We start from the raw sequence: 70,281 nt of genomic DNA, 5'->3' as shown, positions 1-70,281 counted from the left end.
TCCTGGATTTATTCCTTCATGGCAGCCTCACAATCCTGGGGATTTACAGTTAATTCCTTCATGGCAACATTCTTTTGTTCCCTCTGTCTATTGATCGTTCAAGTGGCTTGCATATTTCAAGTCATAACCATATTTAAATTGGTGGGTCTGGATATGAAGTACCGAGGTGGTACTATCTTTGAACAAATAATCACTTATAAATACACTAGTACAAATGCCCGTGCGTTGCACCGGGCAAAAAAAAGGCACAACCAGCTTCATGCGCCATTGTGCATCAATTTTTATATCCAAATTTAATAAACATCCATAATAAGGTTAAACGTGAAAATTCCTTATTTTAAATAAAATTTAACATTTTCATAAAAATTGGAACACTTTTTAAGAGTAGTTAACGTTTTTATGAGAATTGGAACATTTCTCTAGAAAAGTACTTTTTTATGGAAAAAGAACATTTTTTGAACAGGTGTTTTTGATGAAAAGAATATTTTGTTTTTGGTTGTCATTTCTAGATGGACTTTGTTTTGGTAAAAAAAATGGAACTTTTTTTTGGAGTTTTTAAGTTTTGCAAACAAATGAGAACATATTTCCTAACAAAGATAGTGTGAACATATGAACATATGTAAAACTGTGAACATTTTGAAGTTTTTTTATTGTGTTAAATTTTTTTACACATATTTTCTATAGCTTTTTTGTTAGGCAATTTTTATAGGTGGTTGTTTAATTGGGAAGAGTTTATCTTTTTTAACTATCTAGGCTTGGCCCAAGCAAAGCACTTGACGTTAACTTTTAATAAAATAAGGACGCACGAACTCATCTTGCTTATCGTTCTCCATTCTCAAGTGTCCCTTGTCGAACTGCCCTGCGCCGCCATCCACGTCGTGTCTACCTCCTCTGTCGAGATGGGCCTATCCCTTCCTCCCGTGGTGCACCGTAATGGAGGGCTCCCCATGGGGTTGGGAGGGGGGAGGCGGGGCAAGCAGTCGCCGTTTGGTGCCCCCTACCAGCTGCGGTCAGAATTGATCAATTGTTTTGTCCAAGCAGCATATATGACATGGATGTGAATGAAAACATTAAAAGGCGACAATACTACTTTTTGCCGAATAATACGCCACCGCAATGGAAGTCCAGTTGACGATTTTAACTGAAACTGAAGCCATTATTGAATATATGAACACAACACCCATAAGATGATCTTTGGACGACAGTGAGATCGAGCCATCCATGCATAGAATTGAACTACAATATATTTGTTACGATATTTGAATCAAGTGCTTTTGTTCAAATTCAAGAAAATGCCAGAACTGCAATATATTTGTTTGGTGATGATTCCCTTGTTCAAAGTTCATGAAAATTTATAAATGGAGGTCATATGTTATTTACAAGATCCATAAACATTCCATGAGCATTGGAATCTTATATCACCTATTTATAATTCAAACCCAAAGTTGGGGCAGATTTGAATTCAAATTTGAAAAAGGGCAGTCAAATACTCTCCGAAAATTTTTAGATTTACATTATATAAGTAGTAACATCTGTGAAATTTTCCAATATATTTTGTATTTTTGAGCACTGAAATATTTAGATTATGCTAATCCTGAGAAGCCTATGAAGGAGTAGAGGAGGAAGAGATATTCCAGCCAATTTTTTTATTTTTATTTTCTTTCAACCTCTCCTTTGCCACTGACCAGTGGGTCTCCTAGGTCAGTCCAGCAGCGTCATCTCCAAGGGACACGAGCCACCTCCTGCCCGGCTGTCCCTTCATCTTTCTCCTCCTCCACTCCATTACCTCACTCACTCCTTTTCTCCCTCCTTGGATCCCCATTCTCGTCAAGTTCGCCGGGGATACCGCCGCTCGCCGTTGCAACGCCAGCTGCAGGGGCCGGCAGGATCCGCCAGCCGTCGGTCCGGATCGACGTCCACGCCTCCGACTCCGACATGCATGCCCGCTAGACGCCGTCGTGAATCACCTCGTTTCTCCGGTGCGTTCATGCTCCTGTGTATTTCCCTAGCTCCATTGTTGCTCCTGCCGTCCTTTTAATGGTGATTCCGGGCGCCGGCGTGCAGGAACCTCTTGAACCAAGGCCACCTTTCTTGGTTACGTCGGCCGCCGTTGCGACGCCGCCGCGGTCATCGTCCTCCCGGAGAAGCCATAAGGACCATGAAGGGATCCACGTCTGGACCACGGACTCGAAGCCACGGGTCCCTCCTACAGCTTCCTCGACCGCTGACCGCCATTGACGCCGTCCGGAACTCGTTGTTGTCCGTCCTCTCGCCTCCCTGATCTGTCTGACTCGGCCGCAACGAACAGCAAGGTGAGGAGTCGCCTCTGCCCGCTTCTGGCTGCTTGCTGCTGCTGTTCGTTGCTGGCTTGCTTTGCTGCTTGCTTTGCCGCTTGCTGGTGGTGGTTGCTTTGCTTGCCGCTGCTGCTTGCCCTTGTTGCTTGCTGCTCCCGGCGCCCGCGCTGCGTTGTGCCGCTGATGACTCTCCTGCTCGTCGTCTCATCTCCCCGGTCTTCTCACCCGCATCCTGCCGTAAGTACACCTCCTTCCGTATGACGCACGAGGTGTTGCAGCAGGGTGAGGATACAAAGCAGTCTACCACCGGTGAGCTTGCATGATATGGTGGGTTCTCGATTACTGTGTGGTTTGTAATTTCTTTGATTTTTATGGTGTTCATTCAGAATGTATATAATATGTGTTCCTGAATACGGTTGATGTTGAATGGGTCTGGATGAAGGAATTGGGGAATTACGTGCTGACAATTCCTAAATTAGCTTATATGCATTTTTATTCATAGTTCGGGATCTGGATGTTTATTTTGGATTAAAACTGAAGGGTACACTTTATTTGAAATCTTACATGCTTACAATTTCAGGCTACATGAGCTTGTATGCATCAGTTTGAATATGAATAACAACAACCGAATTAAAACTGAAGGGTACATCCAGATCCATTTAGTACACTTTATTTTTACTTTTGTACCTGATACTTTTATCATCATCTCGAACCCTCGGTTGTATATATACCATAAATTATTTTTGAACAGTTGTATACCTTGTACCACCGACTAATATATTCTACTTTCTCAGGATAAAACACCTTTTAGAAATAGCAATCTGATGTGGATATCTTCAGAAATCAAGAAGCAAATGAGATAAGGCAAGCGGACTTCTCATTTGGTCACATGATATGGCAACTGCATCAAAGTAACTATTAATTTTGTGTTGGCATGGTAGTGTCGTCAGGATTTATTGCCTAAATGTGTTTGTGTAAAAACACAAGAATGCATTTCTCTTTATCATTCTGATGGTAAAAGAAAATATTCCGAACAATTGTTTATCGTGTTTACACTATTTTGCTTGCGTGTGTAAATCTATTTTGTTTCCCGTGGTAAATTCAACATTGTTGTTCTTTGTCCCTTCTTATATTACTCTAGATTAGAATATGTCTCAGGATCCCTCAGGATCCCTTAGGATCCCAATTTCCTTCCTTATTTCATCTTTGTCACCTCATGTCCTTCTCAATTTAGATTAGAGAATATATCTCTTTCCTTCCTTGTTTTTCTGTAATGATTTCCGAGACGGCTTCCTGACACCTAGGAAACTCAAAAACGTATATAAATTGAGTAGTTTGGATGTAAAAAAGCGAGGTGGGACTATTTATTATCTAATCAATTTGTATTTTTACAAATAACACATGCTAGCTTGGTTGGCCGTGCTGTTTTTGCTGGGCGTTAGGTTCAGATTTCGAGTCTTGTCACAAGCAAGTATTTTTGCCTCAAATTGGGGATAGGTGGGCTGGATTAATTGGGTCAATTTGTGTGCGCATGTAGGCCCACCTGGGGCGCCAAAAAGGCCCAGCGCGATAGCAAGGAGGGGACGTAAAAGCTATGTGCGAAAGAAAATACCGTAAAAAAAGATGATGACGTATGACCAGAAGCACTCCGTGCTTTATTAGTAGGGAAAGATAAGGGGGGTGCTAGCTCAGTTGTGTGCTCCCTACGGCAGTTGACCGCATGTTGGCAGTTCGATCCCTCGCGAAAGCACATTATTTTTGCGTCCCTGTCGGATTGCATCAGTTGTGGGCCGCCGTTTCAGCTGGGCCGTCTGCGACAGCGAGGTCGATCAATGGGTTGAGGCTCGGGCGAGTCAGAAAGATTGTTTTAAGGAATTTTAGCGAAACTTTTAATGCGCACGTACAATCAGAATCATATTACGATGTAAAAAAATTTGAGGCGACGGTGAACCCACGGAGTCAATCCATACTTTATTATTACTAGCACAGATGCCCGTGCGTTGCAACGGGAGTAACTTTTGGTGTGGATTCAAATTTAGCGAGAATTGTTCGATTTTGTTCATTTCATCAACTTGCTCGAGGCGCACCTTCTTCTAGTCAACTTTGAAAAATCCCCCCTCTTATGCGCAACTGTGACAAATTATATATCTATATCGATAGAGGAAGGCAAAATAATTCAAAAAACAAATCCAGTTCACTACATATCTTAAAAAGTCACAAATATGGTTTCTCACCCCGCCAAAAAGGTTACTTTCCTCTCTAATGATTGTTCTTGTGATAGTATAAACATAATGTAATTGTCGTCGTGTCTGCCAGAGTTTCACTAAAAGGACAAAAAGAAAATTAGCTAAAATCAGGAACCGAGGAAGAAAATTATGGAACTTAGAAACTTTTGTTCAAAATTATACAATTAAAAATCTTGATTTTATCTAAAAATCAGATTAATAACAGAAAGTTCAAGTATAAAATAAAATAATTTAATGTTGGATTTCCTACTAATTAATTTTATGACATGCATATATATGCCCGCTTTTTAAGTAGGAAGGCAATCAGCAACAATAATTATCCCTGCGTGCATGTTGCTTTTTTTAGATATGCATCTCCGCTTTTAAGTAGGAAAGCAATCAAGCTGCACTAATTAAATCATTGCCTTCCCGTGGAGTCAACTTCTTCATTTGCCTTTTTTTTTGGCGTTATTCCTTCCTTTCTTGTCTTTCTAATTGCCGATAATCATTTATTTCTTAGATTCTTGGGGCAGCTATGCTTATTTTTCAATAAATTCATAACCTAACACATACACGGCTTTAGCCCAGTTGGTTGTGCACGTTGAGATGAAACAGCAGGTCATGAGTTCGCTCCCCATGAAAATCAACTAATTTTTGCGCCACGCTCCTCTACAATCTCGGCCCATATGCAAGGGCAAAGTCGTTGCTCACAATCTAGGCCCATGTGGGGCAAAGCCCATGACGATAGGAAAACATACAAGGAATTCATAAGCTGCACATGCATGGCTTTAGCCTAGTCGGTTTTGCACGTTGAGATGAAAACGGCAGGTCGTGAGTTCGATCCCCATGAAAATCAACTAATTTTTGCGCTGCGCTGTCGTTGCTCACAATCTCGGCCCATGTGGGGCAAAGCCCATGACGGTAGAAAAACGTAATTTATCGAATCTATACCGATGGCAACATTAGTACCACCTCGTGTATATGTCTTAAATTCAAACTGAAAGCGTAAATTTACAGAAAGAAAGCGTATTGTGACGGTGAACCCACGGAGTCAATCCGTGCTTTATTATTAGGGATAGGGATAGACTAGCAAAAGAGCCCGTGCGTTGCAACGGGAGAAAAAATAATACCACATGCCGTAACCCAATAAGTTAAATCAGGGACGTTGCAACAGGAGGGGAAAAAAATCATATGTACAACCTAATAAACATGGCTCAACCTAATAAACATGGCTCAGGACCCGTCATAGGTCTACATCCTCTATTTCAACTGAGTGGCGCACGCGTGTGCCTATTTAAAAACTCTTTCGCTGCAATTTTTCTTTGTACCATTGTTAACTGAACCAATGTTTTCAAACCTTGGTGCAGACTAAACACTGTGAAGTTCGATTTCACCATTGATGTAGAGCTGCGCAGTCAGAAGAGAGAGAGAGAGAGAGAGAGAGAGAGAGAGAGAGAGAGAGAGAGAGGGAGGGGGAGGGGGAGGGGGAGGGGGAGGGGGAGGGAGAGAGAGAGAGAGAGATGTGAATGCAAAAGTTCATCGGCGGAAGTTAGACCAGATGAATGGATGCAGTTCTAGCTACAGATTGCTTGGCTTGACCGGAACTGCAGAGTCACCTGAAAAAACAACAATATTCTGACCTCACATTTTAAAGGGCAAAAGGAGTAGGTTACCACAGGTTCAGACGATTACTTCATCTCATCTAGTTCACTGGAGATGGCTAGGAGGAAGGATTTATGCCGATCTGGAGCAGCAACACGCGACGGTGGAGGAAGCACCGCGACGAAGTAAGTGCAGACGGTGGCAAGATTGCCAGTAGCCACATGCGCTGACGCTGGCCGTGAATGACCTTCCATCGTGTAGCTGAAAGGGGAGGAATTCGGACACAAACCTGGGTATGGCGACTGGAGCCGCTGCCAGACCAGCAGCAGGTAGCCGCGCCGTCCCGACTCTCCCTTCTCTTCTCTTCATCTCACCTCCTCTCTCTCCCTCATCTCTTCTTCCTAGGAGGCCGAGCCGCCATGGCCATGGAGTTTAACACCTAACAAATTTATTGGTGCGTGCGAGTTTTGGCCGTCTCGTCACTATCACCCTCTCCTTCCTCTCCTTCCATCCTTTTCCAACTATCAACACAGACACACCCGTAAGATTTTCATCATGATCGTTGCATGATTCCTTCGCTGACCACAATGGTCATCTGCTCTTTTATGCCTCTTTGTTGGCTACAACATTACAAAATATGTGTGTGTGTATCCTACTACAGTATATATGAATAGAAATAACTCAACTTGACATGTGTTGAGAATAAATAAGGATGCAATGCCTAACAAATAGGAGGAATAGCCTGCCGCGCATTGCTTGCCTTCACTGCTGGAAAAAGGGCCTTTGGTCGCGGTTCGCAACTGCCATTAGTCGCGGTTGCGCAACCGCGACCGTACGGGCGCGACTAAAGGCCCCCCCCCTTTAGTCGCGGTTGCTTAAGAACCGCGACTAAAGGCCCGTCCACGTGGGCGCCAGGTGGCCGTCGGGGCGGAGGACCTTTAGTCGCGGTTCTTCTGGCCAACCGCGACTAAAGGCCGCCGCAGGTTTAGGGTTTTAGCCCCTCCCCCCCTTAAACCTGTTTTCTGTTTAATTTGTATTGTTTTATTTCTTTTGTGCTTTATTTTAATTTTGAAGGAGTTTCATATATTCTACGGTACTACATACATGCATATGAATGTACAATTTCAAATAAATTTGAAATTAGAACCAAAAAGAATTCAAGAGGAATATACAATATATATTCAATATCATCGGATGACCATATACAATTTTGAACAAGTTTCCATACATGATTTAATGCATATAAAGTTCTACGTCCTCGTAATAGTGTTCTCCTTTAGGATGGAGGACTTCCCTGCTGAACCATCCAGCTAGTTCCTCTTGAAGTGGTCGGAAGCGAGCTTCTGGACTAAGCATCCACCGGAGGTTATTCCTCTGAGCATTGGTATCACTCGGAACCCGCTCAGAGGTGTATCTCCGGATCATCTCACAGACATAGTATCCACATAGATTGGTCTCCGGTGGCTGAATATCCCCAGCATTCTTAGCCTTTAACATTTTGAATTCTAGCTCTTTTTTGAATTCACCGACCTTTGTATCTACGAACCGTCTCCAAACCCTACGAGGCAAAGAAAATTAAATGAACAAGAGAGTTATTAATTAGTTACTTGATATTAGGAAATGAACGAAATAGGCCGATCGATATAGAGCGCAAATGAATGAAAATAATTACTTCTGCAGCATTCTTCTCATGCCGCCCCAAAGCTTTGGATCCATATTCACAGAGTCGTGGACGAGACATTCTGAGGTGTTAACTTTAATTACTAGCAGAATCCAGTGGAACCTGCGGACACGATACATGCACAGTACGTCATGCATAACTCATCGATTAGCCGGCCACATACCATGCATGGAGTAAACAAAAGAGAATGTGCTCAAGACAGAAACACTCACTCAAAATGGTAAGGAAATAGAATATCACTTTTGAGTTCCTGCTTTGTAAGAAACTGCCACAGGTCTGCCTCCACGTCGGCGGGGTAACGCTCCAACACATGTCCATTAACGATGTGTGGGTCAATGAACCCAACATCATGGATGTTCCTTACTCTGCATTCCTTAATCTTCATTCTGCATGTATAATAGCGGACACAACAATATAGTTAGGACATATATATAGTGCAGGCAATATGAACGAGATGGGGTAGAAATTAATAAATCACTTACAGAACGTAGCAACTGATGATAGATTTATCGAGCTCGCGCAGATTGAAAAGCTGGAACAATTCACTCAGTTCAATTTGTACATAGTAATGTTTGAAGTGATGCTCATGTCTAACTTCCGCATAAATATATTCTTTGGCGTTTTTATTTTTTATGTAACCCTTGTACCATTTCAGCAGACCTTTCATTTGTGGAGGTAGATCCTTTTCCTGCGCAGGCTCGACGAGAGGCCCATTCTTGACATATGTAATTACTACCTCCTTCACTGGCGCCTCATCAAGGCCTAACAGTTCACGAAGAGTAATACCTAAGTTGGCCGCTTGTTCTCTGGCACTCGTTACAGTCAATCCCTGTGCTGCCGCAGCTTGTATGATCTCGGGGGCATCCGGACAGAAGGCTTCCACTATAAGCGGGGCAATCGATTGTTTACTTTGTTCCCCGAGCTGGGCAACTTGTTTCCCGCTTTTTTTACTTTCGGCCTTCTCCCGCTCTTTGTTCTCCTTGAACATGAGTGCCTGCCTGCGAAGTTCACGTGCATAGTCGTTAGGCAGATTCTTCGCGGCTTGGGACGGTGTGCTCAAAAATGACTTAGCCCACTTCTTTTGCTCATCAGAAAATACTGGCTTGGGCTCGGGCTCTCTTTTCTTCTTGCAGTCCGCCTTCCATTTCTCCAAATCAGCAGCCGCGGCCGCGTCGACTTCCTCGGCACTACGTTCCCAAGGCCTTGTGGGGAGAGGCTTCAGTGATGGCTCCGGTACCTTTGTGGTCTTAGGTACATAAGGGTCCGGGTTAATAATCCAGGACTGCTTCTGCTTCTTTGCCGGAGGTGGATTGGGGGGCGGCGTCTGATCACCCGCCGGACGAGGACTGGGGGGCGGCGGCTGATCACCCGCCGGACGTTGTGGACTGGGGGGCGGCGTCGGCTGACGTGACGGAGGTGTAGGTGAACCGCCACCACCACCACCACCACCACCACCACCACCGCCACCGCCACCACCACCACCGTAGGGGGGTGGACTTGTTGTCCTTGGCGCCTCGCCTGGAAACTTGATAAACTTCTTTTGCCATAGAATGAAATGGCGCTTGACATCTCCAAGTCTTTTCTCCCCTTCAGGTGTAGCAATGTCAATCTCCAGGTCCTCAAACCCTTGGACTATGTCCTCCACCGTGACACGAGCATAGCCATCTTGAATGGGGTTGTTGTGGTGGAGTGCTCCAGGTAAACATGGTAAAGCACTGCCGATGGCTACCTTCATGGACATGTTCCCGATAGGATAATACAGATGACATTCTTTCATCTCCTTTATATCGTCCACGGGGTAGCGAGGAGGCTCCGGTGAAGTAATTTCGACCACCAGAGGCTCCGGTGCAGTAATTTGGACCACCAGAGGCTCCGGTGCAGTAATTTCGATCGTCGGTGCATCTGCACCAGCCGGTGGGGCCTCCGTGGAAGCCACGCTGCTTCTCCGCTGCTGGCTTCCGAGATCCGCTGGATGATCTTCATGCTGCACCCGAGCTGCATCTCTTTCGGCTACTAGTACACTCATGGTTTTCTTCATCACATCCATTTCCGATGCCAACCGCGCCACAACATCTGCTTCCCGATCCATCTTTCTCTTACGGCTTCTGTAACCGTACGGGTCATCGTTCTGGGGGAACCCTATTTTCCACGGAATGTGCCCCATGCCTCGTACACGTCCTCCGTGTTCAGGATTCCCGAGGGCTTTTGTCAGCGCGTCGTTCTCTCTGTTGAACTTGATCTTCCCCTGTTGAGCATCCCTCATTGCGTTAATAAGGGCTTGGGTGGGTTTAATTAATTTGCCCCGGTAAACACACTCCCCTGTCTCCGGGTTCAGCGTTCCCCCATGCCCGTACCACCAGCTTTTGGCCCTTGGGTCCCATCCCTCCGTACCTGGACGGATTCCTCGCGCCCTCAGCTCGTTCTCCATCTTCTCCCACCTAGGCTCCCAAAGGCGATACCCTCCTGGCCCCATAACATGATTGTACTCCTTCTTAGCCGCATTTTCCTTATTTTTTTCGATATTTGAATGAACTGCTCCGATTTCTTTTGCTTCACAAATTCTGGCCAATCATGTTTCAGTTTCTCATATTGTCCTTTGAAATCCGGAGTCTTGTTCTGCTTGACAAAGTCATGGGCTAGATTTTGCTTGAATTTCCGGAATGCGTCGGCCATCTTATGAAGAGCGAACTGTTTGACTAGCCTCCTCCTCTCCTTGTTTTCCTCAATCTTGTTACCCTCCTCATCGAATTTGTTGTATTCCGGAGGTAGAACGAAATGTTCCATAAGCTTCTTGAAGCAATCTTTTTTTGTTCTCTTATCGACAAAAGTGAAACCATCAATTCGTGCCTTCTTTGGCTCATTCCACTCCTGGACGGTGATCGAGACGTTGTCTCTAACAATGGCTCCGCATTGGCTGACAAACTTGGTGGCGTTCTTGCGGGGCTCCAGCGGCCTGCCGGTTGCACTGTCGACAACCTCGATGGTGCATGTTTCTCCTTGTTTCATCGTCTTGGTTGCGCCACGCTTTGACGACGTACTCGATTGTTTCGACGATCCGGCCGAGGGCTAAAATAAGAAAGAGTCGCGGGCGTTAGTACACACATATTTATTCAAATCAGTTAGTTTGTATCACCAGAGGCTCAATGTATATATATACCTCGGCGCCGGAGGTGGTTGCTACTTCCATTTGAAGATCGTCGTTTATCGACGTTTGTTCGGCATCATCTTGCTGACGGCGCCCTTCATCTTCACCGTCAATGTTCAGATAAGAAGAGATATCATCTTCTTCTTCTCCGGTCGGCACATATAGAATATCGCCGTTTATGATGCCGAACATATGTGCTTCACCGTCCGGATCATAGTTGTCCATAATCGGGTCAGCTCTATCGTCCGCCATTATGTCAGTCCTGAAAACATGTAGTAAAAACAAATTAATTAAGTGAAGAAGGGGGGCGGTGGCGGTGGCGGTGGCGAAAGGGCGGTGGCGAAAGGAGGGGCGAGGAAGGGGTGGGAGAGGGTGTCGCGGTAGAGCGCGAGACGGGGCGGCAGACGACGGCGTCACGGAGAGGGGAGGCGAGGACAACACATTTATAACCCTCGCCGTCCCCTCTCGATCCCTAAAAAAACACCGCGCGCATCGCCGCCCCCCTCGCCGCCCCTCTCCGTATAAACAAATTGTCCGAACAGAGCTTGGAGTAGACTGACTAGGGTTTGGCCAGGGATGCGGATGGAGACGAATATATGTGGGGTCGGGATGGCCCATGTGCAGGGCGGGGGTGCTGGCCACACTCTTTTTTCTTTTCTTTTTCATTTCATTTCATTTTTTCTTTTCCTGTTCTTATCCTTTTCATCTTTAAAACAATTCAGTATATCAAAATATAGCAATGAAAAAAGATATTTGAGAAATCATAAAATGTATGTGAATTCAAAAAAATGAATCATAAAATGTTCATGGATACAAAAACATTGTGATTTTGCAAAAAAAAGGTTTTCAAAAAATATTGAAAATTCTTCTGTTGTTTTCTTCCTTTTTCTTTTTTTCTTCTTCCTTTTTTTTCTTCTTCCTTTCAAAAACATTGTGATTTTGCAAAAAAAAAGGTTTTCAAAAAAAGGTTAATTTTAAAAATTCTTTCTTTTTTTCTTCTTCCTTTTTTTCTTCTTTCTTTTTTTCTTCTGTTGTTTTCTTCCTTTTTCTTTTTTTCTTCCTTTTTCCTTTTTTCTTCCTTTTTCTTGTTTTTCTTCTATTTTTCTTTTGTTTTCTTCTTCCTTCTTTCTTCTTCTTCCTTTTTCCTTTTTCTTTCTTCTTCTTCTTCCTTTTTCTTCTTCCTTCTTCTTCTTCTGCCGGCGCGCGGAGGACGGCAGGCAGGGCCAGCGGGCGGCGGGCGGCAGGGCAGCGGGCGGCGGGCGGCGGGCAAGGGCAGGGCACGGGCGGAGGCGGCGCTCACTGGGGACGGGGGCGGCGGCGCGCAGGGCTTCGGCGTCGGCGTCGGCGTCGGGGCAGGGCTTCGGCGTCGGCGTCGGCGTCGGCGTCGGGGCAGGGCTTCGGCGTCGGCGTCGGCCGGGGCAGCGCTTCGGCGTCGAGAGAGAGGAGAATGGGAAGTGGCAAAACTGCTAAGTGCAGTATTTATAGACGCACCTTTAGTCGCGGTTGGAGAGGCGGACCGCGACTAAAGGTACCCTTTAGTCGCGGCCCGCCACCCCAACCGCGACTAAAGGGTACCCTTTAGTCGCGGTCCGCCTCCCCAACCGCGACTAAAGGGTTTTGGCGCCGCTTCCGTTCCCGCGCAGAAAGACCCTTTAGTCGCGGTTGGAGAGGCGGACCGCGACTAAAGGTACCCTTTAGTCGCGGCCCGCCTCCCCAACCGCGACTAAAGGTCTGTGCTAGAACTGGCGCGGTGCGGTGGGATGTTTAGTCCCACCTCGCTAGCCGAGAGGCTTCGACAGTGGTTTATAAGCGCGGCTGCGCTCACCACTTCGAGCTCCTCTCAAATGCAGGCTTACGGGCCTATTCTGTCACTATGTGCCTGTGGGCCTACTCGGCCTTCTGCGGGCCTGAATCCTGGCCCTTTAATGGGTTTCTAGTCGTATTCAGGCCGTGGTGGCCCAGTAGGTGGCATATTTTTTTTTCTTCCTTTTTTCCTTTTTCCTTTTTTCTTCTGTTTTTTTCTTCTGTTTTTTTCTTATGTTTTTCTTCTGTTTGTTTTTTTCTTCTGTTTTTCCTTTTTTCTTCTGTTTTTTTCTTCTGTTTTTTTCTTCCTTTTTCCTTCTTTCTTCTTCTTCCTTTTTCCTTTTAAAATCAGAAAAATAAAACTAATTCATTTTAAAATCTTAAAAATACAATTATATATCAAAAAAATCAGAAAAATAAAACTAATTCATTTTAAAACCCCTTGAAGGTTCTTCCTTTTTTCCTTTTTCCTTTTTTCTTCTGTTTTTTCTTCTGTTTTTTTCTTATGTTTTTCTTCTGTTTGTTTTTTTCTTCTGTTTTTCCTTTTTTCTTCTGTTTTTTCTTCTGTTTTTTCTTCTTTTTCCTTCTTTCTTCTTCTTCCTTTTTCCTTTTAAAATCAGAAAAATAAAACTAATTCATTTTAAAATCTTAAAAATACAATTATATATCAAAAAAATCAGAAAAATAAAACTAATTCATTTTAAAACCCCTTGAAGGTTTGACAAAAGGTTTGATACAATAAATTATTACACATCATTTCTTCCCTTGTGTCCCTGCTTGCTTACGATTGTGCCGTATCCATGGAGCATCCTCATCATTTAACTTAATGCTTGGGTCGGTGTTCACTTTGAAGGGCGGAATTTCAGCAAACATATTATAATCTTCTGACATGTCTGTCTTGTCCTCCACTCCCACGATGTTTCTTTTCCCTGAAAGAACAATGTGGCGCTTTGGATCATCGCATGATGCACTGATCGTTTTCTTATCTTTCCGTTTCCTCGGTTTGCTACTCATGTCCTTCACATAGAAAACCTGAGCGACATCTTTCGCTAGGACGAATGGTTCGTCAAGGTAACCAAGATTGTTGAAATCCACCATTGTCATTCCGTATTGCTGGTCCACCTTTACCCCACCTCCTGTTAGCTTGAACCATTTGCACCGGAACAAAGGGACCTTAAAGGAGGGTCCATAGTCAAGTTCCCATATCTCCTCTATGTAACCATAATATGTGACCTTTTGCCCATTCTCGGTTGCTGCATCAAAGCGGACACCACTGTTTTGGTTGGTGCTCTTTTTATCTTGGGCGATCGTGTAAAATGTATTCCCATTTATCTCGTACCCTTGGAAAGTCGTTATAGTCGAAGATGGTGTCTTGGCCAACATGTACAGCTGATCTACAACATCATTGTCATTCATTAAATGTTTTCTCAACCAACTGCCGAAAGTCTCCATGTGGGCCTTCCTAATCCAGGATTCAGGCTTCCCCGGGTTGTCCGAGCGTAAAATATTCTTGTGTTTCTCAAAGTACGGAGCCACCAAGCTGGAATTGGCCAGTACAGTGTGGTGTGCTTCAGTCAGAGAATGGCCGTCCATACATATCGTTGATTTCCTTCCGATCGTGCCTTTTCCACTTAGTCTCCCCTCGTGCCGCGATCGAGGAAGACCAATCGGCTTAAGGTCAGGAACAAAGTCAACACAAAACTCAATTACCTCCTCATTTCCATAGCCCTTGGCGATGCTTCCTTCTGGCCTAGCACGGTTACGAACATATTTCTTTAATACTCCCATGAACCTCTCGAAGGGGAACATATTGTGTAGAAATACAGGACCGAGAACGAAAATCTCTTCGACTAGGTGAACCAGGAGGTGCGTCATAATATTGAAGAAGGATGGCGGGAACACCAACTCGAAACTGACAAGGCATTGGATCACATCGTTCTGTAACCGTGGTAGAACTTCTGGATTGATTACCTTCTGAGAGATTGCATTGAGGAATGCACATAGCTTCACAATGGCTACTCGAACATTTTCCGGCAGGAGCCCCCTCAAAGCAATCGGAAGCAATTGCGTCATAATCACGTGGCAGTCGTGAGACTTCAGGTTTTGGAACTTTTTCTCCGCCATGTTTATTATTCCCTTTATATTGGACGAGAATCCAGACGGGACCTTCATACTGCTCAGGCATTCAAAAAAGATGACCTTCTCTTCTTTGGTCAGAGCGTAGCTGGCACGACCTTGAAACCATTCCGGATGCCGGTCATCAGGGTCTTTCAAACGTTGTTGGTCCTGCCGTGCTTCCTTTGTATCATTTGTCTTCCCATACACGCCCAAGAAGCTTAGGAGGTTCACGCAAATATTCTTCGTAACGTGCATCACGTCGATTGCAGAGCGGACATCTAGGACTTTCCAATATTCTAGCTCCCAGAATATAGATTTCTTCTTCCACATGGCTGCGTGCCCGTCAGCTCCCTTCGGAACTGATTGTCCGCCAGGACCCTTTCCAAAGATGACTTTCAAATCCTTGACCATATCAAATACCTCAGCACCAGTGCGTTCCGCAGGCTTCGGCCGGTGATCTGCCTTGCCGTTGTAATGCTTGCCTTTCTTTCTTACTGGATGAATTTTCGGAAGAAATCGACGATGCCCAAGGTACACGTTCTTCTTACAATTTGGCAAATGTACACTTTCAGTCTCATGTAAGCAGTGCGTGCATGCATTGTATCCCTTATTTGACAGTCCCGAAAGGTTACTAAGAGCAGGCCAATCGTTGATGGTTACGAAAAGCAACGCTCGTAGGTCAAATTCCTCTTGTTTGTGCTCATCCCACACACGGACACCACCCCACAGCTGTAAAAGTTCATCAACTAATGGCCTTAGGTACACATCGATGTCGTTGCCGGGTTGCTTCGGACCTTGGATGAGCACTGGCATCATAATGAACTTCCGCTTCATGCACAACCAAGGAGGAAGGTTGTAGATGCATAGAGTCACGGGCCAGGTGCTATGGCTGGAGCTCTGCTCGCCAAAAGGATTCATGCCATCCGTACTTAGAGCAAATCTTATGTTCCTTGCGTCAGCTGCAAAATCTTTGAACCATCTGTCGATCTTTCTCCATTGCGTTCCATCTGCGGTGTGTCTCAACTCCCCGTCCGACTTACGGTCCTCTTTGTGCCATCGCAACAACTTGGCATGCTCTTTGTTCCTGAACAGACGTTTCAACCGTGGTATTATAGGAGCATACCACATCACCTTGGCGGGAACCCTCTTCCTGGGTTTCTGGCCCTCAACATCGTCACCAGGGTCATCGCCTCTGATCTTATAACGCAATGCAGTGCATACCGGGCATTCATTCAAATTCTCGTATTCACCGCGGTAGAGGATGCAGTCGTTGATGCATGCATGTATCTTCAGAACCTCTAAACCTAGAGGGCAGACAACCTTCTTTGCTTCGTACGTACTGGCGGGCAACTCGTTATCCTTTGGAAACATATTCTTCAACATTTTCAGCAAGTTTTCAAATGCCGAGTCAGCTACACCTGCCTCTGCCTTCCATTTCAGCAAATCCAGTGTGCAGCCCAGCTTTTTCAGACCATCATCGCATCCGGGGTACAGCGCCTTTCTGTGATCCTCTAACATGCGATCCAAATTCTCCCTCTCCTTTTCAGTTTCGCAGCGTCTCCGTGCATCAGCAATGGTCCGACCAAGATCATCAACGGGATCATCACGTGCCTCTTCTTCACCTTCCCCTTCACCTTCAGCATCCTCCATGAAAGTATCACCGAAATGAGCAAGATAGCTTTCATCGATGAAATCATCCCCTTCTTCATCTTCTTCCATTATAACCCCTCTTTCTCCATGCTTGGTCCAACAATTATAGCTTGGCATGAAACCGTGCCGAAGCAGATGCATGTGAACATCTCTTGAGGAAGAGTAACCCTTCTGATTCTTACAGATAACACATGGACAGATAACAAAACCCCCCTGCTTGTTCGCATTAGCCACTACGAGGAAATCTTTCAAACCCGTAGTGAACTCGCCGGAGAGTCGGTTACCGTACATCCATTGCCGATTCATCTGCATTATTATAATATAAAATATATAATTAACCATCATGCATTTGTTAAACTAACTAGCTACAAACAATATAAATTAAACAATGAACTGCACACATGCATATTTTATCAATGACACACATGCATGAAAGGTTCAAGTTGCTAACCGCGATCGAGGAGGAAAAAATAAATGAGGAACCTCAAGTGTGGCTCCAACACTTCATATCATGTTTGTTTCACCCTCTTAGGGCATTTCATCAAACACCTTGTGTGCATAAGAGGAACCAAAAGCAAACCTACACCCCCTTGTGAAGCTTGTGAAGAGAAGTGGCACCAAATGGCTAAGTGAGCGTGCTGAACTGGTATATATAGGGGAGGAGCTTTAGTCGCGGTTGGCCTGGCCAACCGCGACTAAAGGCCTTTGCGCACCTTTAGTCGCGGTTGGCCTGGCAAACCGCGACTAAAGCCCCTCACGTGCACCAGCTGGCCACCGAGCGCCCTGGGCCCAGGCCTTTGGTCGCGGTTCGTCTGCCGAACCGCGACTAAAGACTTCATTAGTCGCGGTTCCTACAGTTTCGCGACTAATGGGGCTGGACGGAAGCCTCTTTTTCTACCAGTGCTTCCGTGCGGCAAGAATAGCAAGAAAAACAATTTCACAACTTTGAAATAACAACTGATGCATGCCTTTTCAAAACACCATCTAATAATGTGCATGAAAAAAGAAGTTCAAAAGATCAGGACATACTCAACTGGACCCAGCAAAAGCTACTTACCTACACAGTGTACGTGGATCAGTTCTAATGGCTATATAGGAGCGGAGGTAATTAAGCAGTAAGATAGTTATTACAGTACCTGGAATTAAGGTTGGATAATGTCCACCGCAGGTCGCATCAGTTGTTCTGTATCCGTTGTTGCCGCTGAGACGGTGTTGATTTCTTGCAGTGATTGCACGCTGATATAAATCCCCTATTTTCCGAGAAACAAGATTGTAGACACTGACTGATGATCGTACCTTGCAGTGAGGGAAGTGCTTGTTCATCTCCCAACACTTGCACCACGAAGCTTCACAATATTCTCAGGTTTCCTCAAGCACTATATGAGGCTGCGAGCTACCAAAAAACAGTACTCCCTCCTTTCCGGTTTATAAGGCTCAATTCAAAAATCTCACCAATCAAGGTAGATGGTGAGTGATGGAATACCTTTTGGAGTTTGCAAAAACACCCAATTAATGCTCTTGTTTTCCTCAAAAAAGTATATTTACTTATGCATTAATTGCAATGCATGCATGCATAAATTACATGCATTGGTCAATTTTCTTTTAATACTTGCATGCAATGATTTAATGCATCTTGGAATCTGAACATATGATGGAAAACAACCCAATTGAGCCTTATAAAATGGGAAAACTAAAATTTTGAGATAAGCCCTATAAACCGAAAAGGAGGGAGTACTATGGAACATCAACAACGCTAGTCACCGTCAACACTTACCAATCAACAATATCCACTTTAAAGACAGGCAAAGCATCACAATTAGCATCCCAATTCAGTAAAAAAACACCTTAACTGAGGAACTCGAGCGGTTGTGCTGAAATTGTAATCCTGGTGCATGACGGGTGCAAATGCAGAGGAACCTGCTGGCAATCTTCATCAGATTCCTTTTCCTTTTCGTTCCTAATTGCTGCTGCAAAGTCAATCACTTACCCGCTGTCGCATAGGCATACCAACAAACACTGACTGTGCACCACCCAAACAATCAGGACAGCTAGCTTTACACCATCGAAGTGGCAGGATGCATGGAACAGGAACAATCATACACACGAGCGATCCGGCGATGTGTTCCCATATCAGAAACATCCGAGATCTGGAAGGGAGGGCCACACTGGTGTAAGTCATCCTACCTCTCCCTTCCCTTCTCTCCATCTCACCTCCTCACTCTCCCTCGTCTCTTCTTCCCAGGAAGCCGAGCCACCATTGCCATGGAGCGCCGCCGCCGGCAGCCTCCACTACGCACCGCCGCGCTGGATCCTGACCTGATACGCCTCGCCCCGACGTCCGTCGCTTCCTATCCGTTTCCTACCTCCCAGAGCTCTACCGCCGTCGTCTGCATCATCTCCCGATCGGATCTGGAGCGCCGCTGGTCGATCTGCAGACGAAGTGTAGAGGATTGACGAAAAAACAACTCGAACCGTTTAACTCAGATGGACTTGGGCTTTGTGTTAGTACCTCAAGTCGGGAGTTCGATCCACCACGCCAGCTCCTATTTTTTGCCTCCTCAGATCGGACGGGTCTGATGGGCTGAGGCCCAGGCGCGCCGAGGCCCAATGCAGTGACCAAGTGTAAGTTCGTAAAATAGATTTTTGGACCATTAGAAATTTAGTACCACCTCGAATATGTTTTAAATTCAGACTGAAAGCGTAAAATCACGGGAAGAAGCGTATTGTGACGGTGGCCCACAGAGTCAATCCGTGCTTTATTATTATATATATAGGGAAAGACTAGCAAAAGAGCCCGTGCGTTGCAACGGGAGAAAAAACATAACACACACTCTTAACCCAACAACCATCACTCAATAGGTCCATCTCCTTTATATTTGCGAGGCATCATATTTGTGTTGCCGCTTATCCTCCTTCTCACCCTCGCCGGCGATGGCCTCGGTGTTCACACAAAACAACAAAAAAACGTGTTTGAATATGGTTAATCCTAAGGCGCCTCTCTCTCCCTCTCTCCTCCCTCGCCCCCCCTCCTCTCTCTCTCTCATTCTGGCGATGAGAAATCTGTTGTTTTCCCCTACGACATTTTTCAGAGGTATGCATGTGTAGTTATTGATGTTTTCTTTTGCCTATATGGTTATACTGGGGTGTTTATTTGCAATCCGGATCGCTGACGGTACGAAAGAAAAACGGATCTTGCGCTAAAAAATTATAAGTTTGCTTTCAAAACAATATTTTAAAAATATTTAACAGGTAAAATTAACATAATATTTAGATTCCACACTTTTTTCTAATAAAATTTCATATATAATATGTTAAAATCAAAGTTATGGTTTAAAAGATACAGATAATTTAGAAAATCATTTGTTTGATTTAAATATATTCCAAAATAATATTAAAAATACTTAATAGGTAAAAATAATCTCATATTCATATTCTACATATTTTTCTAATCAAATTTCATATATAACATGTTCAAATCGGAGTTACGGTTTAAAAGATATGGATGATTTTAAAAAGTATTTGTTTGACTTACATATGATCTGTGGATGAATTACCTAAAACGTCAGGAGGGGGTTTCGAAAAACATAAAATAACGGTTCGGGTGTGACTTAAAGCCGGACGGCGGGTTGATTTCAAGAAAACATAGGGACTTTTGTATAAAATACGAAAAAAAACGATTCGTTTTGACTTAAAACAGGACTGCGGGTTGACTTCTCTAAAATAGAAGGACTTTTCTGAAAAATGCCATGACGGACGAAAGAAATCCAATTTACTTTATTATTAGGTAAAGACTAGCACAAATGCCCGTGCGTTGCAACGGGAGATAAAATTGACGCATCACTTTTGCTCATACCTTTCAACGAGAGAGAAAACCGAACTATACTCATTTTTCGTGAGAATTGTATATGCAGACATAACACCCTATGTTTCATATGATGAGAAAGGTGGTTCATGGAATTTTTAGTGAACCAGCGCAATGCGCAAATTGCGCAACACAGTAAGACCCTAAGCCCGGGGTGCGGCCAACTCCAACAGTTCTGTGTCGTCCGAGCGTCGATAGCTCGGCGGTGGTCGCCGGTCGGTTGGATGTGTCCGAACACTAATCAACCTTTGTGACCGACAGTGGTGCGACGGTGACCATTTTTGATCAGTGAAGGGCAGGAGAATGGTTGAAATTTACCAGAACCGATGATGGTGTTATGATCCTCCGTGATGGCGGAGGGGGTCGTGGCGGACGTCTCAGCCCACGGAAATGGGCACGACGGGGCGTGATGGACGACACTGAGGGCTCGTTTGGTAAGTCGAGATCCACCCGGGATCCCCTTAATTTCCCTGGGTAGAAAATCCCGATCTCAGCACACCAGAAGAATTTTCCCCATCTCTCCACCTATCCCCGATGGGATTTGCTTCCCTGGGAAATATTCCCCAGCCTACCAAATGAGCCCTGAGGGTTGGGTGGGTTGACGACAGTGAACTTTTAGTTTTGTCGGTAGAAGCCGGCGTCGCAGTTTTTGGTTTTGGAGCTGCTAGTGGTGCCGCAATTAGCATCACTTCTAGCATTTGTTGCATTCAGACAATCTTGTTTTCACAATCGTATATGATCTGTTGGAGGTGTATTTTAGCCTCGAGTGAGGAAAGAAAGCAGTTTTAAGCCCGGCTATGCTTTTAGGGCTGCCATTGAAGATAAATCAAAAACAATTTTAGGACCATGCTTATATCGTTATCTTAGGCCTCGTCTCTTTTTTAGTATTTTGTTGTGCCTATCCATGCAGCCATGCAACACAATACTACTCTGTTTAATAATTACTCCCTCTGTTCCCAGATAATTGTCTTTCTAGCCATCTCAAATGGACTACAATATACGGATGTATATAGACATGTTTTAGAGTGTAGATTCACTCATTTTGCTCCGTATGTAGTCACTTGTTGAAATTTCTAGAAAGACAATTATTTAGGAATGGAGGGAGTAGAAACTAACTTAAGGCATCATGCAACATGCATTCTTTTAATTACTATGAATCCGTTATTAGTTTGTCCATGTCGTGCGCTCTTCTTCCTAACCCTCCTTTAATACCCTTTAATTATAGATGAATGCATTGAATTTACCCGCACCATGCGCCAGCCTTTCTAATTCCTTTAATTATGGAATGGATGAGTTTGCATAATTCTTTTTGAGTCGAATCCGCTTAATTGCGGACTCCACCAGAGCCTTCCTTCCTTTTCTTCATAATTTCTGCAGGCCGGCCCATCTAACCCCTATGGCCCAGCCGCTCCCACTACTCAAACCCTAGCCCAATCGCCTCAGCCTCCCGATCCCCATCCTGGAAAATCCTATGTGACGCTCGTTGCGTCAAGTTGTCGACGTTTCACACAGGAGATTCGGGAGCAAGGGACGATCTGGGCCTGCCCGCCCACCGCTAATGCCACCCCGGTTTTGGGAACCTTCCAGGAGCTTCCTGAACCCTTTTTTTTTCGGTTTTGGGAACTTTCTAGAAGGTTCCTGAACTGGTTTTTTTGCTGTCTTAATTTTTTTCCTGTTTCTTCTTTTCTTTCCTCTCCTTTTTCTGTTTCATTGTTTTCTGTCTTGTTTTTATTTTCAAAAAATACTCGTGTTTCTTTTTCTGTTTCCTAATGTTTTCTTTTTCTGTTTTCATTTTTTCATTTTTTTTCTGTTTTCTTTTCTTTTCTATGCCCTTTTCTTTTTTTTCATGTTTCTTTTCTTGAAAATTTCAAATATTTATTCAGAATTTTATAACATGTTCTCGTTTTCAAAATTGGCTCCCAATTTGAAAAAATATATCAGAAATTTCAACAAATGTTTTCGTTTTCGAAATTTTTTCAGAAATTCCAAAAATGGTCGTGTTTCAAGAAGTATTTTTTAGAAATTTCATAAAATGTTCTTGTTTTCAAATTTTGTTCACAATTTCAAAAAAGGTTCAGTACTCAAAAAAATATTCTCATTTTCAAGGTTTGTTCAAAATTTCAAAAAATGTTCGTGTTTCAAAAATTATTTTTAGAAATTTCATAAAATATTCTTGTTTTCAAAATTTGTTCACAATTTTAAAAAATGTTCGTGTTTTGAAAGATGTTCAGTAATTTTAAAACATGTTCTCGGGTTCAAATTTTGTTCGGAATTTAAAAAAATGTTAGTGTTTCAAAAAGTCCTTTTACAAATTTCATAAAATTTTCTTTCTTTCAAATTTTGTTCGCAATTTACAAAAATTGTTCATGTTTTAAAAATGTTCAGTAATTTCAAAAAAATGTTCTCGTTTTCAAATTTTTTTATGTTCATGTTTTAAGAAAATGTTCAGGAATTTCAAAAAATGTTCTCTTGCTGAAATGAGGTGCAGAATTTCATTCATAAGATGCTCATGTTTCAGAAAATGTACAGGAAGTCAAAATATGTTCGCATTTCATAAATTTGTTCACAATTTCAGAAAAATATCCGTGTTTCAGAAAATGTTTAGGAATTTTAAAAACTGTTTAGGAATTCTAGAAAATGTTCCTTTTAAAAAAAGTCACAATGTCAAAAAATATTCAATTCGTTTAAAAAGTGTTCACGTTTTAGAAAACAGTTAGGTTTCACAAAAAAATCGTGTTTTTAAAAGTTTCTTATAAATTTTTGAAAATGTTCTTTTTTCTAAATATGTTCCCCTTTATGAAAAAGAAAACCACGTTCAAATTTTAAAAAAAGTTTCATTTTTCGCCGCCTATAGTTTACATTAACTGAGGTGGTATTTTAGGCAAAACATATCTATGAACTCAGTGTCTATCGACATGGTTCACTCACTTGAGGTCTTGTGTTCGAAGCCATTTTTGGGAATTTTCTCTTTCAACTTTGTCGTTGCCAACCGCTTCTAATAAATATTATGTTCCATATCTTTCACTATTGTTAGCTTGCCGCAGCGGTTAGCTTTGTGGTCGTCTCTGGCATTGGTTGTGGGTTAGCTCTTTTTTCTTGATTTTTTACAGCGTGTAAAGGAAACACCCGCGTGCGGCCCACAAAGCCCGCTAAGGACATGCTCCTGTGCGAAAGTGCGTCAATTTGACGCAAAATGCGTCATATAGGACCTCTCCCCCGTCCTCCCAGCGCCGTCACTCGCACAGAGAGGCAGTGCCCAGCGCCCCTGGATCCCGCTCGCCGCCACACTCGTGCGTTCGTCACTCCGGCGAGGCCGCCGCCCCTCCGACCTCCACTTACTCCGGCGAGGCCGCCGCCCCTCCGACCTCCACTCTCATCTGTCCGCGCGTCCTTCCTTCCTTCCTTCCTTCCTTCCTTCCATTACCCTCCTCCTCTTGTTCTCTGCCCAGATGCGCAGATCTGCCTATGGCGCCGCCACACGGTTGCAATCAACCTTTACCTTCCTCCCGGTCTTCCTCCCGGCGCTCCTTCCACTCCTCCGCGGCTCTGAATCATTGTGCGCCGCGGCTGGAAAGGAACACGGCGTGGAAAATTGAAAAAAAAATGAAATGTTTTTTCGGACTCACTAAATTAGGGACGACAGGTTTAATTCCTAAAAACCACAGGGACTTTTGTGTAAAAAGGATGCGACGGTGAACCCGACAGACTCAATCCATGCTTTATTATTACTAGCACAAATGCCCGTGCGTTGCACCGGGATAAAAATAACAGGGTGCTGATGATAAAAATGATATGTCTTTTCTTTTGAGATATATCGATTGAGAGCGATCATGCACATAACAGACTGAAGGAGGGAACTTAATGGGACATACCCTATGCATCCAGGAGACATCATGTATCCATGTGTGATGTGTCAGTCTTCCCTCAGTCTTCTGATCAAAATCGAACGCGCAACATCATAACGTAAATAATTAGCATTTAGACGTTCGCCTTGCCACTTAAGCAATCGCGTCTTTGCGATGACCTCCTTTGACTAATATAGCAACGGCTTCATCTCCTATTTTAAGGAGACAGGAGGTGAATTAAGTCTCACAAACTGATACAATAGGCTCTTGCAAGCAAGAAAATTCAGGTTTCGCAAGCATGCACGCTCTAAAGAAAATCACAAAATGAAAAAAAAATATGGCAATTTGATTAGAAAGGCACATATCTGATCGCACATGTGCTAGTTATGATAGCATGTATACGTGAGGTTGCATGCACACATGTCTTTTAGAAAAGTTGTAGGTCCTCGCCGCTCTACAGTTTTAGCAGCTCATAAACCGCTCACAAATCCCTCCGTCTAATCCATTTTAGAGAGCCCATCACCAATGCACAACTAATTTCCTCGAAATTATCCAACCAAATTGTACCAATCTGCCATCAGTTTTACAAATCAAGTCAACAATAAAGAATAACTCACGCAAGAGCCTAGAACGCCATTTGTGACCACAAGGGAAAAGAAATAGATTAGCGAAAAAAACACAAAGCAAGATGTCATCAATCGGAACTGCGATAAACCAGCAACGGTCGCTGCATCCTCACAAACTTCATCAATGGCACTTATGTGCTGCCGACGTTTGTCGTCAGGGTCACCCCCACCGCTCTGTCCACAACTTACGAAACGCATGTGCTTCTCTACGGAGCCGGCACTCTTCTAATTTTTTTTTCTATGATCACTTACAATCAAGTACCATATTGTTTCTGTTATTTCAATGCTTCTTAAGTACATCTCGCTATTCAACTTGCATATGCTCATCACCTAAAACCAAATCTCTAACGTGAATCATGAAATCAAATGATAAGAACTTTCTATTGAAGCATCCTTGTGTGAAATCCCTAATCACGACAAAAAAAACAACTCATCTAGTTTTCAAATTTGTAGACCAAAGGTATATTTTTTGAGCTAAAATATAGTTGAAAATTAGTTCATTTAGCATCACATTAGATGTAGGATTGACTGCTTGCAAGAGAATTTTAGTTACTCGATCGGCATTGTACATACATGCACTCACCGTCTCAGTTGACACTCAGCTTATAGCCCCCTAAGCTGAAACATTCTAAGCCATATACACTACGCTGAGTGTAACAATCAGCTTACAATTCGATGTGGTTAAAATGCCCTTTGCCGTGTATGTTTCATAGACTGCTTCATTTGTTTTTCCTGTAGTAGCATCTGACCAGACATGGATTTTTAGAGCTTAGGCTCATGGACACCTTCTATCCATACCCTTCAATATAGCTTTGAGATCCGTACTAAACAACTAACATACAGCCTGAATTTTTTTTTTGTTGCTTCCAAATAAAACAACATATGAACTCCAAACTTTGCAAGATAGCAAAACATTCTTATTACAATGAAAAAAAAACTTATAGATTCCTTTGACCGACATAAATACACAAAATGAGATTTTCTTTATTAAAAAATGTTATTTTTAATACTTATGATGCACGAAAAAATCTGAAAGTTTTTTCCCACATTCTAGTTATAATGTTTTGTTGTGCTGCAAAGTTTGAAGTTCATATGTTGTTTTATTTGGAAGAAACAAAAAAAGAGAAAAGTTCTGGCACGAATCGCGGTGCATAGATGAATGGCTAGATAAGGAGGTGCACCTAAGCCTATGCTCCACAGGATATTTTCCGCATCTGAGATCTCCTTGCGCACAACATTCTTCTACACATTCTTGGGGTCAAGCTCCCTCTTCCCTTGCATAAACATCAACATGCCAAGCTTCCTTCTAGTGTCCTCGGCTGCACGTGAGCATTGGGTTTTCAATGAACATCACCTTGGTCATGTTGTCGTCCGAACCTAAAAGAAATATCTCAATATCACACGTAATTCAGAGAGCGCCCTTCAGAGAAAACACTTTTTTTTTTTGCGAAGAAGGTCTCAAGGGGAATGAGTTTTGACTTTAGTCCATCCCACACCATGAAGCGGTCGGAGATCGTCTACTGTTCTGGTGTACGGGCTTCAGCATCAGCATCGGCTATGTATCACATGTCCGCATCAACGGTCTACCGTTATTTTCCGCCGCTGCTGGCCCTGCCATGATAGTCATCTGCGCACGGCAATGAGAGGGCCTTCCGGTGGTAGGGGCTTACCTGCATATTACATGAGTATAAGATGTAAATTTATTGTTTAAAGATAATGGGAATGTTAAGTCCAATCAAAGTGCTTAACTTTCTGTTCAGCATGCATACATGTCTTTTTAGTTTGCTAGTGATCAATGTGTGGGCCGCCAGACAACATGTGCAAAATTTTCCTCTATGCAATCCAACCACTAAATTTGAGTTGTGCCGACGTGCCTGTACACTTGCATGTGCAAGTCCCCAGAACCGTGAACTGTGAACCGAGCGAAGACGTACAGCGAGGACGTACGTAATGGTGACGAATGGGCACAGAGTAAGAGGTGCTCTGACACGGTAGAGAGGCTCGCAGCTTCCGCACGAACAGCCCGCCATCCCCGTCGGCATCGAGTTGCACAAGCAGCAAAAGTACAAAACCTTGGCGAGGAAGCCCCGAAGCAGTGGCCTTGGCTACGTTGGCGAGTAGGTCGCTGATTTTCTTTGAGCAGCGGCTAGAGATCGCATGAGGGAGATCGGCCTACGTTTCGTATAGTAGCACGTGAGTGGGCTTGGCTGCATCCCCACCCTTCAGCTCCACCGCCTCCTTCAACTCTCTCGCCGTGCCCCGCGCACGGTTACGCGTGGCCCGCGGCAAGGGTCGTGTCACCCCGGTCTCTGGGTCCAGGCCGTCAAGCGCCTGCACGGCTACCTCTAGGATGAGCATACATGCCCAGGTCAAGTCTGCGGGTTCTTAACCTCCTGTCGGTCCATCAGAAACACGTCGGCGACTGCGTTCATGATGGACTTAGCCGACTCCATGCAGCAACTGAGCGTCGGCGGCGTCTGTCTCTTGTGCCAGCGGCAACGAATCTGAAGTATGCCGCAGAGTCCATCATGCCGTAGAGCGTCCTCAGGCTCTGGGTGATGCTTGCGGCATCCTAGACTCGTTACCGGAGACTGCGGCAGCAAGGAAGTCGAGCTGCTCGAGATTTCAATATGGAGAGCTTGCGGCGATTTTTGGTGGCGGCGATGTCCAGGTCCTAGAGGCGGATCTAGGCGTTCTCCTCATCCAGTCTGCAACTCTTTTGCCTCCACAGGATCCAGCCAATATTTATGGAGGAATAACAGGGAGAGGTGAGACGACGTAGAGTTGGACTCTAACCGAGAGTCTGCGTCCTAAGGGAGAGAGACGAACATAAAAGAAGGAAGCGGCAGAGACATCTGAAGGCCCATGTGGAGGAACGCACGGCCGGCCGGCCGATGACCAAAATCGAAGCGTAAGATTAGTACCACCTCGTTCATATTACGATTTACTCGTAAAAAGCGCATTATGACATGAGAAGAAAGCGTATTGTGACGATGAACCCACGAAGTCAATCCGTGCTTTATTATTAGGGAAAGACTAGCACAGATGCCCGTGCGTTGCAAAGGGAGTAACTTTTGGTGTGGATTCAAATTTAGCGAGAATTGTTCGATTTTGTTCATTTCACCAACTTGCTTGAGGCGCACCTTCTTCTAGTCAACTTTGACAAATCCCCCCTTCTTCTGCGCAACTGTGACAAATTATATATCTACTAGCAAAAAAAGCCCGTGCGTTGCAACGGGAGAGAAAAAAACACATACTTTTAACCCGATAACCATGATTCAAGACCCTAATTGGTCCACGTCCTTTATTTTCACATGACATCACTTTTCTGTTGCCGACGGTAGCCTCAGCGCTCACACAACGAAGTCTAAGTCCTCTCTATCTATCTATCTATCTATCTATCTATCTATCTATCTATCTATCTCGCACACTCTTTCAGAAAAATATGAGCAATATGTTGTTTTCCCCGCGAGGTTTCTCAGAGGTGTGCATACGTGGTTATCGATGTTTCCTTTCCTCTCAATATGGTTTTAATAGGCGTTTCTTTGTAATTTGGATCGCCGTCAGTACGAAAGAAAAACGGACTGTGCACTATATATTAAGTTTGCACCAAAATTAATATTTTAGAAATATTTAACAGCTAACAATAATATCATATTTAGATTGTACACATTTTTCTAATCAAATTTCATATATAACATGTTAAAACAGGAGTTATGATTTAAAAGATATGAATAATTTTGTTTTAGATAAGCTACTGATTGATTAACCGAAAAGTCAGGGGTTTTCTGAAAAAATGCAAAAAAAAAACTCGGCTATTATTTAAACGACTATTGCGGATTAATTTACAGAAAACAATGGGGATTTTTTAAAAATGGCACGACGGTGACAAGCAAAAGCACTCCGTGCTTTATTAGTAGGCTAGCAAAAATACCCATGCATTGCAACGGAAGAAGATTAATATAAAATTTTAAGCAATAAAAACTGCATAAAAATCAAAAATAGGTGGGCAATGAAGCTATAGTTACACGTGTATCCATATTCTAATACACAGATAACTCCAATGGATACACATAAGCTTGTGGTAATCCATAATCTCTTTGATCCATGCATCCTCCAAAATTATTTTTATGCATCAAAGATAGTAACATCTTCTCGATGATTCCCTTCAATTAAGCAACCTCTTCACACAGCTGCTCCACTTTTCTGCCAGGATAAACATAAAAAATTGTCAAAAAGTTGAAACGTTGAACCTACATAACTCATATCCAGCTATTCCTTTCAATTGTACACACTGTCCAAATGTCAAAATTTCTGAACGGAATGCAATACCCTAAAATGATTCTCTGAAATCCACCACATCAAATGTCCCTATGCAGCAGCTTTCTTTGAAGCACAAATGAAGCAAAATGCTGTGTTGATCTTAAATGATAAGCGCCGCCCAAAAATTCAGAGACCAAACTAAGACATAAAAGGGCATAGCTAAAAAACACATCTCAGATAAAGCTTTCCAACTTGATGCTGGGCTCAAAGTTGGCCATGGCTATCATGCCCCCTGCGCAACAATTAATAAAAACAAACTGATTTCAGATAAGCTAATTTAGAGGATGTACTGTCGACAACTCAATTTAGATAAACTGATTTCATATACTTGGATCACAACCCCGAATGTTTCCCCTTGAAACTGTAAGCATAAAACCTGATCCAAGTGCACCACAAAATTTGCTCGTTTTCTCAACATCAAGCTAAAATTTCAGAATCAAATTGCCAAAAAATATTTCAGAATTGAAAACACCCGGAGTACAATCGGATATAGATATATGTCCACAGTCCAACACTAATGATCCAAATCAATTTAAGGTGTATTGGAATTAGTGAGAGCTGCTTGTGGATGCAACTCAAACTGAGGCACAATATATATTTGGAACTTACACCAAGCTGAGCTTGACCTTGTATCATGAACTGTCCTGAAACCCACTCGCGCGCACACTGCGCCAGGAAGTTCTCCATCGTCCCCGCTCGCATACTGCGTTAGGAAGTTCTCCATCGTCCATGGCCCCTAGGCGGTTGCAGAACAACTCCGCCATCACATCACGCAACTGGCTGCAATCAGAAGAACGACGAGGGTCTCCTCATCGTTGATCTCTCTGTATCCACCAGCCGCACCAATAGGTGAGCGGGCACATGATACCCTGCTCCCAGATTAGTTTAAGCCAGAGAAACCAAAGCTGGGTTAGTAAGTTCGGAGTAAAAATATAACTGTCAGACAAGAACATGAGAGAAGAACAAATAAGTGACGCAGTGGACAGCTAATTTTCTGACGTAGTAACATCACAGCAAAAATTGTGGGTATTACCTAGCATAAATTGCAATACCAGAAGGAAACATCTCAGATAGACCAATAAAATTTTGATAACAATGTGCACTCAGTTGCACATTAAGTGGCTCATTACATAAATGTCTGGAAAATAAACTTCCCGCCTCAGAGAGAAATGCAAATACATAGAAATACTTCGGGTTTCATCATTTCACAAAAAGAAGATTATTGAATCATAGGTACTGAGGTATGGTTACCATAGAAATGTATTAGCTTTCACATCAGGAAGGACTCTGCTACTAACAGTTCATTAATCCCTAAAACAGTGTTGTATATAGCTTCAGTTTCAAAATGTGACTCGTTCTCTGCAAAGAACTCATGCACGCATCCATCTAGTTCAATGAAAGAGCTACCAGGCTGCTTGGTCTTTCTGCTACTGTATATTCCTGTCCTCACTCTGTTTGCCTCAACCCACCTTGATGTGGTAGCATAGACAGTTGTTTGGCTCCAATACTTGGATCCTTTCTGCTACATATACTCTGCAAGTCCCACCTCTCCACAGCCTCTGCAGGCAAACAACAACGACCGCCACATTACCACATCAGAAGCGATGGGCATAGGCCGACAGGCTCGGCGTCGTCACCCAAATAGCAGGAAGACGCAACCTTGTATCGCAGGATGGCCTTCATGGAGAACTGACGCAAAGATGATGTTGTAGATCTTGTGAATGGGCGCCCACCACAAGTCCGGTACTCCACCATCTGCAGCCGCCGCGAGCCCGACAGCACTGGCCACACGCCCTACCGTAAAACGCTGCACACTGCTGCCTGCAATGTTGCTAGACCCATAGCCTGCAGGCGACCATCATAGTCGCCACTAACCCGGGTCTTGAATTTGACCCTGCCCTTTTAATCAAGTTCATAGTTCCCAGATCTTTGGGTCTGAATGTGATGGCAATCTGCATCATGGTGAACATAATGACTTTGACCCTGAAAAATCAGAGAAGGAAGCACAGCAACAGCTCCTCCGATGCAAGCGTTGGCTGCCGTCACCGAAGGGGAGGGTGGGATGCAACACAACATGGATCAATTAACACATAAACCGTACCAAAAAATTGAGCTCAAACAGAAGCAAGTTCATGAGCACGGGAGGCACAGGGACCTCAAACAGTACCAAATTTTTTTCATCTTTCAGTAGCAGCTCCCTAAATTGAAGATTGAACAATTCAACTAACAACTGCAGTTTAGTCAGGCATCAATTCAACTAACAAATTCATGGTTAACCTTGCTGTTCAATTCAAGGAACAATCTACACTTAACAGTATCAACAAAATTGACCTCAAATAGTAGCCAATTGAGCCCAAACTGTGGTAAATCCTAACCAAGAGCAATGCCTCAATGGCCACGTACAAGAGCAGAGAGAGGAGGAGGTGAACTCAACTGAAGACAGAAAGGAGGAAGCGCCATGGGTGGTGCGCCCCGAGCTGCAGCAAGGCAAGGGCGACCCCTCCTTCCTCAAGCATCCAATCCTTGCCCTGCACATCTACCATGGAGGATCAAACCAGATACATGTACCATGGAGGATCAAACCAGATATTAGAGAGAGAAAGGGGGAGAGATAGGGAAGGGGATGAACTGACCACATGGGCACCAGGCGAAGGAGCAGCTTCCTAGAGATGGGAGCTGCGTGTGAGGGCGCGGTGGGCGTCGGAGAGGAGCCGCTGGAGGCGCGGGAGCCACGCCAGTGTGAGGAACAAACCAGATATTAGAGAGAGAAAGGGGGAGAGATAGGGGAGGGGATGAACTCACCACATGGGCACCAGGCGAAGGAGCAGCTTCCTAGAGATGGGAGCTGCGTGTGAGGGCGCGGTGGGCGTCGGAGAAGAGCCGCTGGAGGCGCGGGAGCCACGCCAGTGTGGACGCGCCCGAAACCCTAGCCATGGTAAGGGCCTAAGGTCATCGCTGGTGACCGATAGCGGCGAGTCCCGGTGGTCGATCTCGGCGTCAAGCTCCATCTAGACCTCGGCCTTCTCCTTCTGCAGGCGCTGCATCATGGCCATGGCATTGCTGGCGGCGCTTGCCGTGGCGAGGCACTCCTCCTCCATCTCGCCCCACAGCGCCCGCGGTCTCCTCCTCCGTCTCCTCCCTCGCCGCCCCTCTTCCTTCCCATCCCCGCCCCGCCCTTATCCCTCCCCGCGGACTTGTCCTCCGCCTCCACCCTCGCGGCCCCTCTTCCTCCCCATCCCCGCCCCCGGTGGACTCCTCCTCCGCCTCGACCCTCGCTGCCCCTTTTCCTCCCCGTCCCCACGCCCGTCCCTCTTCTTCCCCGTTCCCGTCCCAGCCCCACTCCTTCCCCACAGACTCCTCCTCCGCCTCCATCCTCGCTGCCCCCGCCCCTCTTCACGGAGCGCCGCCGCCGAACCGCCGCGGACGAGGATTAGCACGGGCGTGGGGGCGAGTCGGGGACGCAGTCGCGGTCGTCGTGCAGTTAAACGGAGGACTGCGGGTTGAATACGCAGAACCTCGGGAACTTTTCTGCAAAAACGTAGACGACGGACCGCCCAAACCCAATTTGCTTTATTGTTAGATAAAGATAAAGATAAAGATATCGACAGAGGAAGGTAAAAAAATTGAAAAAAAAATCTAGGTCACTCCATATCTTAAAAAGTCACAAATATGGTTTCTCACGCCGCCAAAAAAGGTTACTTTCCTCTCTAATGATTGTTCTTGTGATAGTGTAAACATAATGTAATTGTCGTCGTGTCTGCCAGAGATTCACTAAAAGGAATTATTTTTTTAGCTAAAATCAGGAACCGAGGAAGAAAATTATGGAACTTAGAAACTTTTGTTCAAAATTGTACAATTAAAAATCTTGATTTTATCTAAAAATCAGATTAATAACAGAAAGTTCAAGTATAAAATAAAATAATTTAATGTTGGATTTCCTACTAATTAATTTTATGACATGCATATATATGCCTGCCTTTTAAGTAGGAAGGCAATCAGCGACAATAATTCTCCCCGCGTGCATGTTACTTTTTTTTTAGATCTGCATCTCCGCTTTTAAGTAGGAAAGTAATCAAGCTGCACTAATTAAATCATTGCCTTCCCGTGGAGTCAACTTCTTCATTTGCCTTTTTTTTCTTGGCGTCATTCCTTCCTTTCTTGTCTTTCTAATTGCTGATAATCATTTATTTCTTAGATTCTTGGGGCAGCTATGCTTATTTTTCAATAAATTCATAACCTAATACATGCATGGCTTTAGCCCAGTCGGTTGTGCACGTCGCTGCGCTCCTCTACAATCTCGGCGCATATGCAAGGGCAAAGTCGTTGCTCACAATCTAGGCCCATGTGCGGCAAAGCCCATGAAGGTAGGAAAACAAACAAGAAATTCAAAACCTAACACATGCATGGCTTTAGCTCAGTCGGTTTTGCACGTTCAGATGAAAACAGCAGGTCGTGAGTTCGATCCCCATGAAAATCAACTAATTTTTGCGCTGCGCTGTCGTTGCTCACAATCTCGGCCCATGTGGGGCAAAGCCCATGACGGTAGAAAAACGTAATTTATCGAATCTATACCGATGGCAACATTAGTACCACCTCGTGTATATGTCTTAAATTCAAACTGAAAGCGTAAATTTACAAAAAGAAAGCATATTGTGACGGTGAACCCACGGAGTCAATCCGTGCTTTATTATTAGGGAAGGGATAGACTAGCAAAAGTCTTAAATTCAAACTAAAAGCGTAAATTTACAGAAAGAAAGCGTATTGTGACGGTGAACCCACGGATTCAATCCATACTTTATTATTAGGGATAGACTAGCAAAAGGGCCCGTGCGTTGCAATGGGAGAAAAAAAATATATAATCTCCAATGGCATGACCATATTTGGCTGCATCACCGAGATACACTATCACTCTCAATTTTTTCCTGAAATCATGAAAAAGATTGAAATCACAGACATTTTTTTGAACTCATGCACATATGTGAAATCGTGAACATTTTTCAAATTCATGAACACTTTTACAAATTTTCAAACATTTTCTAAAATCAAGAATATTTTTTGAATTCATGAACCTTTTATACTATTTGCAAACATTCTTTAAAACATGAACATTTCGTTGTTATTGCTTGTAGAATATTACTACTCAGATTTCAACCATATATGCCACTCAAAATACCCCTCTCCCAAAAATTTCATGGCTATTTAGTTGACCATTAGCTGTCTATCAAGAGAAAATTGAAAATATGATTTTATCCATGGCCATCAGGGGCATTTCCATCGGGTATTCATGGCCACCCAGAACCCTTTTGTTAAACAATTTTCATGGAGGTGGCACCCTATCTAAAATCTTCCTAGCTCCGCTCTGCTTGTTGGTCATGCCTTGTGATTATTTTGCCAAACGATGCATGTACTCATTTAGGAATTAGTTTCACATCCCATATTTTTGGGATGATTATGAGGCGAAAGTCTTCATTAATTTTAAACTGAAATTGCAAAAGAATGTATTAATTTTATCTTGCAAAACAAATAAAAACTCGGTAGCTGCATCTATTCAACGCAGGGGCGGAATTGGGCCTGGGGCAACTGGGCCTATAGCCCCAGGCGTGGCCCAACTCGCAACTACATGTCCAGTAGATTTTTTTTCTTATTTGTACACTTATAAAGGCCCAGCCCCAGACGTGCACATCCATTCCTATGCCTAAGCCCATATACAACCCACAGAGCTCTCCATCGCCACCAGCCCACAACGCACGACCGCTCCAAAAGGAATCTCCCATCTCGGGCAAATCCTATTTGGCGCTGCAGGCGCCCGTTAATGTGTATTTTGCAAATGGGCGCCTGCAGCGCCCCGCACTGGGCCGGCCCATCTCACCCCGGTTCCTTTCCGTTTGGTAGAGGCAAAAAAGGGTAGCGCACCCGACGGGTATCGAACCCCCATTCTTTCCCTTCGAGTTAAGAGGCAACTACCACCGCGCCACCTAGCTAGATGTGATCAGTAACATCCTTTTACTTCTTTTCTTATTTCATCTGTCCTTTTACTTTTTTCCTTTATCGTTTTTCGTTTTTGTTTTTCTTTTTTGTTTTTATTCTTCCTGCCTCAATGTTTTTTTATAATTCTTGAACTTTTTCTTCAAATCGATGAACTATTTTTCAAATTCGCTGAACTTTTTTCAAATTTAATGAATTTTTTTTCAAATTCACTGAACTTTTTTCAATTTCAATGAACTTTTTTCAATTTTCAATGAACTCTTTTTCAATTTCGATGAACTTTTTCCTAATTTAATGAACTTTTCTTAAAACTTGATGAACCTTTTTTCCAAATTCAGTGAACTTTTTTCAAATTCGATGAACTTTTTTCAAATTCGATGAACTTTTTCCAAAATTGATGAACTTTTTTCCAAATTTGATGAACTATTCTTCAAAATTGCTGAACGTTTTTTCAAAAGAGATGAACTTTTTTCGAATTTGTGAACTTTTTTCGAATTTGGTGATTTTTGAGGAGAGGGGGGTTTCTGAAAAAAGAACTTGTAAAAAAGTCAACTGGCCCGGCCAACCATTGACCACGAGATGGGAAACAACCAACTTCGATGAACTAGCGATCCCGCGAGATGGGAAACGAGCGACTCCCGAACCAGCGATCGCCTCCTTTCCTGGGCCAGCCCACGGGTGCGCTGCGGGCGTTGGTTGAGGAAAGTGGCGCTTAGAGCGCCAACTAGGAGCTCCCCCCATCTCGCCTGTTCGCTGCTCTCCATCGCCATGATGCACGACTCAGGCTCGCTCTCTCGGTTTCCATCGTCTCGCCAGATACATCAGAGAAACAAAACCTCGTTCATGTTGCGCCGCCAATTCCCCTCAACTACTCGACTCGACGGACTCGATGTCCAGACCTATGCGCCTGCGCCCGTCGGGCTGCGTTCGGATCCTCGTTTCATCCATCTACACAGCCGACTGGACATGATAGGTAATCTCTACTTTGTTGTATCATATATTTCCCCCCTAGTTCTTTTTTATCAGCCTAAATCAATGAATTATTGATGTTAATATTGTATTGCTTTAGTCAATTTTGTTTCATATGTTCTTATTTTGCAAAATTTCACAGGAACAATCGATTTAGTCTATGTCCAATGTCTTGATTTTAAATATTACTTGATTTATGTTACAGGTCCATGTCCTTTTATTATTGCTGGTGAAGAAACAATGACCTCACATGAACAAAGTCTTCATTAAATTGGTACCAACTTTCTAGTGATGCACTTCGTTAAATTGTTTACATGTTCTTATCAAATTTGCTCTCATGGTAATACGAATTCATATTTCATTATTCATGTGAATTTGTGGTGTACTTCTGACATGCAATAGTATGCGTGGTATTTGGCAAAAAAAATTGCCTCTTAGTTTTAGCCCTAGGCTTTGAGAAATCCTGGCTCCGCCTCTGATTCAACGCGCCGACGACGACTTCCCGATCAAAACTGCGCGGCGTCAGTAGCATCCCAGCCAAGAAAAAAAAATGGCGACACTGACAGGACAGACAAAAATGGTGGCGATGTCGCGCATCTGTGTAAGGTGGGCGCGGCCTCCGACGGCACCTCGGCCATATCTCGGCGTTCTCGATGGCATCTTGCATAAAGAAGAAACTGAACATCTGTCGTGCATCGAACAGAGCTGCGGCGCGCTGCCGCTCTTCTTGACTCCATCTTCTTCTTCCTCTACTGCACGACAACCGGGACTCTAGGAGTGGCGCCGCTACCCGCTGCTCGTAGAAGGCGCATGGCGGCAGATATGGATGGAAGGCCGAAGCGGCATGCCACGGCAGCAGCGTGAGCAAGGAGGAGGAGGTGAAGCAGAGGGGAAGGAAGTACAATGCGGATATAACATACGCGAGGGCGACAACGCCTCCATGAGCGCATGGAGGTGCAGCTAGGGGGAGGTGGTGCGCGGTAGGGAGAGTGGCGGCTAGGCAACCCCGTCGTGCAGCGGCGAGTAGAGGAACCCGGACACCAGGACACAAACTGGAATCAGGCGGTCAGAGCCGCCGCCAGACCAACAACAGGTAGCCGCGCCATCCTTACTCTCCCTTCTCTTCTCTCCATCTCACCTCGTCTCTTCTTCGCAGGAGACCGAGTCGCCATGGCCATGGAGCACCGGCGGGCCCTTGCTCCGCGTACTCGCTCCTCCTTCTCGGGTTCCGGCATCGGAGGCGGCAACATGGACGGGCCCTTGCTTCGCGTACTTGCTCCTCCTCCTCGGGCCGATTTGGTTCTTGACCCTTGTAGTTCTCGGGATAACGGGTGCAGTAGCAACAATAGTGTTTGCATCTGCTTCTGACTCTTTTTCTGAAGGAAAGAGGAATTTTTTAGGGGTATATCAGGAAAAAAGGATCAGTTTTTGTGAACACGAATGTGGGCAGTTTTTTTTTTTTTTGAGAAATACGAGCGTGGGCAGGTGGGACTGACGAGCCAGGCTATGGGCCGGACTGGCCCATCCAGCCGAGCGAGCCTGCTCGCCTAACTCCAGGATTCCTGCTCGGGAATGCAGGCTAGTCACGTAGGAAAAATAGAGAAACAAAATGTTTTCCAGATCGATTAAAGTAGAGACTGCGGGTTTAATTCTTAAAAACTAAATTGACCTTTTGCTAGTGTAGATTGGTACTGCAGAATACTGACAAGTATACGACTAATGCCGGGAGAATGGAAGCTACAGTTATTTATTACTCATATCATATGAATGAACACTTTCCTAATTTCGTAAGACCATCCCCTTTAAGAATGGATCAGCAGCAAGTTCAAGTTGGATACAGTGCAATAAATATGCAGTAATGGCATGGAGTCCATGTGAAGACCGAAAACAGTTGTAGCAAGAAAACAAAAGTTAAAAGGATAAAATATACAAAAGATGCTCAAAGGTCCACTCAGCGCTATGTTTTTCTTGCTGTTTGTACCAGGAGCCACATAATATACACTCTGTTCTTAGTTCTTCTATGGAGGTGATAAATTTCAAGATAAAGTAGTATGCTCATGAAAATATCTACTCTGTTAGCCAATGGGGCAATCTACTCAATCCTGACCACACAACTAATGTCCAAACGCAACTTAGGATCAACCAGAGCGCGAAGACACCACAGAGGAGGGAGCATTTTTGAAGTACCTCATTAGGCTTGACAGTTATTATGTGAGGAGTAAATGATGTCCCAGCTGAACCTACAATTCAGTAAACGAAATATCATAGACAGCACACAAAGATGTTCAAAGAAGCTCATCGGAATTACAATCAAACATGATACACTGCGATTAACATAATATGTTACACGGAAGAAAATTTAATTAATTTACTTGACAGAATATTTACCACCCTTTTACGTCGCAAACTTCAAAAGTCAGACATGGTACAAATATGAGCAAGGTAATATAAAACACATAAAAGAATCTTCTTACAAAAAAAAGGCAACTGATAAATTGTCTAATATTCAAAGAACTAAGCTCACTTTTATATTTATACTCTGCTCTGTGCACACAAGTACATAAAGCAGAGGTGTACTTCCCACATTATATGAATGCCTGCACTACTGCTTCTTATTTAAAATTTAATTCATTTAGAATGTGGAGAAATCCTTGCAACGTTAGTGGTGACATTCCCTTTATGAACGTATAGAAAGACATACAGTACACGCTTTTATTCAGCACAAGCTGCTGCTGAGTGAACACTGATCTTTCTAAATTTAGATGTGAACCAACGCGGGTGCAGCCAAAATTACCTAAGACATCGAGCTGCTTCTTTTTGCCAGATCCCGGGGGTCGTCCTCTGCGCTTCCCGTCAGGATTCGAGTTGGCGCTCGCGCCACCGGACTGCCCGCCCGCCTCGGCCTTCACCGCCGAGCCCATGGTCCCGTCCGTCCCATACTTCCTCGGCCTTCCCCTCTTCTTCACGATCACGAGCTCCCCCCCGCTGCCGCTAACGCTGACCATCAGGGCGCCACCGCCACCGCTGACGGGCTGCGGCATGCCAGGCGGGGTGGAATCGGGCCGGTACATGGCCAGCGGCGACATGTCCGCCGGCTTCATTGCCGCCTGCGAGACCCCGGCCCGGGCGACGCCATGCATGGGGTTGAAGGCGAGCGGCATCCCGTGCATGACGTTCGCGGAGCCCGGCGGCATCTCACCGTAGGCGTGCTGCGGCATCATGACGCGTCTGCGGCTGCGACGGCGGCGTCGGCGTCTTCTGCTGCTGATCCCGGCCGTCCATCTCGCGGCGAAACCCTAGGCACCCCACGAATCCGGTGCTGTCGGTGACTGCTCCTACATGATCAAACCAATATTAGAGAGAGAAAGGGGGAGAGATAGGGCAGGGGATGAACTAACCCCATGGCCATCAAGCGGAGGAGCAGCATCCCGGAGTCGGAGCTGCGTGTCAGAGAGGAGTCGCCGGAGGCGCCGAAACCACGCCAGAGTGGAGGTGCCCGAAACCCTAGCCATTGTTGATGGTCAACCAGGAAAACGGGATCGGTCGCCTCCTGGAGGCTGGGATCGGGATCGCCCATGCCGTGAAAGAAACTCATGGATGATTCGTCGTTGGGCCAAATTGGATTTACGTGCGAATTTAACGTACAGGCAGAAAACAAAACGTCGAAACGTATACAAAAATAGTACCACCTCGTTTATATTACGATTTTGTCTATACAAATCGTGAAAGCGTATTATGACATAAAAAGAAAACGTATTGTGACGGTGAATCCACGGAGTCAATCCGTGCGTTGCAACGGGAGAAAAAATAGATCCTCTTATATCTCTAGCTGGGTCAGTTGAACAAACTGTGAGTTACCGATTGACAGGTTATAAGATCGAACCCTCCCATCAGCAATTTTATTTTTTGCCAGCTCTCTTGACCCGGGCCAGAGTGCGCCGCCAGGTGGGCTTCCTATGTTGGGCCAAAACAGGTGCGAAATAATGAAACCAAACAGCGTATGTGAAATTTATTGAAACGGGACCAAAGAAAGCGAGACGAAACCAAGAATATCACCTCCCTTTAATAGTAGGTATAGTTATAGATATAGATTATTATTATTATTATTATTATTATTATTATTATGTGGGGGAGGACTCCCTAATGTATTTTTCATGGAATTGTTCATCTATAATAACTGTATAATTTCTCAAAAAAATTCTAATTACTAAAGGACATGGATGCGTGGAAGCTTGCTATCCATGTGCCATAATCATGATTTTGTTGCGAGATCTTATGGTTTTCACCTCTAGCCTACCCTAACTTGTTTGGGACTAAAGGCTTTGTTGTTGTTGTTGTAAAGGAGAGATCAATTTCCAAAAAAGATATATCTAATGGACAATTTTGATAGTTTTGGAGTGGGTTCTGATGTATTTTTCATCTAATGGCAGTAATTAAATAAAGGAGAGATCGCATGGAGAATTTCTCTAGTGATGTCCTCCTTCTATATAGACATAAATATTCTTTCCTTATCTCTTCCCTCCTATGCACCTCGTATAAGCTCCTTCCTTATTTTTGTTTATGTCGCCTCTAATTAGCCTATCTTTCCTTCTTGTATTTAATATACGCACTTGTTTCCCTCTTTCCCTTTTAGTGGAGGGGATCGCATGAAGATTAGTCTCTTTGCCTCTGAATTAATATATGCACCTCGTATAGCCTCTCTCTCTTTTCTTCCTTATTTCTGTCCACGTCGCCCCCTCTTTCCTTCCTTATTTCTGTCCACGTCGCCCCCTCTTTCCTTCCTTATTTCTGTCCACGCCGCCCCTCTTTCCTTCTTTTCCCTCTCATGTAATAGTTAGCCTCTCTTTCCTTCTTTATTTCTCATGTAATCAGCCTCTTTGTTTGTTCTCAACTTGCTGATATTTCATGTAATTTGCAAAGTATATAAACGTGTAGGAATAACTTCAAGGTAGCGAGGTGGTACTATTCAACATTCGTACAGTAGGCTAGTTGGTTGAGCATCTCAAAAAATAGGTGAGGTCTTCGATCTCACGCACAATAAATAATTTTTGTCTGCTCCATTATTGTCTTAGAATAAGGCCCCGCTTGGAAGCCCTGTAGAATGTTACAACCGGATATAAATTACAACCGGATTTTACTTGTGCCCAGTAATATACAACCGAGTAGTTCTTCCCTCCGTAATCCTGTGCCGCACAGTTTTGATGTTCCTGTAATCCTGCATCTTCCCATTTTCTCCGCTGACTGCTGGAAGAAGACAGATGGATCAGGAGCAGCCGGCGGCGCCGTTGCCCTCCCCCGCCACCATCTTCTCCTCCTCCTCCTCCTCCCTCCACCACCACCATCTACTACTCCTCGTCTGAGCACCCGTCTCCAATGGCGCCCTCTGCCGAGGACGAAGCTGACCTTCCCGGCCGCCCCATTGCCGAATGCCAGCGGCCACCCTTCAGAAGCCCTTCCCGGCGGCGACCAAGCCGCCCTCGTCGGCCTTTTGCTGGTCTTGACGGTGTCCGCAAGCCGCCTGCTCGTCCTCGCCTCAACTCGCCGGCCGGCGAGAGGTCAAGCTGTGCGGCGGCGCCAACACCGGAGACCAGCGCGAGGCAGCTAGATGCCCCACCAGGTCCAGGCTCGTGGTCCTCGGCCCTTCCCCTGTGGCTCCGGTCCTCCGAGATCGAGATCGAGCGAGAAATACAGGGGAAACGAGGGAAAACGACCGACCGAGAGGTGTTTTGGAAACCTGCGGGATACTAAGGCAATACAAGTGTAATTTGTAACCACGTGTAAAGTTTACAACGCAAAAACGATCATCCAAGTGGGCCGCCCGTATTCTATTACAAGGGTATATTTTACATCTGTAAATCACTGGGAAACGCCAATCCAAGCGCTGCCTAAGAAGAATTGCAGGCCTATATTGGGGCAGAGGAAGCGTCTTGGCGTGGTGGCATTGCTTCGATTGTGCATATTGGAGGTCGTGGGTTCGACTTTGTCGGCCACAATTTTTTGAACTCCACTTATTCGGCTCATCGCCGAAATTTTTAGGAAACATAGGCTAACGGCGAAGAAAAGCCCATATGTTGACTTATTATTCGGCCCAGTCTAGCGACGAACAAAAACGACAACGTACGATAAGTCCATCTTGAATTAGTACCACCTTGTATTTTGGAAAAATATGGATTGAAAGCGTAAAATCACGGAAAGAAGCGTATTGTGACGGTGAACCCACGGAGTCAATCCGTGCTTTATTATTACTAGGAAAAATGCCCGTGCGTTGCACCGGGAGAAAAAAACACTTCACATGCGTCTAATCCAATATTTATGGCTCAAGAACCTCTTCACACCAGCCCACCTTCTTTATACGTGGCAATCCACCCATGTCGCCGCATATGCCCTTGCGTTGCAACGGGAGACAAAAAAAATATGGCTAACCAAATAAGTATGACTCAATATCCCGATATATGACAGTACTCTATTTTAACATAGTGGTTCATCATGTTGCCATTTTTTTCCTCACCCTAGGTGATGATGGTCGCGATGTTCACATGATCACAATGCACTCGACGTGGTAAATCCCAATGCTATGAGTTTGCCAGTGCATGCCACACTTGTCACTATGTTGCACAAGGAAACGTTTAAAACTTTAAAAACAAATCTCATTGACCACCAACTACTCCCAACGCCAAGACATATAAAGACTTTCGAAAAACTAATCAAATCCTAGACATAAAATACTTTTGAATCAGTGAACAGTTTTTCGAATGGACAAACATTTTTTTTTTAAAATTTTGTTTTTCTCAAAAAAATCATGAACATTAGTATTGTTCACAATTTTTTTGAATGTATGAACCGGTTTCATATTCATTAATATTTTTTGACTCAACAAACATTTTTTGAATCTATGAACTTTTTTTAAATTGGGGAACAAAACTAAAAAAACAAATATTTATTATTATTATTGTGAACATTTTCTAAAACTTTATGGACATTTTTTTCAGATTCCCGAATGTTTTGAATACACGATCATTTTTTCAAAATCATGAACATGATTTTATTTCTGGACCATTTTTTAGAAATTGTGATTTTTTTATAATTTTGCAAAACCACCAACATTTTTTGAATCTGCAAACTTTTTATGATTTTCTAAACATTTTTGAATTCACATATATTTTATGTTTTTTATCAAACTTATTTTTTTGAAAACTCAAAACTTTTAGAATATTAAAATCCGGAATTAATTTAAAGAAGAAAGAAAACAGAATGAGAAAAGAAAAGACAAAAAAGTAAAATGAGAAAAAACAGGGGAGTGAAGCCCCGCACATGGGCCGGCCCATGAACATGCGTGAGAAAAGAAAGATAACAATTGTGGAAGTTGGGGATCAAACCCTGGTCTCACCGCTAGAAGAGCAATCAGCCAACCACTCTGCTAGCAGTCGTTCGTCCTGTGTCATCTAGTTGTTGCGCCGCTATAATAACACATAAAGGAGGCGTTGATTTTTGGTCCGAAAAATCGACTCGTTTTTTCACTTACGGGTGGCATTGATGGGTAATTTTAACCAACTTAAAGGGTAATTTTAATGACGGACGACCAGAAGCGATAGCCGCTTTATTAGTAGGTAGTAGGTAAAGATAAAGACTAGGACTAGGATAGGAAAAGTGCCCGTGCGTTGCAACGGGAGAAAAAAAAATTCACGCCTCATACATACACTTAACGACATCAGCAAATCCTTGAAATCTTTCATGATGCCACGCAACAAGCAACATGATAACTTTTCTAGAAAAACAAGCAACATGATAAGTGGTGTTGTGCAAAAACATAAAGGTGTGATGATTTTTGAAGTGAACTGAAGGTGTTTAGAATTCATTATACAACGCAAATATCTACCTAGTTGCCAATATATGTTTACGCATTTGTTGTTGTTTCTTGGTGACGCAAAAAAAATATTGCATTAGAATGAAATAGCAAAGTACATTTTAGTATTTAATGATAACATGTGCATAAGTGTTTTCATATACTCCCTTCATCCAAAATAACTTGTCCCAAGTTTGTCCCTCAAATGGATGTATCTAACACCAAATTAGTGCTAGGTATATCTCTTTGAAGGACAAGTTTTTTCGGACGGAGTGAATATACCCAGCGCATATATATGCGACGCGACGCGAATGTGTGTGTGTGTGTGTGTGTGTGTGTGTGCAATCATAATTCAGTTCAAGACTTAATTTGGTTGCAAACATATAGGATAGCTCCACAAAAACAACCAATCTATAAGGACATATGTAATAGGCATTTCTAAAATATCTCATCATACAAAGAAGGTATTATTTAAGTTTGCACCCTGAACGTAATTTCAAAAATTAATGATAATAGCATATTTGAAATCTACATATTTTTCTGATGAATTTTCATATATGGCATGTCAGATTTAAAGTTAGGGTTTGAAAGATATGAAAATTTCAAAAAGTAATTGATTTTTTAAAGGAAAAGGGTGGTTGTGGGAATCGAACCCACGACCTCTAGCGCGGTAGGTCACGGAACCAACCAGTGCGCTGCTCGCCTGGTCGTTGTATATGAGGGGATCTCCCCTTATTGAGCTATGGGCGAGCGCGGAAAAAAAAACGTTCTTCTCACTTACCGGTGGCATTGATGGGTAATTATTTGCAACTTTAGGGGTAGTTTTAATGACAGACAGGCAGAAGCGATAGCCGCTTTATTAGTAGGTAAAGATTAGGGATAGACTAGCAAAAGGGCCCGTGCGTTGCAACGGGGTAATAAAATTGCGGCGTTCAAATCAATCCATCGAGGACATAAATAAATATCTAAATGAGTATATAAGTAATATATTAATTCAAATCAAATGAAATTGGTGGCTGGCTGCACTTAAGAAATAGTCGTGCTAATATGTGCTAATATTACATATTTAGTAATTGACTACACACAAGCTTAGAGGCCACAATTTATTCTAAAAGCCTTGGTTCAATTTAGCGCGATTGAAACATTCATTATCCAGTGTGTAAAGACAAACTGTGACTTTATATTTGTTTTTGTTTGGAATTTTCTTTTTAGACATAACAATGAATGCAAGCACAACACTAAATTAGAAATTGTTCTTTTGAAATTAATATGGCATGTAACTATGCCAGCAGAATAGATAACCATTTAAACGAGTACCAATATAAGTGAGTTGCCTAGCCTGTACTCTATCATCTGCCTTGAACTATGGTGCGAATAGCCTCTACAAATATCCTGAAAGAAATCATCAGCAATAAAATTTAGAGCCATGATAAAATCATGTTTCAAGTTATTACTGTTGACACTACTACTCGTATCCAATCAGCTTTAGCCCAAAAAGTGATATTTGAACCAATCACAGAGCAAAATCAAATATGGGTGTTTCTTGTCATGCAGATAATATTGCAAGAAACTACTGTGTATTACTGGTAAAATCCAGTAGCTTACTCAATCAAGTGTTTGCCACTACTTTTATCAGTTTTCATTAATCAAACAGTATAGCGTACAAACCTGACATCCAAAAATAATTCAACTCTCAAGCAAATATGCTTCAGTCTCTCAGTCTTGTACAGACTTCTGAGTAATAGAATAGAACAAACTTGGACAAAAAAGAAGGATGCACTTACTTAATTTGAGGTAGCAGCTTCTATAGAACAGACGATATGGGAAAACATGAAGAACTTGAAGAAAAAAAAATCAAGTAAGATGCAAGTAACAGCAGAAAAGAATTCGTGACCTCAAGCAAATATATGTCACTCACCCAGACCCAACTCCTCCGTAAAGACTTCCGATGAACATAATAGAACAAACACCTGTGTTTTGCCACGGAACAATGGCTAGTTGCTAGAATTACTGTTTTTCCCTTCCCTTTCCTTATCTCCCGTTCTCCACTAATAATAAAGTGAAACTTCTTATAAAGCCAAATTGCATAATGTGGATTTTGAAAGGGAAAAATGCACTACAACATGAAGTGATGTTTGACACACAACCTAGCAAACAAATAAAGATTAATTTGGTCAGAACTAAGGTCAAATTGTGCCTGACTCCGTAATATTATTCTTCATACACAATTAATCTTTTACTCTAATGTGTTACAACACAACACTTAAGAAATCACTTACACAACAGCAGAACCATTCATAGTGATAGCCGAAGACCTTCACTATTAAATATATGTGCACCATGATCATGTCACAAACATGCAGAAGAATGCCCTATCAGCTTGAGAAACTTCATGTTGTAGATATTCCCACCACTTTGTTGGATTTGCACAGATGCATCTATATGTAAAAAGATTACAAATTCAAATTACATTTGCTGAAATAAAAAGTCATTTTCATAAGATCTAGAAATCCAAGATTTACACAAAGAGAAGTTACATAGTTTGATTTATAGGTGAAGAAATTTTGCTGGAACTATCACATTGCATCAGATGATTATACTGTGAGCAAAGTATGTTTGTATACTACTTACAACTGCTTGAACTTTGCGGCGCATAGAGAAATATAAGCAGAGTTCAGCGCAGTTACATGTAAACAGAAATCTTCTCTGCACATCATAGAGTATTTTCAGATTGCGGGATAGTTACATCAGATTCCCATCAAAGTTCAAGTAGAAGTAGATAATATTAAATAAAATAGCTTCAGTTTGATCTGTTCCACTCCTTTTGCTAACACTTCAAATTTTTGAAGAACCGTGGCTACCTCTTGTAAACCACACTACTGCAAACCCCAAAAGAGCTCTTGTTTTTTAAGAAAACAATCTGAAGCCAGCATATAGTTTGAAGTTGAAAAATATTTTTTTACTGAGACAATAGTATTATTTAAATCCGTTAAATCTACGCAGTGTAATTATGTTTCTAGTAATGTGCAGGCATGAAAATATAATGTTTTCAAAAGTCTATATTAAGGCCAGAAGCTTGCGCTCAACTATGCAGACGAAGGGCAAGTAAATAGGCACCGGCAAAAACCTGCGATTTGGTGCTGGAACAACGCCGCGTTGCAGCGGCGGCGTCATGGAAGAGCGGCGAGTCCTCTTAGGATGAGCGGCGAATCCTCGCTCGATTAGGCGGCTCACACGTTGTCAGAAGCAGCGGCGGCGGCGAGCATCTGCGCTCAGAATACTTTCCTCATCCATATGCTGATTTACACAATGTCATCATATAAAACAAAGCTTGATGATGCATTATACCAGCAAAACATGGACATAAAGAAAGTTGAATCTTGACCAAACATATACTTAAAAACAAAAACTCAAATCAAATACTACTGAAGTTGTTTGTCTATTACCATGAGAACTAAAATACTTCGTATTATTCAGTTAGTATGTAAACAAAAAGGATTTTATGATATATCTTTCTATGAACTAAACCAAACATAATTCCTTTCTAGGGCTGCATCCAGAAAAGTAAGGGCCTGTTTGGTTTACGCCTCCAACTTACCCTACCAAAATATTGGTCATGCCAAATTCCTTATGTGTTGTTTGGTTTGTTGCCAAATATTTGACTGCCAACAAAGTCCATTGTTGCTTCCTTCACAGATTCTTGCCAAATCTTTGGCCAACCCTGGGCGTTGGAATCCCACTCCAAATAATTGGCAAGCCAATATTGGCAGGGTAGCTATAGGCAAGAACCAAACATACCCTAAAATACATTGCTTGTGGTAGTAGTGGGTGAACAAGCAGGCCACGAACAGATGGATCTTCATTGAATCTTGACACTGAATCCATCACCCCATCTTCTGCGCAGTTCCAAGGGAACTCCGACAACAAAGATTTTATACTGATTTCCTCACAACCCTGCACTTTAAATCACCTATCAATACAACCATGAATTCACCTCTATGCTTGTAATGGATAGGCAGAGAGAGGAACATGTAGAACCAGTAGGAGGTCCTCGCGCTGCCCATCGATCGGCCCCTGCTCCTAGCTTCGCGTGCTCTTGTTCCCCAACCAAGTCTGCATCCCCTGTCAGACCGTCCCCACTCTCGCATGAACGCGGCATGTACGCGCGGCGGCGCCTGACTCCGCTCCTTGGCTCAGCCGCTCATCACCAAGGGGTGTAGAAGATGCTGACAAACGGAGTTCCGGCGAAGCCGGCAGATCGGCGGCACGGCGATGTCGAGCGCCCCCAGAACGGATAGACAAAGAAGAAAACTGGCCGCGCGGCCACGCGCGGCGGCGGCGCCCTGCTCGAACGCATCGGTAAGATGGCGCGGGGCGGGAGTGGAGGCGCGGTGGAGTTCGAGATGGGATTGGGAGGGCGAGTGGCTGGCGGCAGCGGCGCCCTGCCCGAACGCATCGATAAGATGGGGCGGAGTGGGAGGTGGCGGCGCGCTGGGGCGGGGCGGGAGGTGCTGGCACGCTGGAGGTCGAGAGGATTTGGGAGGGCGAGTGGCTGGGTTTTTTTAATTTTCTTTTCTCTCACCCGTACCACTTCGGGTTGACTTATTATAACGACTGCGGATTAAATAACTAAAGCATCAGGGACTTTCTTGCAAAAACTCCGCAACAGTGAACCCGGAGACCCAATCCATGCTTTATTATTAGGGAGAGACTAGCAAAAAAGCCTGTGCGTTGCAACGGGAGAGAAAAAAACACATACTTTTAACCCGATAACCATGATTCAAGACCCTAATTGGTCCACGTCCTTTATTTTCACATGACATCACTTTTCTGTTGCCGACGGTGGCCTCAGCACTCACACAACGAAAACACATTTGAATGTGGTCAGTCTAAGTCCTCTCTCTCTATATATCTATCTATCTATCTATCTATCTCTCTCGAACACTCTTTCAGAAAAATATGAGCAATATGTTGTTTTCCCCGCGAGGTTTCTCAGAGGTGTGCATACGTGGTTATCGATGTTTCATTTCCTCTCAATATGGTTTTAATGGGCGTTTCTTTGTAATTTGGATCGCCGTCAGTACGAAAGAAAAACGGACTGTGCACTATATATTAAGTTTGCACCAAAATTAATATTTTAGAAATATTTAACAACTAACAATAATATCATATTTAGATTGTACACATTTTTCTAATCAAATTTCATATATAACATGTTAAAACAGGAGTTATGATTTAAAAGATATGAATAATTTTGTTTTAGATAAGCTGCTGATTGATTAACCGAAAAGTCAGGGGTTTTCTGAAAAAATGCACAAAAAAACTCGGCCATTATTTAGACGTCTATTGCGGATTAATTTACAGAAAACAATGGGGATTTTTTAAAATGGCACGACGGTGACAAGCAAAAGCACTCCGTGCTTTATTAGTAGGCTAGAAAAATACCCATGCATTGCAACGGAAGAAGATTAATATAAAATTTTAAGCAATAAAAACTGCATAAAAATCAAAAATAGGTGGGCAATGAAGCTATAGTTACACGTGTATCCATATTCTAATACACAGATAACTCCCATGGATACACATAAGCTTGTGGTAATCCATAATCTCTTTGATCCATGCATCCTCCAAAATTATTTTTATGCATCAAAGATAGTAACATCTTCTTGATGATTCCCTTCAATTAAGCAACCTCTTCACACAGCTGCTCCACTTTTCTGCCAGGATAAACATAAAAAATTGTCAAAAAGTTGAAACGTTGAACCTACATAACTCATATCAAGCTATTCCTTTCAATTATACACACTGTCCAAATGTCAGAATTTCTGAACGAAATGCAATACCCTAAAATGATTCTCTGAAATCCACCACATCAAATGTCCCTATGCAGCAGCTTTCTTTGAAGCACAAATGAAGCAAAATGTTGTGTTGATCTTAAATGATAAGCGCCGCCCGAAAATTCAGAGACCAAACTAAGACATAAAAGGGCATAGCTAAAAAACACATCTCAGATAAAGCTTTCCAACTTGATGCTGGGCTCAAAGTTGGCCATGGCTATCATGCCCCCTGTGCAACAATTAATAAAAACAAACTGATTTCAGATAAGCTAATTTAGAGGATGTACTGTCGACAACTCAATTTAGATAAACTGATTTCATATACTTGGATCACAACCCCGAATGTTTCCCCTCGAAACTGTAAGCATAAAACCAGATCCAAGTGCACCACAAAATTTGCTCGTTTTCTCAACATCAAGCTAAAATTTCAGAATCAAATTGCCAAAAAATATTTCAGAATTGAAAACACCCGGAGTACAATCGGATATAGATATATGTCCACAGTCCAACACTAATGATCCAAATCAATTTAAGGTGTATTGGAATTAGTGAGAGCTGCTTGTGGATGCAACTCAAACTGAGGCACAATATATATTTGGAACTTACACCAAGCTGAGCTTGACCTTGTATCATGAACTGTCCTGAAATCCACTCGCGCGCACACTGCGCTAGGAAGTTCTCCATCGTCCCCGCTCACATACTGCGTTAGGAAGTTCTCCATCGTCGATGGCCCCTAGGCGGTTGCAGAACAACTCCGCCATCACATCACGCAACTGGCTGCAATCAGAAGAACGACGAGGGTCTCCTCATCGTTGATCTCTCTGTATCCACCAGCCGCACCAATAGGTGAGCGGGCACATGATACCCTGCTCCCAGATTAGTTTAAGCCAGAGAAACCAAAGCTGGGTTAGTAAGTTCGGAGTAAAAATATAACTGTCAGACAAGAACATGAGAGAAGAACAAATAAGTGACACAGTGGACAGCTAATTTTCTGACATAGTAACATCACAGCAAAAACTGTGGGTATTACCTAGCATAAATTGCAATACCAGAAGGAAACATCTCAGATAGACCAATAAAATTTTGATAACAATGTGCACTCAGTTGCACATTAAGTGGCTCATTACATAATGTTGGAAATATGCCCTAGAGGTAATAATAAAAGTATTATTATTATATTTCTTTGTTCATGATAATAGTCTTTTATTCATGCTATAACTGTATTATCCGGAAATCGTAATACACGTGTGAATACATAGACCACAATATGTCCCTAGTGAGCCTCTAGTTGACTAGCTCGTTGTGATCAACAGATAGTCATGGTTTCCTGGCTATGGACATTGGATGTCGTTGATAACGGGATCACATCATTAGGATAATGATGTGATGGACAAGACCCAATCCTAAGCATAGCACAAGATCGTGTAGTTCGTTTTGCTAGAGCTTTTCCAATGTCAAGTATCTCTTCCTTAGACCATGAGATCGTGTAACTCCCGGATACCGTAGGAGTGCTTTGGGTGTACCAAACATCACAACGTAACTGGGTGACTATAAAGGTGCATTACAGGTATCTCCGAAAGTGTCTGTTGGGTTGACACGGATCAAGACTGGGATTTGTCACTCCGTATGACGGAGAGGTATCTCTGGGCCCACTCGGTAATGCATCATCATAATGAGCTCAAAGTGACCAAGTGGTTGATCACGGGATCATGCATTACGGTACGAGTAAAGTTACTTGCCGGTAACGAGACTGAACAAGGTATTGGGATACCGACGATCGGGTCTCGGGCAAGTAACGTACCGATTGACAAAGGGAATAGAATACGGGGTTGCTTGAACCCTTGACATCGTGGTTCATCCGATGACAACATCGAGGAGCATGTGGGAGCCAACATGGGTATCCAGATCCCGCTGTTGGTTATTGACCTGAGGTCGTCTCGGTCATGTCTGCATGTCTCCCGAACCCGTAGGGTCTACACACTTAAGTTTCGGTGACGCTAGGGTTATCAGGAAGACAAGTATGTGATTACCGAATGTTGTTCGGAGTCCCGGATGAGATCCCGGACGTCACGAGGAGTTTCGGAATGGTCCGGAGGTAAAGTTTTATATATGGGAAGTTGTTAAACGGACACCGAAAAGTTTCGAGGTCATACCGGTATTGTACCGGGACCACCAGAGAGGTTCCGGGGGTCCACCCCTCCCGGGGGGCCACTTGGGCTGCGTAGGGATAGCAGCCAGCCCCTAGTGGGCTTGGCGCGCCCCCCCTTGGGCCCATGCGCCTAGGGTTGGGGGGAAACCCTAAAGGGGGCGCACCCCCCTTGCTTGGGGGGCAAGCCCCCCACCCTTTGGCCGCCGCCCCCCTCTAGGGTTTCCCCTAGAGGGCCGGCCCCCTTGCCCCTCTCCTCCTATATATAGAGGGGTGAGGGGAGGGCTGCAGAACACAACTCAAGGCGCAGCCCCTCCCCTCCCCAACACCTCTCCTCCTCCGTACGTGCTTGGCGAAGCCCTGTCGGAATACTTCTGCACCAACTACACCACGCCGTCGTGCTGCCGTTGGAGCTGCCTTCCTCAACCTCTCCTTCCTCCTTGCTGGATCAAAACGGAGGAGACGTCGTCCGTCCCGTACGTGTGTTGAACGCGGAGGTGCTGTCCGTTCAGCACTTGGTCATCGGTGATCCGAATCACGACGAGTACGACTCCATCATCACCATCCCCTTGAACGCTTCCGCACTCGATCTACAAGTGGTATGTAGATGCAAACTCTTCCCCTTGACTCGTTGCTTAGATGAACTCATAGATGGATCTTGGTGAAACCGTAGGATTTTTTTTTAATTTTCTGCAACGTTCCCCAACACATAAATGTCTGGAAAATAAACTTCCTGCCTCAGAGAGAAATGCAAATACGTAGAAATACTTCGGGTTTCATCATTTCACAAAAAGAAGATTATTTAATCATAGGTACTGAGGTATGGTTACCATAGAAATGTATTAGCTTTCACATCAGGAAGGACTCTGCTACTAACAGTTCATTAATCCCTAAAACAGTGTTGTATATAGCTTCAGTTTCAAAATGTGACTCGTTCTCTGCAAAGAACTCATGCACGCATCCATCTAGTTCAATGAAAGAGCTACCAAGCTGCTTGGTCTTTCTGCTACTGTATATTCCTGTCCTCACTTTGTTTGCCTCAACCCACCTTGATGTGGTAGCATAGACAGTTGTTTGGCTCCAATACTTGGATCCTTTCTGCTACATATACTCTTCAAGTCCCACCTCTCCACAGCCTCTGCAGGCAAACAACAACGACCGCCACATTACCACATCCGAAGCGATGGGCATAGGCCGACAGGCTCGGCGTCGTCATCCAAATAGCAGGAAGACGCAACCTTGTATCGCAGGATGGCCTTCATGGAGAACTGACCCAAAGATGATGTTGTAGATCTTGTGAATGGGCGCCCACCACAAGTCCGGTACTCCACCATCTGCAGCCGCCGCGAGCCCGACAGCACTGGCCACACGGCCTACTGTAAAACGCTGCACACTGCTGCCTGCAACGCTGCTAGACCCATAGCCTGCAGGCGACCATCATAGTCGCCACTAACCCGGGTCTTGAATTTGACCCTGCCCTTTTAATCAAGTTCATAGTTCCCAGATCTTTGGGTCTAAATGTGATGGCAATCTGCATCATGGTGAACATAATGACTTTGACCCTGAAAAATCAGAGAAGGAAGCACAGCAACAGCTCCTCCGATGCAAGCGTTGGCTGCCGTCACCGAAGGGGAGGGTGGGATGCAACACAACATGGATCAATTAACACATAAACCGTACCAAAAAATTGAGCTCAAACAGAAGCAAGTTCATGAGCACGGGAGGCACAGGGACCTCAAACAGTACCAAATTTTTTTCATCTTTCAGTAGCAGCTCCCTAAATTGAAGATTGAACGATTCAACTAACAACTGCAATTCAGTCAGGCATCAATTCAACTAACAAATTCATGGTTAACCTTGCTGTTCAATTCAAGGAACAATCTACACTTAACAGTATCAACAAAATTGACCTCAAATAGTAGCCAATTGAGCCCAAACTGTGGTAAATCCTAACCAAGAGCAATGCCTCAATGGCCACGTACAAGAGCAGAGAGAGGAGGAGGTGAACTCAACTGAAGACAGAAAGGAGGAAGCGCCATGGGTGGTGCGCCCCGAGTTGCAGCAAGGCAAGGTCGACCCCTCCTTCCTCAAGCATCCAATCCTTGCCCTGCACATCTACCATGGAGGATCAAACTAGATACATGTACCATGGAGGATCAAACCAGATATTAGAGAGAGAAAGGGGGAGAGATAGGGGAGGGGATGAACTCACCACATGGGCACCAGGCGAAGGAGCAGCTTCCTAGAGATGGGAGCTGCGTGTGAGGGCGCGGTGGGCGTCGGAGAGGAGCCGCTGGAGGTGCGGGAGCCACGCCAGTGTGAGGATCAAACCAGATATTAGAGAGAGAAAGGGGGAGAGATAGGGGAGGGGATGAACTCACCACATGGGCACCAGGCGAAGGAGCAGCTTCCTAGAGATGGGAGCTGCGTGTGAGGGCGCGGTGGGCGTCGGAGAGGAGCCGCTGGAGGCGCGGGAGCCACGCCAGTGTGGAGGCGCCCGAAACCCTAGCCATGGTAAGGGCCTAAGGTCATCGCTGGTGACCGATAGCGGCGAGTCCCAGTGGTCGATCTCGGCGTCGAGCTCCATCTAGACCTCGACCTTCTCCTTCTGCAGGCACTGCATCATGGCCATGGCATTGCTGGCGGCGCTTGCCGTGGCGAGGCGCTCCTCCTCCATCTCGCCCCACAGCGCCTGCAGTCTCCTCCTCCGCCTCCTCCCTCGTCGCCCCTCTTCCTTCCCATCCCCGCCCCCGCCCTTCTCCCTCCCCGCGGACTTGTCCTCCGCCTCCACCCTCGCCGCCCCTGTTCCTCCCCATCCCCGCCCCCGGTGGACTCCTCCTCCGCCTCGACCCTCGCTGCCCCTTTTCCTCCCCGTCCCCACGCCCGCCCCTCTTCTTCCCCGTTCCCGTCCCAACCCCACTCCTTCCCCACGGACTCCTCCTCCGCCTCCATCCTCGCTGCCCCCGCCCCTCTTCACGGAGCGCCGCCACCGAACCGCCGCGGACGAGGATTAGCACGGGCGTGGGGGCGAGTCGGGGACGCAGTCGCGGTCGTCGTGCAGTTAAACGGAGGACTGCGGGTTGAATACGCAGAACCTCGGGGACTTTTCTGCAAAAACGTAGACAACGGACCACCGAAACCCAATTTGCTTTATTATTAGGTAAATATTAGGAAAAGATTAGGGAGAGATTAAGAAAAGATTAGATTTTATTTCTAGATCAACGTCGGCCGTGTGAATCATTGGGAGAGCCAAGACGTACGTGCATGCACCTGTTTAATTGAACATATAAACCCTGCTAGACTCCTAGGCAGAACCGTTGCCTCCACGTCGCTCTATAAACGCTGCTGCCCCTAGCGTGTCGCACCCCCTCCTCCTCTCCCGCATCTCGTCCACCCTGGGATCCGAGCGCAGAGTCGACCTTACCCAGCGGCGGCGCTCCATTCAATCTGCAAGAGAGAGAGAGAGAGAGAGACCGAGAGAGAGAGAGAGGATGAGAGGGAGAAGAAGGAAAGAGAGGAGGGAGAAAGAGAGAGGAAATAGGAGAGGGAGGCGTGGCGTCCGATGGGAGAGGGTCACCGCCGGCGTCCGCCTGCACCGGCGAGGTCGGGTCCTCGAGCCATGGAGGCACTCGTCAATGGGCCCTCGCTATTGGCCTCCCGTGCGCCGCACCGCCCCTCTTGCCGCCTCGGCTCTCTCCTCCCGCCTCGGTAGATTGGATCGTGGGTGCTACGCCGCCGTCGCCGACTGGATTTGCTCCTCCATCGTCGCCGCAAGTGAACTCCACCGTTGTCGCCAGGAATCCGTCCCCCCTGCTGCAGCCTGCTCGTCTTCCGGTTGCTGCAGTCGGCATCGCGGCCCTGCAGAGGGCGTTGAATAGGTGAGCTCCCATCCTCTCCTTTTTCTCTTCCCCTGGTCCTCTTCTCTTCCTCAATGCTGCTCCTCCAATCTCTCACATCCTGGCAGGATGGGGACGTGACTTGAGATCCTCCATCTAATTCGTGTCCACCTAAATTTATAATTTTCTTATGCACCTAGGGTTTGGGTGGGGTTGACTCCTATAACGATGGCTGGCTACATCAACCAGCAGCTGCACCTCCTTCGACTTCCGCAATATCGCCCACCGAGCTGTGTTGCTGTACGAAGACCTTCTGTATTTTGGTGGTGCCATGGTGTTCCTCTCCAGGTGAGCTGCCACCTTCTTCCCCCATCATTCCCCATAGTTGGTCTGATCTGTTCTATGAGGCAGAACCAATCCTAATTTATGTTGGGTTTTTTCATGTGCAGGTTAACGAGTGTGCTCCCGGCGGCTCCAGTGATGCGGGGTGATTGCGCCCGGTCCATGCTCCGGTGTCTTTGTTGGCTGAGCTGAACAAGCTACAGAGAGTGGCTTCTTTCGAGCTGGTATATTGGGATATTTATGCACTCGTAGGTCACACCTCATGAAGCTACTACCGTGCATTGATTCTGTCGAGATTGATTAAAATAACATTTTATTAGTTTTCTATTACCATTTCCCATGAAACATGATGATTATGTTGAGTGAGGTTCTCAATTTAATAGTGTGAATGCGCATATGTTTGATATTAAATTTGATAACAAAGACCAATAGTTTTTGGCCCTTTGCATGGGGTATTCCTTTCTTTGAGAAACATTTTTCATGTGCAGGTTAACGAGTGTGCTCCCGGCGGCTCCAGTGATGCGGGGTGATTGCGCCCGGTCCATGCTCCGGTGTCTTTGTTGGCTGAGCTGAACAAGCTACAGAGAGTGGCTTCTTTCGAGCTGGTATATTGGGATATTTATGCACTCGTAGGTCACACCTCATGAAGCTACTACCGTGCATTGATTCTGTCGAGATTGATTAAAATAACATTTTATTAGTTTCCTATTACCATTTCCCATGAAACATGATGATTATGTTCAGTGAGGTTCTCAATTTAATAGTCTGAATGCGCATATGTTCGATATTAAATTTGATAACAAAGACCAATAGTTTTTGGCCCTTTGCATGGGGTATTCCTTTCTTTGAGAAACATTTTTGACTAAAGCTTCTTCGATGCCCCATGGACGCTCAGGTTTGCTTTCATAGATGCAGCGAATATCTAAAATGTATTGCAGTTCATGAGTTATTTAGCAATGATAAAATGTTCTCTATCGTTATTTGCTTTTAGTATGTAAGTAACAAGCTCCCCGAGTAGTGGTGGATCTTTATATTAGCACTTGACTGAGCAGTTCGACAATGTTTATAATTTATCGTTGTCAAGTCAGCCTTTGCGTGATTCAAAAAGAACACACAGACTGCTGCACGGTACTAAATTATTTTTTAGCTGGGGTTGTTCAATAGGATTTAGATTTTAAGCAGAATAGGATACAGATCAGCGGTCCATGTTTACATACACTGGCATAAGAATTTGTTGTGCGGCAAGGATTTGTACATATTTAAAGGGGAATTAGTAGCTAACATCTTTGTAACGGCACATTGTTCCATGATTCTTCTTGTAAGATACTAAGATCTCTTGATGATGCTTTGTTTGATGTTCTGTGTGGAAGTTATTTGCATTGCACTTCACTTCAGAACATGGAGGCTAAGAGCCTCACCAATTGGTGCCTATTTCTTGTGTTTATGCAAATGGTAGCCATTAATGAATACCTTGAGCTATACGACTCCTCTGGCAGACTTCATATAGCTATTGTCTAATACGCATTAGTATATATTATTTATCAGTCCGGTTGCAAACTTCTCATGCAATAACCTTCTTTTTATCAGTTTAGTTTAACTATTTTTTAGAAAAGAACATCCTTACCAAGCCTGCACATTTTAAGGTCGTGAGGCTTCAGTTTACTCTGTTTGCCTCACTACAGGAGAACATTCAGGTACTTATTGAACGGTTTCACCTCTGCTATTCCCAAGATATGCTCAGCCATTTTGTACTGGCACTCTACTAATTATTCTGGCTGTTATCCATGTTACTGTCATTTATCATGATAAAAGTCGACTCACGGCTGTGCCAGGTTAACTTAGTTCAATTTTGATATGCCTAGAGTTCAGATGTTGGGCTATAATTTTGATATGCTTTTGGTTATGTAATTGCAGAAAAAACAAATTATAGCCATATTTTGTAGCGATCATATTATTGTGATGCTGGTTCTCAAATTTATGCGGGTACTTCTCGTGTTTTGTTAATAGCTCACCAGTTTCATTCCCTTTTGGTTTTTGAATATACATCCGTGCCCCTCTTTTATATCTTCTTGGTTATTTCTTATCTTTTTAGTTCTCATTTGTACATAAGTAATACTAGCATCAGTCTGTGTGTTCTTACATAACAGGTAGTCTCTAAGCTACCGATTCAGTACCAAGCTTACGTTGTATTATCTTTTAGGCTGAAAGCAAAAGGCAAAAACAATGAACAATGTAAAAGCCCTCAACACTGAAGTACAGTCTAAGAAGAAAAGTACAAGGAAGAAAATGAAAAAGCAGCAAACATCTGATAATATGCAAAATCCCATTTAGAGTATGAACCATAGTGAAAAAAGATTCAGTTTAGTTACTAAAAGTTCTTTACATGCAGATCACTTTCTACATGTTTCTGCAATTCTCTCCTATTATATGGTTTGGTGTTTGTCCCGGTGTGCCGTGTTTGGTATCCCATTTCATCATCTTTAAGTTGAATGGACACTATTTTGTTTATCAATCACTTTTGAACTAATATTCTTTCATCAAGTCTTTTATACATAAAAAAACTTAACTGGAATTTAAGAAAGTTTGACACTGCATCACTGGTTCATTCAATAAAATTTTCTGCTCTCCAATTTAACTGTCTATGGCTGATTGTGATAGTGAAGGTCGATATTTTGATTTCTAATAGAATATACATCTTAGTTTTCCTCTATCTATGTAGAGGGCTCAAGAAAGAGACAAGAACTTGTGCTTCAAGCGGCAAAGATAGCCAGCCTAAATGAATCGAAACAAGAACAAGCATCGGGAAATTACAGATGAGGAAGTGCAGCTGGTATCGTCACTCCCTTTTTGCCCCAAATCAACCACAGAAAAAACTGCTTGACAATCATCTTCTTGCCAATTTATAATTGAATTCCTACTATGATTCGCTTCCTAAAAGAAATAGCAATCATCTTGAAACAAGTAATTTATCTAGCTACAAATGCTTATTCTATACTGATTATGCTGCCTCCAATTGCGGACAGTGGTTTATAGTTGACACTTTAGTCTACATGTCTGCTAATATTTACATGTCTGCATGACCAAAAAAATCAGATAGTCTACTTAAACTTTAGTGATGCAGTTATTCTACTTCTTTTGGCTAGATGTTCAGCAAGGGTCGCACATCTGAAACAAGTAACTGGCTTGCTTTTGGTACACGTTCCCTGTATATAACTCGCTTTTCTATTTCTTGAGGACAACACCATATAGAGCTTTTAGAGGCTGGTCCTGGTTTTAGATACAAAGCACCTGATTGTTCTCTGTAAATTTATTCTGCTCCTTACATGAGGGTCTGTGCTACTTTCAACTCGAATGCAGATTTTACTGTATGATGTAAATTAAATCGTTCGTTTCTACTGCATGTTAAAGGAGTTGGCCAATATTGGCATGAAGCTATAAAAGCTAGCTGGCTATGGAGAATTTTGCCACTGGTGATGAATTGCCACCTTTTCCTTGCTTGCCATCATGCCATGATTCGAAATTTAGTTGTCAGGCTAGGTAAAGCACGCTGAGACTACCAAAAAGGATTACGTGCGCTCCCATCATGCATTTGCACCTCTAAACTTAGTTTGTTGACTAAATTGTGTAGTTCCCTTTTGCCGAAGAATGTTCTGGACTAGATAGCCAGCTTGCTGTTGCTGTTTGTAACTTTTCAGTCGGGCTCTTATGTTAAAGCTTAAACCATATATATGTAATGTGTGCGGTGGTTTGTAGGACTTCATAGGTGTTGTACTAAAATTCAGTTTTAATGGAGTTCAGTTCAGTTATGTTCTAGACTAGATATCATTCAAAAAATGGCCACACGTGGATGTAGAGTCATAAAAGAGTCAGGGAAGAGGGAGGTACCTTGGTAGATTTCCCAGGGGCATTGGCAATGTAAGCGACAGGGCACCCCTCCGCCTGCCTTGCTCATTCACACTTCTTTTTTGTTTGGGGAGGGGCGGGTTGCAATCTAGGCCGGGCGGGACACTGGAAACTGTGAGCAAAAAGTTAATCCAACCTGAGCTCCAAATGAAATTAGATGATTTTTTTCCAAAACTACTGTATGAAGCGAAAACAAGTATGTACATGAGTCGACCAGACAATGGACAAAAATCCGGCCTGAACCGAAATAAAAAAACAGATGTCTGTTGATTAGACACTCCCATAATACATGCCAGGAATGTGTTTTCATATTGTTCATTTTGTGGATATTTGATATAAGCATAATTGTATCCTGATATTTGGCTTGGTACTCCATTGTATAGCTAATATAACTGAGTTTCAGAGAAGGTCAGACCATGCCTTGTCTATACATATCTAATATATTTATCTTGATATTGCAGAAGATTTTGTTTTGTTCTTATATCTAATGCTTGATCTGTTGTATAGGCTAATATAGGTCTTGCAATGTGCATGTCAGGGACATAAGTTGCTAAAGGAAGCTCCGACATTATAATCTTAGATGATGACTTCACATCTCTTGTAGAAATTAGAACTGAGGGCCTTTTAAAATGAGTCCTGCATAATAGTGTTGTTCTGTGGGATGCAGAATTTTTGTTTGTACTGATTTACGTACTGATTTCATCATCATATGACTACAATGAAGATGTGTGTATAAATATTACTAACTGATGATACTTCGCATCAGGGATTTCAATTCTGTGGGCCCTCCTTCAGATTGCATGGGAATGTGAGGCTTAAAAGTTTCAACCCTGTGCAATGTGCTTCTCGGGTGTGGATTTGTGTCTGACTAATTAACGGTTCTGTTAATACTGATATGTACTTGTACATTATATGGGTATTGCATTGCTTGTACTTATAGTAAGTGAAATTTTTTCTCATATGTTTCAATATGTGCCCGAATAATATTAATGTACACTCTTTCAATACATGGCTTACTCTTGGCCTTTGCGCCATTGGCGCAACTGGTCATCTAGTTGAACATATAAAGGATGAACCAGTACGCCCAACTAGCGCCAATGGCCACGTCTCTTTTTATTCGTGCGAGCGTTACTGTAGCGAAGAGGGAAGGGATAAGGTCCCGAGCGCCGCTTTCTCCTGCAACACCTCAACCGTCTCCTCTCCCTCTCCACCCAACTGCCCCTCCCTGACGGCCTCCGCCTTCTCCCTCTTGCCCAGAGCAGGGCGGCCGGCGCGCCCCCCCCTCTTCTCCCTACCCGACGCTGGTGCCGGCCGCCCGAGCACCTCCCCGTCCGCCCGCGCCTCGAGCCGCCGCCGGTGCTCCTCCTGTCGCCCTCCCCGCTCACCTCCGTCTCCTTTTATTCGTGCGAGCGTTACTATAGCAACGAGGGAAGGGATAAGGTCCCGAGCGCCGCCTTCTCCTGCAACACCTCAACCGTCTCCTCTCCCTCTCCACCCAGCCGCCCCTTCCAGACGGAACCAGATCTTCTACCGTGCCCGAAGGCACGTCAGAGGTGCCGTGCCTTCTTGCTCTCCAGGAAAACAGCGCACTGGGCTGTAGCCTACGAGCAGAACGGCCGAGCTAATGGGCCTGCTATTTTGATTGTTTATTTTCAGCAGCTTAACAACGTTTGGCTCTAAAAAAAGGTTGGGAACGGAAGGATCACACATTTGTTTTGATTGTCTAAAAAAAACACGTTCGTTGTGAACAGCAAAGCAATATTTCTTTTTCTACGGGAAACTTCCAACCTATTTTTTTTCGGAAAGATCAGATCTATTATAAAAGTTGATAAATTAAATCGAGATGCTATGCCTGTGGTGACTTTGTACAATCTCAAGATGCCATGCTAGCTCAGTCTCTTGTAGGTGCTCATACAGGTTGGATCCTTCCGATATATGCCTCTCTTCAACAGTGGCGATTGTTGTTCTAATGCGCTGGTTTTATGAAGCCTTAGAACATCTCCGACAGCCGCCCAACGCGCTGCGCGCTAAAAAGCAGCCACGAGGACCAAAAAAACAGCGCGTGATGGCGATTCGGACCGCGTGCTGAACTCTATATGCCGCGCGTGCTTATTGCGTGTCCGCTGGAGCCCGGATATCGATTGCGCGCGAGCTAAAAAGCACAAATTTGCGGCGCGTCGCTTATTTAGCGCGGCTGTTGGAGATGCTTTTAGCATAATGACTTCGGCTCGCTCTAGTGTTTGTAGTCACTGCTAGGTCTCTACGGACTTGGATGCATTTTTTACTTCTTGTTTTCTTTATACTACCTTGACAGTTGATGAATAAATTAAAAAAATTCTCGCAAAAAATATTCCTTATACGACAAATGATGAATAGTGATCGTTCGATGATTTCGGAATCTCGATCTAATTTTTATTATGTCTAAGATGATTTATACTTTCGATGAACTTTTGTAATAGATCTGATTTTTCCAAAAAAAAAAGGTTGGATGTTTTCCGCATAAAAAATCTTGCTTTGCTATTCAACTACCGTGTGATGCTCCCGTTCTCAAGCTGTTTTTCTAGACAAACGTTGTCAAGCTGCTGGAAATAAACAGAAAAAACAATCAAAACAGCAGGCCATTAGGTTGGGCCGTTCTGCTCGTAGGCTACAGGCCCAGTGCGCTTGTTTTGCTGGAAAGCATGCCGTGCCTTCGGGGACGGTAGAGGATCTGGTTCCCTCCCTGACGGCCTCCGCCTTCTCCCTCTCGCCCAGAGCAGGGCGGCCGGCGCGCCCCCCCTCTTCTCCCCACCCGACGCTGGTGCCGGCCGCCCGAGCACCTCCCCGTCCGCCCGCGCCTCGAGCCGCCGCCGGTGCTCCTCCTGTCGCCCTCCCCGCTCACCTCCGGCGCAGCTCGTTGTAGTGAAGAGCTATTATTTGGCGGCGGCAAGGAGAAGGGCGCCGAGGAGGTGACGCCGGCCGGCGTCGTGCCTCCCTGCATCGTCGCCTCCGACCTCACCATGTAGGTAACCTCACCCATCTCCCCTCGGTGCCTCCTTCCACTCCATCCTCGGCCATCCCCTTCCTCTCACCTCATGCCCATTGACTGGTGGTGGCCTGCAGCTCCTGTGACGAGTAATGGGGATGGAAAATTATCAACAATGGGGTGTGCATTCGCTGCTGTTACGGTGTTTTCTTTGACGCTGCCGCTCCTGGAGCACCAGCTCGATTTTTTCTCATACTGCTGTTCCCCGAGCACCAGCACAAGGCGAAATTTTTGCAGGCCGTCTTGTTCAACACCCGCAGGTATGTAACCTGTTTGATGAAATGCTGTACCAACAGTGTTCTTGGATTTTTCATTGCTGCTTAGAAGGGATACATATGGAGTTCTGAAGTTAATTGTTCGTGATGCTTGTGTTTTGTGAAATCTAATCGCTTGTTCTTTGTGATGTTTTTTAGGTGAGCGCTCAGGCCTGGGTTTGTATTGTTCTCGGCTTGAGTATATGGGACTCGAACTGTGATGGATATCATGTGAGGAAAGAAGGTTTAGTATGCAATTATGGTGTACACCAGAGAAACATGTGTGTTTTTCCCTATGAAGACATCTACTTCTTCAGATAATTGATGTTAGTTATGCACTTGCAATGCAAATAATCTCTCTCTAATCAGTAACTGTGTTATCCCAAATGATCCCTCTATTTTTTTTGCATGTTTCAGGTTTCTGTACTAACCATCATCAAATAAGGTGAGAGTACTTTAGGGTTGAGTAAATGTTTCAGTTGGATGTTGAATTACCCCATCAAGAGAAGCTGAACAAAGAAGAGTGTTGTGGTGTTGGCAAAGTCAAATTTCGCGGCGCCTGCTTCAAACCACACTGGTAGGTTGCCGATCCCTGATACACTGATCAGCTACACAGAAACACGCCAATTAGACCCTGCCACATGTATGATAGGAGCTCATCGGAGCGTCGAAGCCATCAATTTCATGTTTGGTTTCTGTAAGTGTGGATGCTTCGATGTCGTAAGAATGCTATCATGCTACAATCATGGGGATTTTTTCCCCTAGGTTTGCTCTTAAGAGCTGATGTGTTGCATATGATATTTTTTTTAGAATGTGTTGCATATGATTTTGCTGTCATTGAGATTGTTATTTTCATTTGGATCAATAATTCCCTGTCTGATAGCTTGGTTTCTCTTCTTTTTCAAATGAGAGGGGATCACACTACCATTTCCATTATCAAAATTCAGAAGTCATGCTTGTTTTCTCACTGTGTTTTCAATTGTTTATACTAATTTAGGCACCTCTACAGCCATTTTTGGGAAATCAAGCGTCCGCACTATGGTTTCTATAAAACTGAGAGGATATTCATTTTACCGGCGCTGGCAAGGAGGTCAAGAAGGGAGCAACTTCCATTGGTTCCAAGGATGCCGGCGACCCCTGCCATGGCAAACCGGCAGTGGACGAGCTCGGCCTGGACGTACCACTTCAAGGCCTCAGGCTGCTCCCCGAGCCCCAAGGGACCAAACCCGTAATCGCCAGGCAGCCTGCATCCAGAAGCGCCAAGCTATCCATCAGCCTAACAACGAACCATCGCCGCCTGCAGAGAACACCGGCAGAGGTTGCCACAGTTGACTGACGTGCCGTCGAGGTACGCCGGTAGGTCCAGCCCAGACAGCCACGCGCTCCGCGGTGGCTCGGACGGCGAACCGGGCTCGTGACGACTGAACATTGTGTCCAGGCATGGTGGTCGTGCTCCTGCTGAAAGGTGTGGGTGGCCTGGAGGAGAGGGTGCAGACTCTTCCATGGGTGTTAGCTGCTAACGCCATGACCGCCGCCGTCGGATTTGGCTGGTTGATCCCTTGCTCGCCTGACCGCAGCTGGCGAGGGTCCTTCTTGGCTGCAGCTGTTTTGGTTGGGGCGTGTGGGTGGTGCATCGGACGGATCAAAAAGCCGTGGATATGGAACTAGAGGCGTTCGTACTTCGTAGCTCCAGTGGCTGTCAGAGTCTGCAGCTTGTGTTCTTTTTTGCTTTCCTGAGGGGATGCAGCTTGTGTGCTGGCCGGAGTGTATTGAACGGTTATAATGCAGCTACCGAACTAGGTATGCCTATTTGTGCTTATGTGATCTGCGGAAATTTGCATTCGTACTATGAATCGGCCAGCCTACCTACAACATTCAGATGTTGTATCTGCTCGTTTGGAGGTAATGTTTTTAACTTTGTCCTACAGGCTTCTATAGTTCTGCATGTGCATTATTTATTCGATGTTTCTGTCTTTTTCTATTTGGGTTTCTACAGAATAGAGATGTCTATGGAACTTGGGAACAGTGTCTTGGGTTGGAGTGAACTGATACTGCAATAAAACGGCCTATACAGCCTATTAAGTATGCAGTTGTCTTGCTGGGAGGTGAACATATCTAACTTTTGGATGCCAAGTTTTACCTTTACCCATGCTTGGGCTTAGATATGTCGTACCCATGCTTCAGGTTCCCCTGATTCAGGTTCATTTTTGTGTACTGCTCCATCCTAAGAAACCCGTCAATTTCATATACATTCTAACTGTAATATGTGGAATATCTCTACCAGACCTTGATATCATTCTGGACAACGTAGGTAGATCTTATCTCCAAGGCAATCTGGATAGCTTAGCAGTTGATGGTAGACTTTTCATCGTTGGTTTCATGTGAGGCACTGTAATTAAAGTGAACCTGCAGGCGATGCTTGCCCAAAGACCGACTGTACAAGGTTGTATCGATCTATCTATATACAACCATGCCTCTTTCAGTTTTATGTGTTTTTTTTCCTGATAACACATCTTACTCTCTGAACACAATGCTCATAGGACTGTTGATGCTTTTCTGTTGTTAGAATTTCATGCTTTGTTTTTCGGCAACTGATTATGCAGTGCTATGATGTAGCTTTGTGTCTTCTAAATTATTTTTACTCTCAAATAATTTATTAGACAACGGAAGAGCTAAATGCGTACTTTTGTGTAGACTTACCTCCATTCACCTGATTTCTATTTCAGCATCTCGCACAATGTATCCAGAGAGATGCTGCCACTGGTGATACATCTGTGCGAAGCCAGATCCAGAATGAGTCGACAGAGTTGGGAGTAGCGATACAACATCTGGAGGCTATGCTTTTTGAGCTTGGACGGACAATGATGACGCTTAGAATGGGGCCATCTCCTGTATGCATTTTTCTACTATGTCACTATCACACAAGTGATTCACAAGGTTTAAGTATTCTGATAGCTTTTTTATTTTGTAGGCTAATGCTTTTGTAAATGCTAGGCATGCTGTTTATACAAACCCCACTGGACCAAGTCCAATCATGGTTCAGGCTACCTGTATAGCTTTGCTTTCCTATCATGAACTGCTGTCAACTTTGTTTTGGGCTATCATGCTAGCATGCACTGTAACATGTATCACTATGTATTAACATGCTACCTAAGTATCTATTTCTTTATACTTTAAGGATCTTATTATCAGTCCTTAAACAAATCTTACGTGCATGATTTGCATGCTTGGTTTGTTGTCGCCCTTTGCACCATCGGCGCAACGGGTGGTCAGCTGCTTTTTTATGTGTGAGAATGTCAGGAATCTTTCTATATGTGCCCAGATTTATTTGGTGTGCCTGCTATGTTTCACTTTCACTGCTCTTTGTATAAATTGAGAAATTCTTGATTCTTTTTATGTTATTTCTTTACATGAAGGATCCAGATTAAAATCTAATGTGTTATTCTTGCTGGCTTAGTTTAAACAAATGCATTTTAGATCACCTACTTCTCAGTTCATGCATTTTGGATCCAAAGCCTCCGTTAGATTTTTGGATGTGCTCTCTTAGGTAGGTTTTCTTTTCTCTTTCTTTCCTTCCTCTTGGGACTGTTATTCTCTGTCTGTATATATTTGCTTCGATTGAAATAAAGGACCATGGGGCTTTTGCTCCATGGTGGGTAGTGGAAAAAAACTAACATGTATTTGGTTTAAACTGCTTGAAGTTAACAAGGACCAAGTAACATACTATGTGCTTGCTCTGTTTGGTCGTGGCATATGAATCTGATTAGATCATCGTAGTTGAATAATTAGAAACCTTGGGGAGGAATATGATGTGTGTTTTTGTTTCAGTTACAGAGACTTGGTCTCGTGTTATGCCTCATAAGGTCGAGGCATGTGTTACGGAGGCTAGGAAGATTATTTTGCTGTTGTTGATTAGTTTTTTTTTGATAATGCAAAAACACCTATGTACTAATAACCTATATACTAATGTACTAACAATCGTTTCCTTCTTTTCCATTGCAGTAAGTAGAAGTTATATTTTTTCCCTGACCATTCCTTTCTTTTCCTAGGCCAGCGATTTGCTTTCCGCTCAGATTACGCTGTCTGCAGACTGCAGCCTCCTATTTGTGACGCCGTGGAACCTAAGGTATCCTTCTCTCTGTACCGGATCTGATATATACACAAAAGAGTATAAAACCAAATTATATGATGTAATTGATCACTATTTCTATTAAACTCTCCTGTACACAATTTTCACAAGTTCATGTATTAAGTACTCCCTCCGTTCCCAAATATAAGTCTTTCTAGAGATTCCAACAAGTGACTACATACGGAGCAAAATGAGTGAATCTATACTCTAAAACGTGTCTACATACATTCGTATGTTGTAGTTCATTTGAAATGTCTAAAAAGACTTATATTTAGGAACTTAGGGAGTACATTTTATTGTGTCACTTGTGTTTACTCCTTTTTTAATGCAAGTTTACAGCTACTCGGAGTTCCTAATTGCAGACTCAACTATCTTGACCTACCGATGATCTAATTTGTGGCGTTATTATCTTAAGAAAATATTTGCATTTAATTTCTTTTATATATAGGGTTATAAGTTCTTATCAATTGTACTCAAATATACAGTTACGAAAAAGTGCAAATATTTTCAACACGAACATTGTTTTAAACGGGTCTTTGCGCCATTTGGCGCAACTGGTCATCTAGTTGACAGAAAGGCAAATACGTAGCACATGCATGTATGAAGACTACGTTCATAGTTAGCTAGGTGTAACGAGTATTTGCATGCGTGGCCGGCCGGTACATGAATACCTGAATACGTATTTATACAATGGCTGTTGGTATTCAACCAAGTATTTGTACACACTGCTTTATGTGCGTGCATGTCTAGCCCTTTTGACCATTACGAACCAACATGTGGTTGGATGATTTGAGGGATTGGTATTCCCAGCCCACCAGGGTTCAAGTCCTGGTACTCGCATTTATTCCTGGATTTATTTCAGGATTTCCGGCGATACGCAGTCAGTAGGAGGGGACGTTTTCATCGATGACGAGGTGCTTACGGTGACTTCATAATTTTCAAGATGATATGTCGGCTCAGTCTTTCGGAGGTGTTCATAGGGGTAGGGTGTGCGTGTGTGCGTTCATAGGGATGAGTATATGAGCGCTTGCGTCTGTACTGTGTTAAAAAAAACCTTTTGACCATTTACTTGTTTAAACCGAAGCATCAAAAGTACAATTTGTTTGTACCATTGTATACCACATGATGAACTCTAGAAATAGAGTATAATAGAGTATAATGCTGAATATATTCTCTATTATTAATATTATCAATTCGTGAGACTCACATGTCATGGAGCCATGTATGTGAAGGGTCAACCTCACGCGAACCGAGTCTGGACCTTTTCTTGTGTGTATTTGGTTTTCAAGCTTAAAGCCCTGTTCGGAATCCCTCCGTGGAGCTGTAGAGCTCGGTTTTACCCGCTCCTTGAAAATTGGCTATAGACTAGTCCGCTCCGAGAGCGCGGTCTAGGGAACGGAGAGGAGCCGAACGCGGCCTAAACCTCATGATCTCGCAAAAGCAAGTCCTGTAATGTGGACGGACAAGTTGGCAATATAATAATCGTTGTATTGCTGAGGTGCTGGTGCACGTATATATAAGTACATGATAGGCCTCAATCTCAACTATACACAACTAGGAGGTGGGCCACAATACGTAATACATGCAACACAAATATATACTCAACACCCCCGCAGTCGAAGCGTCGCCGGAGACACAGAGACTGGACCGAAACTCATAGAAGACGGGAGTAGGCAATCTCTTAGTCATCACATCAGTAAACTGTTGCGACGTTGGAACGTGGAGAACCCGAACACGGCCAAGGGCAGCTCGCACACGAAGTGAATATCGAGCTCAATATGCTTCATATGTCGATGGTGCACCGGGTTGGCAGAGAGGTAGACCGTGCTGACGTTATCGCAGTAGACAAGAGTGGCCTTGTGAATATCACAAAGCAACTCCTGGAGTAGCTGAGGGATCCAAGAGCACTCGGCCACGGCGTTAGCCACGGCCAGATACTCTGCCTCGACACTGGAGCGGGAGACCGTGGGCTGCCGCTTCGATGACCAGGAGGTCAACGAGGGCCCAAAATAGACGCAATAGCCGGACGTGGAGCGTCGAGTGTTGGGGCAGCCGGCCCAGTCGGCATCCGAGTAGGCAATGAGGTCGGTGGAGGCGGATGCCGTCAGGGTGAGTCCCAAGGACATGGTGCCGCGTATGCAACGGAGAATACGCTTCACCAAGGTCCAATGAGAGTCACAAGGAGTGTGCATGTGGAAGCACACCTGCTGGACAACGTACTGCAGGTCGGGTCGGGTCAGCATCAGGTACTGTAAAACACCAACAATGGAGCGATAGAACGCTGCATCGGACGCGAGAGACCCCTCCAGAGCAGAGACCTTCGCCTTCGTCTCGACGGGGTGGGCGTCGGCTTCAGTTAAGCATACCGGCGTGCTCCGGAAGCTCGTGGGCATACTTTCGCTGATGCAGAAAGAAGCCGTTAGCCCGACAGACCATCTCGATGCCGAGGAAGTACTGCAGAGGCCCCAAGTCCTTGAGGGCGAACTCATCACGAAGACGAGCTGTCAGCCACTGAAGGAGATCGGGGGAGGACGCCATGAGGATGATGTCGTCGACGTAGAGCAGCAGATATGCAGTGTCAGCTCCCTGATGATACACAAAGAGTGAGGCATCAGAGCGAGTGAACCGAAAGCCCAGGGACTGCAGGAAGGCTGCAATACGCTGGTACCAAGCCCGAGGTGTTGGGAACGTAGCATGCGATTTCAAAAAATTTCCTACGATCACGCAAGATCTATCTAGAAGATGCATAGCAATGAGAGGAGGAGAGTGTGTCCACGTACCCTCGTAGACCGAAAGCGGAAGCGTTATGTTAACGCGGTTGATGTAGTCGAACGTCTT

The 70,281-nt window shown here is 44.2% G+C and overlaps 3 protein-coding genes and 3 long non-coding RNA genes across 32 annotated transcripts; 2 read left to right on the top strand and 4 right to left on the bottom strand.

The window, feature by feature from the left end:
* Positions 1–28,770: 28,770 nt before the first annotated feature.
* On the bottom strand, positions 28,771–32,635 carry LOC123138052 (uncharacterized). Of its 10 annotated transcripts, none has more exons than XR_006468824.1 (4): positions 31,977–32,611; positions 31,808–31,888; positions 31,609–31,710; positions 28,771–30,043 (listed from the first exon to the last, which is right to left on the bottom strand). XR_006468824.1 is itself a non-coding variant. In XM_044557944.1 (4 exons), exons 1-4 carry the CDS (start codon positions 32,180–32,182, stop codon positions 29,984–29,986), a joined length of 441 nt encoding a protein of 146 aa, XP_044413879.1. In that variant the 5' UTR covers positions 32,183–32,603; the 3' UTR covers positions 28,771–29,983. The 10 variants fall into 10 exon arrangements, 1 of the variants encoding a protein (XP_044413879.1); XR_006468822.1 differs by having other exon boundaries at positions 28,771–31,210; positions 31,609–31,702; XM_044557944.1 differs by having other exon boundaries at positions 31,609–31,702; positions 31,977–32,603.
* A 5,444-nt stretch (positions 32,636–38,079) lies between these two features.
* Positions 38,080–39,713, bottom strand: LOC123134436 (AT-hook motif nuclear-localized protein 11-like). The gene is made up of 2 exons (XM_044553687.1): positions 38,923–39,713; positions 38,080–38,368 (listed from the first exon to the last, which is right to left on the bottom strand). Exons 1-2 carry the CDS (start codon positions 39,347–39,349, stop codon positions 38,196–38,198), a joined length of 600 nt encoding a protein of 199 aa, XP_044409622.1. The 5' UTR covers positions 39,350–39,713; the 3' UTR covers positions 38,080–38,195.
* Positions 39,714–45,302: 5,589 nt separating this feature from the next.
* On the bottom strand, positions 45,303–48,529 carry LOC123138051 (uncharacterized). Of its 5 annotated transcripts, XR_006468815.1 has the most exons (5): positions 48,010–48,529; positions 47,570–47,925; positions 47,099–47,268; positions 46,251–46,409; positions 45,303–46,118 (listed from the first exon to the last, which is right to left on the bottom strand). It is a non-coding gene; the product is annotated as an uncharacterized lncRNA (long non-coding RNA). The 5 variants fall into 5 exon arrangements; XR_006468811.1 differs by lacking the exon at positions 45,303–46,118 and having other exon boundaries at positions 46,120–46,409; XR_006468813.1 differs by lacking the exon at positions 45,303–46,118 and having other exon boundaries at positions 46,120–46,409; positions 47,099–47,237.
* Positions 48,530–49,721: 1,192 nt separating this feature from the next.
* LOC123134435 (uncharacterized) lies at positions 49,722–54,673 on the bottom strand. 3 transcript variants are annotated; one of them, XM_044553686.1, is made up of 4 exons: positions 54,336–54,673; positions 54,167–54,247; positions 53,968–54,061; positions 49,722–50,674 (listed from the first exon to the last, which is right to left on the bottom strand). In XM_044553686.1, the coding sequence occupies exons 1-4, from the start codon at positions 54,539–54,541 to the stop codon at positions 50,615–50,617; spliced, it is 441 nt and encodes a 146-aa protein (XP_044409621.1). In that variant the 5' UTR covers positions 54,542–54,673; the 3' UTR covers positions 49,722–50,614. The 3 variants fall into 3 exon arrangements, 1 of the variants encoding a protein (XP_044409621.1); XR_006465645.1 differs by having other exon boundaries at positions 49,724–50,674; positions 53,968–54,069; XR_006465644.1 differs by having other exon boundaries at positions 49,738–50,674; positions 53,003–54,069.
* A 633-nt stretch (positions 54,674–55,306) lies between these two features.
* Positions 55,307–60,978, top strand: LOC123138050 (uncharacterized). 2 transcript variants are annotated; one of them, XR_006468810.1, is made up of 4 exons: positions 55,307–55,832; positions 55,991–56,138; positions 56,240–56,356; positions 56,621–60,978. It is a non-coding gene; the product is annotated as an uncharacterized lncRNA (long non-coding RNA). The 2 variants fall into 2 exon arrangements; XR_006468809.1 differs by having other exon boundaries at positions 56,240–56,380.
* Positions 60,979–62,735: 1,757 nt separating this feature from the next.
* LOC123138049 (uncharacterized) lies at positions 62,736–68,649 on the top strand. Of its 11 annotated transcripts, none has more exons than XR_006468805.1 (10): positions 62,736–63,040; positions 63,138–63,320; positions 63,474–63,640; positions 63,732–63,891; positions 64,312–65,216; positions 65,311–65,419; positions 65,626–65,757; positions 66,041–66,251; positions 67,369–67,440; positions 68,306–68,649. It is a non-coding gene; the product is annotated as an uncharacterized lncRNA (long non-coding RNA). The 11 variants fall into 11 exon arrangements; XR_006468806.1 differs by having other exon boundaries at positions 65,599–65,757; positions 66,041–66,205; positions 66,286–67,440; XR_006468800.1 differs by having other exon boundaries at positions 65,599–65,757; positions 67,364–67,440.
* The last annotated feature ends 1,632 nt before the right edge of the window (positions 68,650–70,281 follow it).

The sequence above is a fragment of the Triticum aestivum genome, chromosome 6B, assembly GCF_018294505.1.
Source record: "Triticum aestivum cultivar Chinese Spring chromosome 6B, IWGSC CS RefSeq v2.1, whole genome shotgun sequence".
Taxonomy (NCBI): domain Eukaryota; kingdom Viridiplantae; phylum Streptophyta; class Magnoliopsida; order Poales; family Poaceae; genus Triticum; species Triticum aestivum.
This window is presented reverse-complemented; position numbering and strand designations above follow the sequence as displayed.

Excerpts from the sequence above, each read along its gene's own strand:
- LOC123138052 (XM_044557944.1), bottom strand. The coding sequence starts at position 32,182 with ATGGAGCTTGACGCCGAGATCGACCACCGGGACTCGCCGCTATCGGTC. Across the intron at positions 31,889-31,976 it reads CTTCGCCTGGTGCCCATGTG|CGGCTCCTCTCCGACGCCCA; the intron begins GTGAGTTCATCC and ends CCGCGCCTCCAG. Across the intron at positions 30,044-31,608 it reads CTTCCTCCTTTCTGTCTTCA|GGTATCATGTGCCCGCTCAC; the intron begins GTTGAGTTCACC and ends ATCTGGGAGCAG.
- LOC123134436 (XM_044553687.1), bottom strand. The coding sequence starts at position 39,349 with ATGATGCCGCAGCACGCCTACGGTGAGATGCCGCCGGGCTCCGCGAAC. Across the intron at positions 38,369-38,922 it reads GAAGCAGCTCGATGTCTTAG|GTTCAGCTGGGACATCATTT; the intron begins GTAATTTTGGCT and ends ACTGAATTGTAG.
- LOC123134435 (XM_044553686.1), bottom strand. The coding sequence starts at position 54,541 with ATGGAGCTCGACGCCGAGATCGACCACTGGGACTCGCCGCTATCGGTC. Across the intron at positions 54,062-54,166 it reads CTTCGCCTGGTGCCCATGTG|GGCAAGGATTGGATGCTTGA; the intron begins GTGAGTTCATCC and ends GTAGATGTGCAG. Across the intron at positions 50,675-53,967 it reads CTTCCTCCTTTCTGTCTTCA|GGTATCATGTGCCCGCTCAC; the intron begins GTTGAGTTCACC and ends ATCTGGGAGCAG.